General features: G+C 43.8%; 1 protein-coding gene and 1 long non-coding RNA gene across 2 annotated transcripts in view; one reads left to right on the plus strand and one right to left on the minus strand.

Annotated features, from left to right (window-relative positions):
• shisa4 (shisa family member 4) overlaps positions 1–24,661 on the plus strand; it is a 56,516-nt gene extending 31,855 nt beyond the window's left edge. Inside the window, exons 4-6 of the mRNA XM_020533471.2 lie at positions 4,649–4,756; positions 21,172–21,267; positions 22,774–24,661. Coding sequence (XP_020389060.1) covers positions 4,649–4,756; positions 21,172–21,267; positions 22,774–22,799 — 230 coding nt within the window. The 3' untranslated portion in view covers positions 22,800–24,661. The remainder of the gene's footprint in view (positions 1–4,648; positions 4,757–21,171; positions 21,268–22,773) is intronic.
• Positions 24,662–49,287: 24,626 nt separating this feature from the next.
• Positions 49,288–50,269, minus strand: LOC125486072. The gene is made up of 3 exons (XR_007264756.1): positions 49,953–50,269; positions 49,532–49,683; positions 49,288–49,445 (listed from the first exon to the last, which is right to left on the minus strand). It is a non-coding gene; the product is annotated as an uncharacterized LOC125486072 (long non-coding RNA).
• Between the last annotated feature and the right edge of the window lie 21,820 nt (positions 50,270–72,089).

Below are 72,089 nucleotides of genomic sequence, written 5' to 3' on the forward strand. Positions count from 1 at the left end.
CCCATCCCAAGACCCCCATGACAAATCACCCCCACTCTTTCCCCACACACAACCCAACTTCAAAGATCATAGAATCCCTTCAGTGTGGAAACAGGCCCTTCAGCCCAACAAGTCCACACGGACCCACACAGCATCCCACCCAGACCCATCCCTCTATAACCCATCTAATCTACACATCCCTGAACACTATGAGCAATTTAGCATGGCCAATTCACTTAGCCTGCACATCTCTGAATTGTGGGTGGAAACCAGAGCACCTGGAGGAAACCCACGCAGACACAGGGAGAACGTGCAAACTCCACACAGATAATGGCCCAAGGGTGGAATTGAACCCACGTCCCTGGCACTGTGAGGCAGCAGTGCTAACCACTGAGCCACCGTGCCGCCACTGAGCCAACTTGACCTCCTGCCACCTAAAACCCACCCCGACCAACCTCACCACAACCTATCTGAACCCACAACCCACTCATCTGACAACCCCCATGACATGATAGCCCCAATCCCATGATTACTCCTCCAAGAAAACCTCAAGACTGATCTGGTTACCCTGATATGACTTGGCCATGCAGACTAACCTGACTCCAGTCCACAGCCTGACTCCATACTCCAGCCTGACCCCTGTCCCTCACCTGACTCTTGTCCCCCACTGACTTTTGTCCCCAGCCTGATTACACCCTCCGCTGATGTGACTACCCTCCCCAACCTGATTATCCCCTTCCTGAGCTGACTAACCTCCCCGAACTAACTAACCCTCTCCCTGAGCTAACTACCTCCCTCTCCCCGAGCTGACTAGCCCCTCCCCTAACTGGATTACCCCTCTCCCTGAACTAATTACCCCTACTATGAGCTAATTAACCTCTCCCTGGGGTGACTATCCGTCCCTAAACTAACTACCCCTTCCTCAAGCTGACTATCCTCACCCCAAGCTGACTAGCCCCTTTCCTGAGCTGAGTGCTGCATGGCAGTGTGAACTGTGAGGAGGATGCAGAGATGCTTCAGTGTAATTTGGACAAGTTGAATGAGAGGGCAATTGTATGGCAGATGCAGTGTAATGCAGGTAAATATGAGATTTTCCAGTTTGAAGGCAAAAACAAGAAGGCAGATTATTTTCTGAATGGTAATAAGATTGGAAAGGGGTAATGCAACGAGACTTGGGTGTTCTTGTACACCAGTCTCTGCAAGTAAGCATACAGGAGCAGGAGGTGGTGAAGAAGGCAAAGAGTGAGAGGATTGGAGTAGAGAAGCAGGGATGTCTTACGACGTTTATACTGGACCTTGATGAGTGCACACATTGAGTATTGTGTACAGCTTTGGTCTCCTTATCTGAGGAAAGATTTTCTTGCTGTAGAGGGAGTACAGTAAAAGTTTACCAGACTAATACCTGGGGTGGCAGGACTTATGTATGAAGAGACAGTGGATTGGGTAGGACTATATTCACAGGGATTTGGAAGAATGAGGGGTGATCGCATAGAAATCTATAAAATTCTCACAGCACTAAACAGGGTAAATGCAGGATCAATGTTCCCGAGGACAGGGGAGTCCCAAACAAGGAGTCACAGTTTAAGGATATGGGATAGGCCATTTAGGATTGAGATGAGGAAAAAATTCTTCACCCAGTGGTGAGTCTGTGGAATTCTCTGCCACAGAAAGCAGTTGAGGTCAAAACTTTGCATGTTTTCAAGAAGTTCGATATGGTTCTCAGGACCTAAAGGGTGTGGGGACAAAGTGAATAAAGGGACTGAATTTGTATGATCAACCATGATCATATTGATTGGTGGATCTGGTTTAGGACTGAATAGCTTACTCCTGAACTTTTTTTTTATGTATGTTTCTATGACTTACCCTCTCCCCAGGCTGACTATCCCCGACCTGGCTACCCACTTGACTATACGTTCGCCCACCAACACACCTTATCCATCTCATTCATCCAATGCACTTGCCGTACTCACTTCGCCCATCTCTCTCCCACCCATTTACTCCTGTACACATTTACTCCTGTACACATTTACTCCTGTACACATTTACTCCTGTACACATTTACTCATGTACACATTTACTCCTGTACACATTTACTCATGCAGATAACATACCCATTCACCAACTAACATTCAAAGACTGGAACTTTAAGCTTTACATTCAGCAGCTAGCCATTAACAGGTTTTCCCGACCCTACTCCAATCTGAAAGAGTTCCCTAATAGATGCTGCATGTTTCTGTCACAGCTGGGATCAAAAGATGCCAGGGAAAATATGCAGCATCATTGGCACAGGAAATTTCTGACCACAGTGTCAGTCTGACCATCATTAATAATGTGTATAGCTGGAGGAACACAGCAGGCCAGGCAGCATCAGAGGAACAGGAAAGTTGATGTTTTGGGTTGGGTCCCTTCTTCAGAATTGACCATAAGATAGTAGGAGCAGAATTAGGCCATTTGGTCCATTGAGTCGGCTCCACGATTTGGTCATGGCTGATACGTTTCTTAACACAATTCTCCTGCCTTCTCCCGTAACCCTTGATCCCCTTGCTAATCAAGAAGCTATATATCTCTGTCTTAAATGCACTTAACGACTTGGTCTTTGCAACCTTTTGCGGCAATGAGTTCCACGGACTCACTACCCTCTGGCTGAAGAAATTACTCCTCATCTCAGTTCTAAAGGCTGGTCCCTTCACTCTGAGGCTGTGCCCTTGAGTCCTGGGTCTCATTCTAGTGGAAACATCTTCATCACTCCCACTCTATCCAGGCCTCTTGGTATTTCAATGAGATCCCCACCTCATACTTCTAAACTCCATCGAGACACAGAGTCCGCAACTGCTTCTCATATGACAAGCCATTCATCTCTGGGATCATTCTTGTGAATCTCCTCTGGACCCCTCCAACGTCAGCACATCCTTTCTTAGTTACATGGCCCAAAACTGCTTGCAAGTTAGGAGCAGGGATATAAGATAACAAGATGTGGGGCTGGAGGAACACAGCAGGCCAGGCAGCATCAGAGGAGCAGGAAAGCTGACGTTTCGGGTCTGGACCCTTCCTGCTCCTCTGATGCTGCCTGGCCTGCTGTGTTCCTCCAGCCCCACACCTTGTTATCTCAGACTCCAGCATCTGCAGTTCCTACTATCCAGGAGAAGTATGCCATTCGATCCCTTGAAACTGTTCCGCCATTCATTACGATCATGGTTGATCTGATTGTGGCTGCAACTCCACTTTCTTGCCTACCCTCAGTAACGTTTGATTCCCTGTAATTGAAGAATATATATACCTCCAACTATTCAATGAACCATCTCTATACTGCTGTCTGGAAAAGTGAGTTCCACATACTTCCTTAGAGAAAAAGCTTATCATCTTCATCTTCAGTGGGAGATTCCATATTTTTAAATTGTGCCCTCTAGTTATAGCTTCTCCCATAAGAGAAATATAGTTTCAGCATTCACACTGTAAAATCCCCCTTGTGAACATCTATGTCCAAATAAGATCACCTCTTTATGCTTTTAAGCTCCAGAAGATACAAGGCCATTAGGTCTGGGGACCTTGTCAGCCTTTAGTCCAATTAGTTCTCCCAGTACCTTTGCTCTAATGATTGTGATAAGTTCAATTTCTCCCTCCCTTTTACCCCTTGATTTTCAGCCATTCTTGGGATGGTTTCTCTCTCTACCACAGTGAAGACAGATATAAGATACTTGTTCAAAGACTCTGCTTTTTTTTTTGTTTCCTGTTATCAATTCCCCAGTCCCACCTTTTAATGGACTAATGCTCACTGTTTTTCCCTCCAGTTTTAAAATTCCTTTTGAAACTTGTATTGTCTGTTTTTATATCTCTTGGTAGTTTTCTCTCATAATCACCCTTTTCTAGTTGCTAAAATTTGTCCATTGTTCTGACCTACTACCACTAACCTTTGCAGCATTGTACACCTTTTCTTTCAATTTGATACCACCCATAGCTTCCTTAGAAAACTACAGATGGTGATTGCTTCTGCTAGATTCTTTCTTCCTCAATGGGATATATTTTTGTTGAGAGTTATGAATTATCTCCTTGAATGTCTACCATAGCTTCTCTGTCATCCTCCCTTTTAACCTGTTCTCCAATTCCATTTTAGCCAATTCTAACTTCACACATTTTTGGTTGTTTCTAGTTGTTATGGACACGCTCTCAAACGGAATGTAAAACTTCACCATGTTATGTTCACTGTTCCCTAGAGGACCCATTATTATGAAGGCATGAATTAATCCTACATCTTTTCATATTACATCTTAACTCCTATTTAAGATGAAGATGTTAAGTTTCTTGTCTGAAGAAGGAAAATCTGTGGAACTCACTTTTCCAGACAGCGGTAGAGATGGGTTATTGAATACTTTTAAGTTGGAGGTAGACAGATTCTTCAATTACAGTTCAATTCCATAAACTGATAGGTTCCAGAATGTTCTAAGAAAGCTACTTCTTCCTTTTGCTTTGTCCAATTGATGTGACAATTAAAGTTAGCCACAATGAATCGCACTACCTGAGGTGACCGTTAGGTTAAACTACCACTGCTCTGGTGTTGGGGGTGGGGCATGTGTGTGTGTGTAATTATCAGTGTATGTGTGCAATTGTGTTGTTGTGTAATTGTCAGTATATGTGTGTAATGTATTTCATTCTTGTGTGATATTTGTTCTAGGTCACAGGGAGGAGACTCGCAGTTTCCCAATGCAGCCGGCCAATCCGTCGAACATGCCCTCTGGTGTATACCCTCCGTATCCAACAGCTCCTGCCTACGGTGTTCCAGGTAATTTTTAATTGATACGAGCAATGAGTTCCCAACCTTTTACTTAATTAAAATGCTTTAAATCTCCCAGTTCTAATGAAATTTTATCGATAAGAAAGGTCAGCTTTTTTCTCCTTCCACAGCTGCTGCCAGATCTGCTACATTTCTCTCGCATTTTCTGTTTTTATTTCTGATTGCCAGCATTTGCAGGATTTTGTTTTTGAATTGAAGTGAGCCAAGTTGAATCTAACTTTTACGGAAAAAAGAGGTAGAACTGGGAATAAGACAGGAGCTGGCAGCTTTTTATTTTTTGTTATAGGTCTCCCCTGCATTAGTACACTGTTCAGCTTTCACTGCATGTAAAACTCAGACAAACAAAATTCAGAGTGAGTGCAAGGAGGAATATTTGATATGTTACTTGATATGTATAAGCACCGTGACAACTCCAATTAGACCCCACCATCTCTGCCTTCCTCAAGGACGATTCCCTTTGCCACTCTTTAGTTCGCACCGCATTCCCCACCAACTACTCCAACCTGCCCGGTACCTTCCCTGTAACCATAAAAGATGCAACACCTGCCCACACACCACTTCCCCACCTCCATCCAGGGCCCTAAACAGTCCTTCCAAGTGAGATAGAGCTTCACCTGTATCTTCACCAACCTAATCTGTTGCATCTGGTGCTCCCAATGTGGTCTTCTCTATATTGATGAGACCAAACATAGACTAGGTGACCATTTCGCCGAGCTTCTCTGCCTGGCTTGTAACGGCCAACCTAACCTCCCGGCCACCGCCCCACTCCCCCTCCATCATGTCTGTCTTCAGCCTCCTCCAGTGTCGCAGCGACACAGAATGCAGATTTGAAGAACAACACCTTATCTTCTGCCTGGGCACCCTAAAGCTCAGGGGACTCCAACTTCAAATAGCCTTCCCACCCATTCCCCTGCTTCCCTTCTAGCCCCACCTCCTCCCTTCCATTCCACTTTCTGACCCTCCCTTCCAGCCACCAACTGGATTCATTCCTCCCATTGGCCAACCAGGTTGTACCTGTCACCAGTGTTCACCTATCACCACCATTCCACTTCCACCCCTCCCCTACTTTGTCTGCAGCTCCCGCTATCCCCACATCTAGTCCTGAAGAAGGGTAATACCCAAAAAGTTGACTGCTCCTTTCCTCCAGATGCTGCCTGGTCTGCTGTGTTCTTCCAGCCTCCTGTGTGTCCAGGGGTGTGAGATTATGTGGATTAACCATGGGAAAGGGTAGGGTAGTGGGTCTGGGTGGGATGCTGTTTGGAGGGTCCGTGTAGACTCAATGGGCCAAATGGCCTGCTTCCACACTGTAGGGATTTTATAATTCCATGATTCTGTGAATTGCAGCATTAACAAGGCATTTAAGATGTTACAGCTCCCCTTAATTGATAATTTGCCGCTGCGTAATGAAGAACTCAGCTCACTGCTCGTGCAAAATATGAAAGATACAGCGAGTTTCTCCCATCATCGCGATGGGCTGCAGCAGACTCCTTGCGCGATTCTGCCACAAATCTCGCCATAGCCCACGTTACTCAAGCCCCAAAAGACTCCACCTAAGATGTGTATTTAGAAAGGGTGTGAATGCAGAATGGAGAATAGCTGCTGCTCGAAGCAAAAAGAGAGGAAAATGAAAACCAGTAAAGAGGAAGAAATCAAATAAGGCTAAGTGTTGTAGTTTGAAAAGTTGAACTGAAGTGTTGAGTCTGGGAGGCTGAAAGTGCCAAATCAGAACACCAGGTGCAGTTCCTCAAGCCTCATTCAAGTTTCACTGGAACCCTGCCAGAGGGCCCAAGACAAGGATCTTGGCATGAAAGCAAGTTGGAAATTTAAACTGAGCGGCAACTAGAAAGTGCAAAATCATGCTTGCGGACTGAATGGAGCTATCTGGAGCCTTAACCACTCTATCATATCACTCTGTCCCCTCACCCATCTGCCAATCTCACCCCTCAACTACTCACCTTGCACACTTCTCTCCTTGTCAAAAAGGCTTCGGACCATTAAACCCCAGGATACTGCAGTCAGTGCCATATAAAGGGGGCATGGTGTGTCCTTCAGTGTTGTTTCTGCACTGGATGTGCTGGAGGGCTTTTTGAACAGTATACTCAGCATTGACCAAATCAGGTTTGGAGTTTCAAGGAAGAATAGATAAAAATAAAGCAGTGGCAGTCCAGAGTGAGCTTGGGAAGTTTGTGAATGAGGGAATTTGATGCAGTGAAGGAGAAAATCCAGTCTAAGTAACTGGCAAATTAAACACCAAAAAGATTAGCACTAAGAAGTAGCAGAGTGTTGATAGAGGCAAAATGTTCAGAGATTTCAAAAAGCATCGGGGGAGAGAAAATGTGGTGATGGGGGAAAGAGATGGCTGAGATGACAGAGAGTGCAGCAAGAAGGGAGACATGATGAGGGGGAAAGAGAGGTGTAGTGAGACGGGGTGTGAAGAAAGTAGCAAGACTGACATGTGTGAGCGGCAAGAGGAGAGGTAGAGGGAAGGGATAGAGTGACAAGACAGAATAGACAGAGAACAATGAGATGGAAGAGAGAATAACGAGATGGAGGAGAGCAGCAAGTAGGAGGAGGGAAAAATTGCAAGATGGTAGAAAGAGAGAAGGTGGTGAGGGGATAGAGAACTATGCGAGAGGAAACAGAGAGAGGCAAGAATGGTGAAAGAAAAGACTGTTAAAGTGTAGGAAGTGGCTGGGACGAAGGGATTCTGGGGAACAGCGAGAGAGCGAGTGTAGTGAAGGAAGAGGGAGGGTGATAAGAGGGAATGTAAAAGGGTGACAGAAAGGGGAGAGAGACAGTGACAAACAGGAAAGGAGAGAAAGGGGAGGGGGAAAGAATGGTGAAAGCAAAAAGAGGGGAGAAAGATAGCAAAGATAGCAACAGAAAGGGAATGTGCAGCAAGGGAGGAAAATGTGGAAGAGCGCGGTGAGAGGGGAAAATACACTGCGAGAGGGGAGGAAGAGCAACAAGAGGGGGAGTATAGCAAGAAGAAAATGAGCACGTGCAGAGAAACAGCAGCAAGAACGTGGGAAGAGTGTGGCAAGAGGGAATACAGAAAGCAGTAAGAAGGGAGAAAGCATGATGAGGACGTGAGAAAGGGGAGGAGATTTATTAGGTGAATGGAGCTATCCACTCAAAAATGTAGACATCACGGGCAAACAGGTAAGTGATTGGTTGCTGAGTAGTTTGGATGCTGAATATTTTGTAATTTTGTCACTTCTGTAATGTATCAATTCAGAGGACGGAATGTGACATTACCCTTTAAAGTTATAAATTGATTAGTTGATGAGTATTTGTTGTAAGGGTTTGTGTACAAATAGCTAGATTAAATTACTGCTTTTTAAAGGAGGAGTGTGAACAGAAATCTCTTAATTGTTGAAGTTATAGCACAGGGAAAGGCTGAGTAATTCCATGTTTCAGTCTGCAATTTATAGGGGTCAGTTTAGCTCAGTTAGTTTGCAAAGCAGTGTGATTGCAACAGTGTGGGTTCAATTCCCATCACTGGCTGAGGTTATCATGAAGGACTCTCATTCTCAACCTCTCCCCTCGCCTGAGGTATGGTGGCCCTCAGGCTAAATCACCACCAGTTGTCTCTCTCTAATAAGAAAGCAGCCCTATAGTCTGATAAGATTATGGTGACACAAAAAAAAGTAAATATCCCAAAAGGAAGCTTAAGGCTCGACAGGAAAACTCAGTTGCATGGAACACCTATCCGATTGATTGATTTATTTACTTATTGTCACGTGTACCTAAGTACAGTGAAAAGCTTTGTTTACAATCAGTACAGGCAGATCATTGTAAGCAAGGACGTACAGATCATAGGGTAAAAAAAAACTGGACAGAGGCATACAAGTTACATCGCACAGTGAGTGGGCTAGGCAAGATCAACATTAGCAAGATCAGCATTATTTGAAGCTGGAGAGTCTATTCATCATTCTAACAGGGAAGAAACTGTTCCTGAACCTGTGCGTGTGTTCAGACTTCTGTATCTTCTGCCTGACGGAAGAGTTGAAGGAGATCATTGCTGGGGTGAGATGGGTCTTTGATGTTGGCAGCCTTTCTGCAGCAAAGGGCCGTGTAAATGGAGTCCATTGATGGAAGGCTGGCTACTGTGATGCTCTGGGCTGCGTACACCACCTTCTGTAGTTACTTATGGTCCTGGGTGGAGCAGTTGCCATACCAGGCCGTTATGCACCCGGACACTGTGCTTTCAATGGTGCATCTGTAGAATTTGGTGAGGGACCTTATAGACGTGCCAAATTTCCTGAACTGCCTGAGGAAGAAGAGGCGCTGTTGTGCATTCTTGACTGTCACATCTACATGGGATATCCAGGACAGGTCGTTAGTTATCATCACTCCTAGGAACTTGATGCTCTCCACCCTCTCAACCCCGATGGTGCATCCTTGGGGGGGGGGCTGTCCACACTCTCAACCTCAATAGCGCATTCTTTGGGGGTTCCATGGGGGAGGAACAGTTGTCCATCTTCACTGATTGTGGTCTGTGGGTCAGAAAGCTGAGGATCCTACGGCAGAAAGGGAATCATTGATGCTTCATAGAATCCCTGAAGTGTGGAAAGAAGCCATTTGGCCCATCAGGACTGTACTGACCCTTTGAAGAGCACCCCATCTTGCCCTGTTTACCCCCACCCAAAAGCAGGTTATAGCTGAGTACTCGGTATCAATTCCTCCTATATATTATCCTAATACTTCAACTTCCTATAAGAAAAAATCAGCCCCTTTTTGCCAGAATCATGATGTGTGACAAATATCTCCATTCTGAGCACATTCCTGGAATGCCTTGATTAATGTATTGGAGAAGTTGGAAGTAATTTATTGTAGGTGCTGGGAGTAATTTATTGCAGGCGCTGGATGTAATTTATTAGAGGTGCTGGCCATAATTTAGAAACACCAAAACTAGTTTGACAGGAGTTCCTAAGTCATATTTACAAAGTGGTTCTAAGCTGTAAACATCACCAAACATGAGGGAAAGAAAACAAGTCGACAAAAAAATGACTGAGGTACAATAAGGAAACCTAAGAACAGATAGTGGGCAGAAAGGGAGCAGGAAATCCAGTAACTTGCCAACAGCCATAACATGTGTAGATTCTTTATCACAGTCATAGAGTCATAGAGTTGTACAGCACAGAAACAGACCCTTCGGTCCATCTTATTCATGCCAACCAGATATCCTAAATTAATTGAGTCCCATTTGCCAGTATTTGGCCAAATCCATTTAAACCCTTCCTATTCATATACCCTTCCAGATGCCTTTTAAACATTGTAATTGTATCCACCTCCACCACTTCCTCTGGTAGCTCATTCCATACATGCACGACCTGCCCCTTAGATCCATTTTAAATCTTTCCCCTCTCACCTTAAACCTGTGCCGTCTAGTTTTGGACGTGCCTACCCTGGGGAAAAGACCTTGGCTATTCACCCTATCCATGCTCCTCATGATTTTATAAACCTCTGTAAGGTCACCCGTCATTTATAAGCCTCCATAAGGTCACCCCTCAGCCTCCGATGCTCCAGGGAAAATAGCCCCAGCCTATTCAGCCTCTCCCTACAGCTCAAACCATCCAACCCCAGCAACATCCTTGTAAATCTTTTCTAAACCCTTTCAAGCTTCACAACATCTTTCCTGTAGCAGGGAGACCGCAATTGAACACAGTATTCCAATAATGGTCTAGCCAATGTCCTGTACAGCCACAACATGATTTCCCAACTTCTATACTTAATGCACTGACCAATAAAGGCAAACGTACCAAATGTCTTCTTCAGTACCCTATTTATCTGGACCTGTACTCCAAGGTCTCATTAGTAGGTGTCATATATAGACCCCCAAACTACAGTGGTGATGTCGAGAATGGCATTAAACGGGAAATTAAAGATGCATGTGATAAGGGAATATCAGTGATAGTGGGTGATTTTAATCTGCACATAGATTGGGCAAATCAAATTAGCCACAATGCTGTAAAGGAGGAATTCCTGGAGTGTGTACAGGATGGTTTTCTTGACCAATATGTGGAGGAATCAAATAGAGAGCAGGCCATCTTAGACTGGGTGCCTGTGTAATGAGAAAGGAACCATTGCCAATCTAGCTGTGTGAGACCCGTTGGGGAAGAGTGACCATAACATGATAGAATTTTTTATCAAGATGGAGAGTGAGGTTGTTGATTCAGAGACTAGGGTGTTGAACCTTAACCTAGGGTGCAGAGAGGAAACAAAGAGTAGGAATTAATGGGTCCTTTTCAAATTGGCAGGCAGTAACTAGTGGGGTGCCATGGGGATCGGTACTGGGATCCCAGCTATTCACAATATAAATGATTTGGATGAGGAAGCAAAATGTAACATCTCCAAGTTTGCAGATGATACCAAGTTGGGTGGGAGGGTGTACTGTGATGAGGATGGAGAGATCCTTCAGCATAATCTGGACAAGTTGGGTGAGTGGGCAAATCAATGGCAGGTGCAGTATAATTTGGATAAATGTGAGGTTATTCACTTTGGAAGCAAAAACAAGAAGGCAGATTACTACCTGTATAGCTGTAAATTGGGGGAGGGGAGTGTGCAGAAGGACCTGGGTGTCCTTGCGCACCAGTCTCTGAAGGTAAGCATGCAGGTGCAGCAGGCGGTAAAGAAGGCAAATGGTATGTTGGCCTTCATTGCAAGAGATTTCGAATACAGGAGCAGGGATGTGTTGTTGCAGTTATACAGAGCCTTGGCGAGACCACACCTGGAATATTGTGTGCAATTTTGGTCTCCTTTTGTGAGGAAGGATGCTCTTGCTCTCGAGGGAGTTCAGTGAAGGTTTACCAGGCTGATTCCAGGGATGGCAGGTCTGACATATGAGGAGAGATTGACTAGATTGGGATTGTTTTTGCTAGAGTTCAGACGAATAAGTGGGGGGGATCTCATAGAGACTTAAAAAATTCTAACAGAACTAGACAGGGTAGATGCAGGGAAGATGTTCCTGATGGTAGGTGCATCCAGAACCAGGGATCACAGTATGAGGATTCAGGGTACACCATTTAGGACGGAGATGAGAAGACATTTCTTCACCCAAAGAGTGGTGACCCTGTGGAATTCATTACCACAGGAAGTACTTGATGCCGAAACATTGAGTGTATTCAAGAGGCGACTAGATATAGCACTTGGGGCGAATGGGATCAAAGGTTATGGGGAGAAAGCAGGATTAGGCTATTGAGTTGGATGATCAGCCATGATCGTGAAGAATGGCAGAGCAGGCTCAAAGGGCCGAATGACCTCCTCCTGCTCCTATCTTCTATGTTTCTATGACTCTTTGGCAACATTCCTCAGGATCTTACCATGAAGTGTATAAGTCCTGCCCTGATTTGCCCTACCAAAATGTAGCATCTCACATTTTTCTAGACTAAACTCCATCTACCAATCTTTGGCCCATTTGCCCATGTGGTCAAGGTCCCGATTTACCCTGAGGTAACCTTTTTCACTGACCCTTTACACCACCAATTTTGGTGTCATCTGCAAATATCTTAACCATATTCATATATTCACATCCAAATTGTTTATTTAAGTGACAAAAAACAGTGGACCCAGTACCAATCCCTGTAGCACAGCGCGGGTCACAGATCTCCAGTCCGAAAAGCAACCCTCCACCATTACTCTCTGTCTCCTACCTTTTAGCCAATTTTGTATCCAAATGGCTAGTTCTCCCTGTGTTGCATGTGATCTAACCTGTTAACCAGTCTACCGTGAGGTACCTTAACAAACACCTTACTGCAGTCCACAAAGACGACATCCACCGCTTTGCCTTCATCAGTCCTCGTCATCGCTTATTCAAAAAGTTCAATCAAGGTCAAGAGGTACCATCCATGGCCCAAGCACCCCAGGAATACCTCCCTGACAGCTGACAGCCAAGCGGGGCTCATTATAACAGAGAGGCAGTTACTGTTAATTGAGCATCGAGGATCTCTTCGAACAAAGCTCAGTCCCCGATGTGAGTGTCCTTGACCACATCCTACAGCATGCTCCCTGCCACCCTGTTAGCACAGCTCCAGCCCAACATGGGACTGAAAAGGCTATTAGGCAGCTGAGAACCAACAAAGACCTCATCCCCCTCATCTAGAAGGAGGAGAACAGACCAGCAGTTCTTCAAGGTGCTATAGCTGTGACCATCTTCAAGAAAGGAGAGAAGACTGATTGTAGGAACACTCAAGGAATCTCCCTGCTGTCTACTCCAGGGAAGGTCATTGCAAAAATGTTCCTCAGTCACCTCCTCCCAGTGGCTGAAGAGCTGCTCCCAGAGTATCAGTGTGGATTCCATTCATCCAGAGACACAATGCACATGCTCTTCACAGCAAGGCAAGTCCAAGATAAGTGCAGAGATTGAGAGAAACCTTTACATGTGACTTTATCCAACTTCATAGTTGTCTGTGACCCTATCAACTGGGATGGATTATGAGGATGTACTATCCTCTGCTTATTGCAGGACAACATGTGAACTGTGATCCTGAACAGTGGACCCACCACTGACCCAATCTGAGTGCAAACTGATGTCATCACTCCAACATTCTTCTCGATTTTCCTTGCTGCAACCCTCCACCCATTATCCATGAAGATTCCCACTGGACTGGAGATCTCAACAGGATGACCAAGATCACATCTGCCATTGAGCTGCAGTATGCAGATAACACTTAGATGTGCACAAATTCAGAACTCTAGCTCCAGTCCATCACCAATGCATGCATAGAGGCAAATAAGAGAATGAAGACAAAGTTCCTCTAGCAAGCTGCTCCCATCATGCAACACCAGAACCCCCAACAGTCAAGATCCATAATGAGCTTCTGGACAATGTAGATTAATTCCCACACTTTGGGAACCTCCTCTCATTGAGGGCAAATATTAATGATGAAGTTCAACATTGCCTTTAGTGATGCCATTAACCTTTAGCAAAACCTTTGGCCATCTCCAGGACAGGTAATTTGATGACAAAGACCTCAAACCAGGCCTCAAATTCATTGTCTGCAGGGCAGCAGTGTTAAACCTGCTCCTGTTTCTAACAGAGATATGGCAACATTTAGCTGATGCCGTGAACTCCTTGAGAAATATCACCAGCAATGTCAGTACAAAACCTGCAAATCCAGTGGCAGGATGCATGCTCCATTATTAGTGTCCTTTCTCAGGTCAGCATCCCCAGTGTTGACGTACTGGTTCTGGTCAGTCAGCTGTATTATAGAATCATACAGCATGGAAGCACACCCTTCGGCCCAACTTATCCATGCTGACCAGGTTTCCTAAACTGAACTGGCTCATTTTGCCTGCATTTGGGGCATATCCCTCCAAACCTTTCCTATCCATGTACCTGTCCAAATGTCTTTTAAATATTGTAATTGTACCCGGCTCCATCACTTTCTGTGGTAGCTCGTTCCATACACACACCGCCCAGTGTGTGGAAAAGTTGTCCCTTACGTCCCTTTTAAATCTTTCCCCTCTCACTTTAAACCTATGCCATCTGGTTTTGGATCCTGTTATGCTTGGCAAAAGACCTTGGCAATTCACCTTATCTATGCCCCTCTTGATTTTATAAATCTCTGTAACGTCGCCCCTCAACTTCCTATGCTCCAGAGAAAAGAGTCCCAACCTATCCAGCCTCTTCTTATAACTCAAGCCTTCTAATCTTAGTAACATTCTTGTAAATCTTTGTTGCACCCATTCCAGTTTAATAACATTCTTTCTATAGCAGGGCGACCAGAATTGTACACAGTACTCCAAATGTGGCCTTACCAATGTTTTGTACAACTGTAACATGATGTCCCAACTCCTGTACTCAGTGCTCTGACCGATGAAAGCAAGCATGCCAAACGCCTTCTTCACCATCCTGTCCAGCTATGATGCCATGAACTATAAGTCTGTCTGTTCGACAACACACCCCAAGGCCCTATCAGTAACTGTGTAAGCCATGCCCTGGTTTGTTTTACCAAAATGCAAAACCTCACATTTATCCACATACTTGACACAAATTCTCCAAGCTTTGTCATGGCAAGCAATTGCCAGTAGGGCAGAGGGTGTCCCTCAAAGCCTCCCTGAAAACATGCAATATTCCCATTGGTTTGTGGAAATCTCTAAGTCAAAACCACCCACACTGGGGAAGGAACATCTGTCAATGAATTTGAACATCTAAAACAAAATAGAGGTCAAGCATAAGCAGCAAAGGGACTGTGCAAAAATCCAAGCATTCCACCTTCCCATCTCTTCAAGCACCTCCTGGCCAGGATGTGTGGATTCATAGAATCATAGAATCCCTACAGTGTGGAGACAGGCCCTTTGGCCCCAACAAGTCCACACTGACTCTTAGAGATTCAGGATCAGACTGTTTAGTCACCGCTGGACCTCAAACTCCAGAGTGGAGAAAATCAAACTCGACCCAGAGGGAATGCCCAAGAGGCACAGATGCTGCCTGATAACACTGTCGACAACCCTTTCCACCACTTTACTGTGACTGAGAATAGACTGATAGGGTGATCATGTTGAATTTATTCTGCTTTTTGTGTGCATGATTTTCCACATTGCTATGTAGATTCCAGTGTGGTAACTGAATTGCAACAGGCTAGGGGTAAGGCTAGTTCTGTACTTTTGCTAGAATGTTGTCAGGGCCTATCGCTGTTGTAATATCTGGTGCCTTCAGCCGTTTCCTGATATCACATGGAGTGAGTCAAATTGGCTGAAGATTGGCATCTGTGATTCTGAAGAACTCTGAAAGAGGCCAAGCTGGATCATCCGTTCGACACTTCTAGCTGAGGGTAGGGATGTTTGTGTAGCCTCCTCCTCCAGTGAGTTGTTTAATTGTCCATTCACAACTGGATGTGGCAGGACTGCAGACCTTCATCTGTTGCTTGTGGGATCACTTAGCCCTGTCTATCACTGGCTGCTAATGCATTATACATTGAGAAGGGTTTAGTAAATAATCATATTATAAGAGAACTTTTAGGAACTGCGACCATAATATAATTGATTATGGAATAATTATGATTATGGAAAGATGCAGTACCAACAGGGTTGCCATAATGGGAGACTTTACCTTTCCCGATATTGACAGGGACTTCCTTAGAGCAAGAGGCTTAGATGGGCCAGAATTTGTTAGGGCCATCCAAGAGGATTTCTTGAAACAGTGTATGGGTAGCCCAAAGAGTGGAGGGGCCACATTGGACATTATATTGCCTAATGAGCCTGGCCAGGTGACTGACCTTTCAGTGGGAGAGCATTTTGGAAACAGTGATCACAACTCCTTAAGTTTTAAAATACCTATGAATAAGGATAAGTCAGGACCTTGCGGAAAGGTACTAAATTAGGAGAGGGCAAATTACGTCAGTTTTAGGCAGGAGCTAGGGAGAATTAATTGGGAGCAACTGTTATCAGGCAAGTCCACATTGACGTGTGGGAGTTGTTTAAAGACCTGCTGATCAGAATTTAGAACTAGCATGTTCGAGTAAGAAGGAAGGACAAGGATGGCAAGGTGAGGGATCTTTGGATATTGAGGGAGGATACAAATTTAATCAAAAGGGAAAAAGAAGCATATATAAGGTTTAGGAAGCTAAAATTGGACAGGGCCCTTGAGGAATATAAAGAAAGCAGGAAAGAACTCAAGCAGGGAGTTAGGAGAGCACGAAGGGGCCATGAAGTCACCTTGGCAAGTAGGGTTAAAGAGGCATTCTATACATACTTTAAAAACAAGAAGCTAACTAGGGAGACGGTAGGACTACTCAAGGATAAAGGAGGGAACTTGTGCTTGGAGGCAGCGGACGTGATTGAGATTGTGTTTTGAAATGAGTATTTTGTGTTAGTATTCACCCAGGAGAAGACATGGAGGATAGTGAGAGTAGTGTGGAGCATGATAATACGCTAGGGCATTATGGGATCAAGAAAGAAGTAGTATTGGGTGTCGTGAAGAAAATTAAGGTTCCCAGGGCCCAATGGTATCTACTGCAGTTACTGAGACAAGAGAGGAGATTGCTGGGGCCTTTACCTTGCTAGCTAGCAGAGAGGTCCCGGAGGACTGGCGAGTAGCTAAAGTTTCTCTGTTCAAGAAGGGAAATAAGGAAAGATCCAGGAAACTATAAACTGGTGAGTCTCACATTGGTGGTTGGGAAGCTATTGGAGAGAATTATTAGGGATAGGATTTACATGCATTTGGAAAAGCATGGCCTTAGGGACAGTCAGCATGGGTTTTTGCGGGACATGTCATGTCATACTACCTTGTTTGAACTTTTTGAGGAGGTGACAAAGGTGATTAATGAGGGTAGAGCAAAAATGTTGTTTACACGGATTTTAATAAGGCTTTTGACAAGGTCCTTCATGGTAGGTAGTCCAGAAGGTTAAGATGCATGAGATCCACGGAGACTTGGCAGCTCAGATTCAGAACTGGCTTGCCCATAGAAAGCAGAGAGTAGTGGTGGAAGGGTGTTTTTCAGGTTGGAGGTCCGTGACTAGTGATGTTCCGCAGGAATCCGTACTGGGACCTCTGTTGTTTGTGATATGTATTTAAATAAATAACTTGGATGAAAATGTAGATGGGTGTGTTAGCAAGTTTGCAGACAACACAAATATTGGTGGAGTTGTAGATAGTGATTAAGGTTGTCAAAGAATACAATGGGATACAGATCATTTGCAGATATGGGCAGACAAATTGCAGTTGGAATTTAATCTTGACAAGTGTGAGATGCTTCACTTTGTGAGATTAAATATCAAGGAAAAGTATACACTTGATGGCAGCACCCTGAGTAGCATTGATGTACAGAGGGATCTTAGGGTTCAACCCCATAGCTCCCTGAAAGTGGCCATGCGAGTAGATAGGGTGGTGAAGAAAGTATGTGGCAAATAGATTGGGTGGTAAAGAAAATGTATGGCATGCTTGTCTTTGTTAGTTGGGGCATTGAGTACAAGAGTCAGGAAGTCATGTTGCAGCTTTATAAGACTTTGGTTAGGCCTTCAACTGTTGCATTAACTTCCGGTCGCCACATTACAGGAAGGACATGGAGGCTTTGGAGAGGGTGCAGAACAGGTTTTCCAGGAAGCTGCCTGGGTTAGAGGGTATGAGCTATAAGAAGATGCTGGAAAACTCAGATTGTTTTCACTGGAATGGCGGAAGCTGAGGGGAGACTTGATAGAAGTCTGTAAAATTATGAGATGTATAGGTAGGGTTGACAGTTCAGAATCATTTCCCAGAGTTGAAATGTCTAATGCTAGGGGGCATGCGTTTAAGGTGAGAAGGGGAATGTTCAAAGGAGATGGGAGGGGCAAGTTTTTTACACAGGAGAGTGGTAGGTGCCTGGAACGCGCAGCTAGGGGTAGTGGTGCAGGCAGATACCACAGGGGCATTTAAGGGGCTTTTAGATAAGCACATGAATATGCAAGGAATGGAGGGGTATAGACCAAGGACAGATTGAAGGGATTAGTTTAATTTGGCATAATATTCAGCATAACATCATGGGCCAAAGGGTCCGTTCCTGTGCTGTGCTGTGCTGTTTTATGTTCTGTCGTAAAGTTTGAAAATAATGTAATTCAATTCAAAATGAAGATTTTAAATTCTAAACGAAGGAAACTATGAAGGCATGGAGATAAGTTGCCAATGGTGATTGGGAAAATACTTTAAAAAGTATGATGACAGATAAGCTACTATTTAAAGAATTAATAGATGATTTGTAATAAAAATATATTCCTTCAAGGCACAGAAAATAACAGGAAAAGTGAGTTAACCATGGCTAACAAAGGAAGTCCCACAACCAGGATCAGAGGAGCAGGAAAGCTGACGTTTCGGGTCATTTCTGAACGTCAGCTTTCCTGCTCCTCTGATGCTGCTTGGCCTGCTGTGTTCATCCAGCTCTACACCTTGTTATCTCAGATTCTCCAGCATTGGCAGTTCCTACTATCTCAGTCCCACAACCAGACTGCATTCTCTGCCCTTGCCAACCTCAGTGCTTCTTCCAGTTATTGCTCAACATGGAGAATTCCTGATTCATCGGCTGAGGGAGGGAGGGCGGTACATGGTAATCAGCAGGAGGTTTCCTTGCCCATGTTTAACCTGGTACCATCAGACTGCAACAGGTTGGGAATCAAAGTTGAGAATGCCCAGGGCAACTCCCACCCGACTGTATTCCACTGTGCTGCCACTTCTGCTGGCTCTATCCTGCTGATGGAATAGGATATATCCAGAAATGGTGATGGTGTTGTTTGGGGTATTGTCTGTAAGTTATGATTTTGTGACTATGACTCCATCAGGCTATTGCTGTCTGTGAGATAGCTTTCCCAATTTTGACATAACCTGCAGCTGTTAGGAGGAGGACATTGCAGCATCGACAAGGCTGTTCTTGCTGTTGTCGTTTCTGGTGCCTCAGTTGATGCTAGAAAGTCATAGAGTCATGCAGCGTGGAAACAGACCCTTCAGTCCAATCAGTCCATGCCAAACATAATCCCAAACTAAACTAGTCCCACCTGCCTTCTCCTGGTCTATATCGCTCTAAACCTTTCCTATTCATATATCCATCCAAACGTCTTTTAAACATTGTAATTGTACCCACATCCACCACATCATCAGGAAGTTCATTCCACACGTGAACCATCCTCAGTATAAAAAAATTGCCTGTCACGTTTTATCGAAATCTCTCTCCTCTCACTTTAAAAATGTGCCCTTTAATCTTGAAATTCCCCATCTTAGGGAAAAGACAACTACCATCAACTCTATCTGTACCTGTCATTATTTTATGAACTTCTATCAGGTCACCTCTCAACCTCCTACGCTCTATTGAAAAAATTCCCAGCCTATCGAGCTTTTCCTTATAACTCAAACCTTCCATACCTGGCAACATCCTGAAGCCTTGAGACTTTGTAGCGATAGTTACAACTGAATGGCTTGCTTGGCCATTTCAGATGGCAGTTCAGAGTCAACCACATTGCTGTGGGTCTGAAGTAACATTTAATATAGGATGTCAGTTTTCTACTGTAAAAGGCATTAGTGAACTAGATAATCAACGATGGTTTCATCATTAGACATTTAAATTCCAGATTTTTATTGATTTCAAATTCCTTCATCTATCGTGGTGGGATTTGAACCCTAGATACCTAGAACATTAACTAGATGTCTTGATTACTCATTCAGTGAAAATACCACTACACCATCACCATCCCCCTTATGCCTTATTAAGTTGATCATAGAATTCCTACACTGTGGAAGCAGGCCATTTGGCCCATCCGGTCCACACCATCTTTCCAAAGAGCATCCCACCCAGACCCAGCCTCGTTCCCTATCCCTGTAACCTTGCATTTCCCATGACTGATCCACCTAACTTACACATCCTTGGACACTAGGGACAGTTTAGCATGGCCAATCCATCTAACCTGCATGTCTTTGAACTGTGGAAGGAAACCTTGACGGGAGTTGTGTACAGGTCTCCTAGCCGTAGTCAGGATGTGGGGAAGAAAATAAATCAGAAGATAGAAAAGTCATTTAAGAAAGGCACTATTACAATAATCATGGGGGACTTCAATATGCAGGTGGACTGGGAAAATCAGGTTGGTCATGGATCTCAAGAAAAGGAATTCATGGAATGTCTTTGAGATGGTATTTTAGAGTATTGTGTACAGTGTTAGTCTCCTTATCCATGGAAGGATATACTTGGCATTGAGGAAGTTCATTGTAGGTTCACCAGACTAATTGGATGGCAGGATTGTTTCATGGGGAGAGACTGGGGAGACTGGGCCTATCTTTCTCTAGGTATGAAAGAATGAGAGGCGATCTCATTGAAACTTCCAAAATTTAGACAGGACTCAACAGGTTAAATGCAGGAAAGATGTTTTGCCTGACTGCTGGGAGTAGAACCAATGGACACAGTGTGAGAATAGGGAGCAACCATTTGGGACTGAGAAAAGGAGGAATTTCTTCATTCAGAGAGTAGGTAGCCTTTGGAATTCTCCACCCTAGAGGATGGTGAAGGCTCAGTCACTGAGTTTGTTCACGACAGAGATTGATCAATTTCTAGATAATAATACTATGAAGGAATGTGGCGATAACACAGGGAAAATAGCACTGAGGTAGTTGATCCATGATCCAGAATGCCTCGAGGAGCTGAATGTTCTACTGTTCCTATATTGCTATTTTGACAAAGAAGCTATCCCTGGAACCAATATTTGTTCTCAATCAAGGTTACAAAAATAGATTGTCTGGTTGTTTTCACATTCCTGTTAGTGGGAGTTTGCTATGCACAAACTGGCTGCTGTGTTTTTTACATCAAAGCAATAACCTCATTTTAACAGCACTGAGTTGACTCTAAAGGGCTTTCAGTCATCCTAAAATTGTTAAAGGCAGTATCTAAATATATATCGTTTTCAGTTGTATTAATGAGTGTTTGTTCCTTTCCATGGTGTGAGAACAGTGATGCACAACTACCCGATGCAGCCAGGCTATGCTGCCAACACACATGCGGCATCTTATCACCCATACCCACCAGCTCCAGCCTACAATGCTGCAAGTAAGTTCTAATTGTTATTACAAGCAATGAGCTCAGGGCTTATACAATTAATGATAGGGCCTTGGGTGATGTTGTAGAACAGAGGAGCCTAGGGGTTCAGGTACATAATTCTTTGAAGTTTGCGTCACGTACAGACAGGGTGGTTGGTTAAAAAGGCGTTTGGCTTGCTTCCCTTAATTGTTCAGTCCTTCGAGTATAGGAGTTAGGAAATCATGTTGAGGTTGCACACAACATAAGTGAGACCTCTTTTGGAATACTGTGTCCAATTCTGGTCGTCCAGTTATAAGAAGCATATTATTAAGCTGGAGAGTGTTCTGAAGAGATTTACCGGGATGTTGCCAGGTACGGAAGATTTGAGTTATAAAGAAAGGTTGGATAGGCTGGGACTTGTTTTTCACTGAGGAAAGGAGGTCGAGCGGCGACATTAAAGAAGTTTATAAAATAATGAGGGGCATAGATAAAGTTAACGGTAGTTGTCTTTTCCCTAGGATGGGGGATTTCATGACTAGAGGGCACATTTTTAAGGTGAGAGGACAGAGATTTCAAAAAGACATGAAGGGCAAATTTTTTACACAGATGGTGGTTCGCATGTGGAATGAACTTCTTGAGGAAATGGTGGATGTGGGTACAATTACAACATTTAAAAGAAATTTGGATAAGTACATGAATAGGAAAGATTTGGAGGGATATGGGCCAGGAGCAGCCAGATGGGACTGGTTTAGTTTGAGCTTATATTTGGCTTGGACTGGTTGGACTGAAGGGTCTGATTCTGTGCTGTATTACTCTATAAGATGAAACACATTGGCTAATTCACTTGTGAAGTCAGGGAAGGGACAGACATGTATAAGAAAGTTTTAGGACACTGGGATTGGGATGTTGAAATTGGAGTGTTAGGATTGGCCATGGGGTGTTGGGAATTGGTTTGGGCATTGAGTGTGGGTTTGGGGCATTCAGAGTTTTTATGGGGGGCATTGGGAATGGGATTGGGGTGTTAAAAGTGATTTTGGTGTACTGGGTGTGGTTTTGGGATCTGTACAATCAACTGCAATTAGTGCTGGATTTCAGAGCCTTTAGTGTTGCAGATTCAGAGTGGCATGGCAATGTTGGATAGACAGTCCTGGTTTTTCAAAATAGATATATCAGGAAGCTTGTGCACACCCTTGTGGGAGTCACTCTCAACACTCTTAATGTACCATTGTCGACATGTCAGGATGTTAGACTAAAGCACAGACTTATATATCATCATAATAATATAAACTATATGTAACTTATGCATTCCACCAGACAGTTGACAATTTGCTAAGAGTTTAGTTTAGAAATGCCATTTTTTTGACTTGCGCCTTCCTGTAGTTTCTATTTTTGGCCATTTTTCTCAAAGGCTCTTCAGGTTAAATTCGCCAGCTGTGATCTCGATGATGTATGGCTCCATAGATTCATTGTTCTTAATGATGCTAAATTGCTACATTGAACTCTAATCTAACCTGTCTGATTTGTTTGCTTTTGTAGGTGCTCCCCCGTACACCTCATCGTAGCTGGAATGAAGAACAAATGTCAGACCCTGTCCGTATACTTCCCAGCTCCAGTCTGTAGTTAACTGGGGCACTGAAGTTTTGTTTGATAGGACCCTGTTAACTGGAAAACACCATTTGCATGAGTGCATATATTCTTTGTTTTCTGAAGCTTTTAATTTTGAAATTCAAATTATGCTGAGTATTATTTTCCACCCTTACTAAGCTGAAAGTTTATCTGAATTGTTTATTTATATATGGCTGTTATTTCACCCTGTGCCATCGTGCTCTTTCAATAGAATCTGCAGAAATACTGCTGGGTTCTGCCGTTTCACACAGTCTGTTGTTCACGGTTAATTTCAGTGTAATAATATCAGCGTTATTTGGATGAAAGAAAGTATTAACATGTTTGAAGGAATGCAGCTCTGATGTGAACTATGTTATAAAAGGGTTCACTCAAAGTGTAATTTGGCTGCATGATTGATCACCGGGTGAGGCCCATGGTCTGTGAGAGAGAGATGGTGGCTGTGAATGCAGGAGGAGTGGATGTCTGTGTGTGTGAGTGTGCTTGTGCCAGGGTCTGCATGTGTATCAACAAGTGTGTCTATGTGTGTGTCTCTGTCAGGGTCTGTGTTTGTAAGTGCATCTCTGTAAGGATCTGTGTCTGTGTGTGTAGGTTTGTCTGAGTTGGGGTCTATGTGTGTGCAAGTATGTCTACATCTGTGTGTGTGCCTGATTTGGGGTCTGTGTCAGTGTGTGTTGAGTGTGCCTGTGTCACGGTGTGTGCGTTGAGTGTGTCTCTGTCGGGGTCTGTGTCTGTGTGTAAGTGTGTCAGTGTCAGGGTCTATGTGTGTAAGTATGTCCATGTCTGTCTCTTTCTGTCTCTTTGTGTCTGTGTGTTCATTCCACAATCCACTCCAGTACTTTTTGTTGCTGTAACCCCATGGAAAGGCTTGAAAATGATCCTGACCCCTCAGTGAGAACTGTGATAATGGCATGGGGGATCACTGTGAGAGTGGGGAGTAGGGTGGCAGTGAGGACACAAGACAGACAGGCAGTGCAGCTCTTTAAACTCAGTAGGAGCATGCTGACTCACAATATTCAACCCCAAAATTTCAACTTTCAGCCCCACTTGAGATCCTAATCTCACTTTTGAAAGCTCAGCTTTTCTCCCTGGTCACTGACTATTATGTGTCCCTGATGTATGTATGTCTGCTAGCTGAGCATCTGTGTATGTGGGAGACATGTTTGCACGACATGTGTGTGCAATGTAATAGTTGTTGTACGATTGTCAACGAGAGTCAGGATCTGCACGTGAGAGTCAGGTTTGTGTGTGTGTGTGTGTGTGTGAGTGTGAGAGAGAGAGAGACAGTGAGTCTGGGGGGGGTGTGTGTGTGTGTGAGAAAGAGAGAGTCTGGGGTGTGTGTCAGAGAGTTGGGTTTGTGTCCGTGCATAAGAGAGAGTCAGGGGTGTGTGTGTGCGTCAAGAGTCTGGGGGTTGTGAGTGTATGTGTGAGACTAGGGATGTGTGTGTGTGTGTGAGAGAGTCGGGTATGTGTCTGTTTTGAGTCTGGGGTGAGTGTATGTGTGGGGGTGTATGTATGTGTGTGTTTGGGAGAGAGTATATGTGTGTGTGTAAGTCAGGACTATGAGTATGTATGAGAGATGGGTGTGTATGTGCGTGTGTGAGAGACTTTTTTTTTAAATTTGGTTATGGAATACAGGCATTACTCACTGGGCCATCCCAGAGGGCAGTTAAGAGTTTACCACATTAGTGCGGGTCTCGAGTCAGATGTAGACCAGACCAGGTAAGGATGGTAACTTCCTTCCCTAAAGAACATTAGTGAACCAGATGGGTTTTTCCAACAATTGACAATGATTCACAGTCATCATTAGACTCTTAATTCCAGATTTTTTTAAAATTCAAATTCCACCATCTGCCATGGCAAGACTCGAACCTGGGTCCCCAGAACATTACCAGGGTCTCTGAATTAACAGTCCCACGATAATGCCACTAGGTCATTGCCTCCCCTATGTGTATGTGACAGTTGGGCGTGTGTATGTGTGTGAGAGAGACTCTATGTATGTGTGTGGGTGTGAGAATCAGGAGTGTGTGAGAGTCAGGTGTGTGCATGTGTGAGAGTCAGGAATGTGAGAGAATTGGGAGTGTGTCTGTGTGTGTGTGTCTGTATGTATCTGTGTACGTGTGTATGTGTGTGTGTGAGAGACAGGCGTATGTGTGTGTGGAAGACAGAGTCGGTGGTATGGGAGTGTGACTGAGTGACGGGTGTATGTGTGTGACAGAGTTGTAGGTGTGAGTGTGTGTGACAGATACTGGGATGTGTGTGTGTGACAGTCAGGTATATGTGTGTGTGAGTTGAGTGTGTGTGTGTGTGTGAGAGAGAGAGTGTCTGGGCTGTGTGTGTGTGTATGAGAGAGTTGGGGCTATATGTATATATGTGAGAGTCGGGGAGTGTGTGTGAGAGAGTTGAGGCTGTGTTTGTGTGTGTGTGTGTGTGTGTATGAGAATTGGGTGTGTGTGAGAGAGTTGGGGCTGTATTAATAAATGTGAGAGCCAGGGAGAGTGTGTGAGAGAGTCAGAGGTTTGTGTGTATGTATGAGAGTTATGTGTGAGAGCGAGTTGGGGCTGTATGTATGTGAGACAATCAGGGGAGTGTATGTGTGTAGGCGGGGAGGGGGGAGAGATAGGATCAGGTCAGGGGAGTGTGTGTGAACATGTGTAAGAGTTGATGGTGTGTGTGTGTATGTGAAATTTAGGGATGTGAGAGTCGGGTGTGTGTGAGGGTTGGAGATGTTTGAGAGAGTGTCAGGAGTGTACGTGTGCGAGAGAGTCTAGGCTGTGTGTATATGTGAGAAATGGAGGTGTGTGTATGTGTGAGAGTCAGGAGTATGAGAGAGTCAGAGGGATGTGTGTGAGAGGCGCCAATGCGTGCATGCAGGAGAGTCTGGGGCATGTCTGTGTGCGTGTGGGGAGGGTATGCGTGTGAGAGAGAGAGAGAGATTCAGTGTGCATATGTGATAGTGGGGGGTGGTGGAGTGCGTGCGTGTAAGACGGATGGGCCTGTGTGTGTGTGTGTGTGTGTGTATGTGCGCGAGAAAGTCGGGGTGTATGTGTGTGTCGGATTTGTATGTGTGTGAGAATTGGGGGATATGTGTGCATGTATGAGAGTCAGGCATGTGTGTGGGTGTGAGATGGAGGTGTGTGACTGTATGAGAGTCAGGAATGTGTATGTGAGAGATGGGCCTGTGTGCTTGTGTGAGAGTCAGAAGTGTGTGAGAGTTGGGGTTGTGTGCATGTTTGAGAGATGGGGTGTAAGTGTGTGAGAGAGAGTTGGATGTGTGTGCTGATGTAGGTCTGCAGTGTGTGTCTGTGTGAGAGCGAGACGATGTGTCTGTGTCCGAGAGTTGCAGGTGTGCATGTGCATGAGAGATGAGGGGATATGCATCTGTGTGAGAGTTGGGTATGTATGTGTGTGTGAAAGTTGTATGCACGTGCCTGTGTGAGTCTGTCGTGTGTGCCTGTGTGAGAGAGACGATGTGTGTGTGAGAGTTGCAGGTGTGCACTTGTGTGAGAGATGGGGGTGTGTGTGTGAGAGAATGTTGGGGGTGTGCATGTGTGAGGGTTGCGTGTGTGTGTGAAAGTAGGGTGTGTGCGTGAGAGTTGAGGTGTGTGAGAGAGACTGTGTTTGAGAGAAAGTCAGAGTTGGGACTCTTCATGTGAGATGGGTGTGTGTATCTGTATGTGTGTGAAAGATTCAGTGTGTAGGTGTGTGATAGATGAGTGTGCACGTGCATGAGAGTCGGTGGGTGTGTGTGTGTGTGTTGTGCTTGTATGTGTAAGAGAATTGGGGGATGTGTGCATGTATGAGACTCAGGATGTGTATGCGTGTGAGAACCATGTGTATGGATGAGACTCGAGAGTGTGCGTGTGTGAGACTTGGGTGTGTGCGTGTGTGAGACGTGGGTGTGTGCACGTGAGAGTTGGGTGTGTGCGTGTATGACAGTCAGGAGTGTGCGCGTGTGACAGTCTGGGGTGGCACGCGTGTGAGAGTCTGGGGTGGCACGCGTGTGAGAGTCTGGGGTGGCGCGCATGTCTCTGGGTTTGCAAGTTTGGATGTGTGTGTGTGAGAGTCAGGTGTGTGTACGTATATTGTTTCTATTCAAATAACTGTTGACTTGAATCACACTCAATTGAACCCTAGCTACTCGCTGTGTTAAAAGATTCTTCCTACACTTTAAATGTGTGCCCTTTGGTTATTAATCCACTTATGAGTGAGAACAGTTTCTCCCTACCTACTCTGTGCACACCTCTCATAATCTGGAACGATATCACATCTCTTTTTAGCCTTCTTCTGCCCAAAGAAAACTGTCCCAACTCTCTAATCTTTCCTCATACATGAACTTTCTCGTCTCTGGAAGCATTCTCAAAATCTTCTTCTGCACTCTGTACAATGCACTGTACATAATGCTCCAACTGACTAGTGTCTCATATAAATTCATCATAAACTCCCTGCTCTCTATGCCTGTGTTGATAAAACCTAGAATACTGTAAATATTTCCAGTCAATCTGTTCAGGGATTTCATGACACATCTCTGAAGCAGTTGGAACGTGAACCCAGGCCACCTGGCTAAGAGATAGAGACATTACATCTGCACTGTTTGCTTCATTAACAGCTCTCTTTACCTGCCCTACCACCATTCATGTCTTATATATTTACACAGGTCTCTCTGCTGCTGCACATCCTTTAGAACTGAACCCTTTACTTTGTGCTGTTTTTCCATGTTCTTTTTACCAAAATGTATCACTTCACACTTCTCTACATTGAACTTTAAGTGCCACTTAACTTCCTACTCCACCAATTTGACAATGTCCTCTGTGATTTCTATACTTAAAGTTTACAGTTCTTCCAAGTTTCATATATTCTGCAAACTTTGAACTTGCCTCATCCAAGATCTAGACCTTTATAACAGGAAGAGCAAGAGTTCCAGAACCGATCCCTGGGAAGCTCCACTGAGAACCTTCCTCCAACCTGAAAAATGACCACTACTCTCTTTTTCTTATCTCTTAGCCAATCTGTACTCACTTTGCAACTGTCCTATTTATTCCATGATCTATAACTCTCCCTCATGGGTCTGTTGTGTGGCACTGTATCAGAAGCCTTTTGGCAGTCCTTGCACATTTCATCAACTGTCTTCCCTCATTAACCCTCTTTGTATCTCTTCAAAATAGCTCCAGTAATTCAGATTCAATTTTCCCTTAACAAATACATTCTGATGATTCTGAATCAACCCATACCTTTCTATGTGACTTAATTAATAATCGTTTTAGAAGTTTCCCCACCGCTGACATTAAACTGGTCTATAATTGCGGGGCTGATCTTTATAACTTCTTTTGAACAAGGGGATAATGTTTGCAATTCTCCAATTGTCTGGTACTGCCCCAGAGTCTAGAGTAGATTGAGAGATTATTGCCAGGAAATTGCAATTTCCACTTCTACTTCCTTCAGTATTCTTGGATGCATTTCATCCAGTTTTGATACCTTAACAACTGTAAAGCACCAACAGGTTATCCAATACTTTCTGTTTATGCATTTTTAAACCCTTTATGTGACTGAGTTTCCTCCTCTGACACTGTGTCCTGGGCAGCATCAGGTAAAGACTGATGCAAAGTATTTGTATAAGACCTCAACCATCCCTCATGCATAAAAGTGTCAGTCCCCTCTTTGGTCCCTACTTGTCCCCATATCATGCTTTTACTATTGAGATTTTTGTAGAAGTCTGGGATTTCCCTTTATGTTAGCTGCCAATCTTTTTTTTTATATAATCCTCTTTGCTTCTTAAATATGCTTTCTAACTTCCCTTCTGAACCTTCTGCATATGAGTGTGTGGAGATGGATGTGTATAAGAGACGGATATGTGTGTGTTTTAGCAGTATGTTTGTGTCTGTGTGTAAGATTGGTGTTTGCGTGTGTATGAGAAAGTGAGACAGGTGTTATTGTTTAAAAGAGAGATACAGGGGTTGGTGTCCAGGAGGTACAAGAGACATGTTTGAATGTGTTAGGACGGGTACGTGAAAGAGAGAGTGACAAGATATTGGTGTGTGTTAAACAGGTGTTAGTGTGTATGTGGGAGAGACACAGACAAACAAGGTGTTAGTGTGTGAGAGACACGGGTTGTTTGAAACAGAGGAAGATGAGTGATACGGAAGGATATGATGTGACCTGGGCTTGAAGTTAACCCTGTTCACTGTGAACTCTCTTGTTAGTGGAGATATTATGAGTGATGAAAAGTGAATTTGCAGAATGAGTATATCTATTGTGTGGGCTGCTCTGGAAACAGAGCAAAAGACTGCTCTCTGACTCACTGTGGTTTGTTTCAACTGCTGCGTTGACTGCAGACATTAAAGGAAACCATTGAACCTTAACAATGTTGGAATGTCAGAGGAATTTTGAAGATGACTGTTTGTTTTTAAATTAACTTTAAGTAACAAATTTGGAACCCGACTTGTGATAGGTATTTGTGGTATTTTGTACATTTTTCATGCGCTTCAGACGAAATATTAAGTAATTCCCTTGCACTTGGAAAGTTCCAAAAAAAAGTGATGTGATTTCTTATATTGGTTCATGAGAATTCTGTTATTTGGTCTTTTTCTCAATGTTCTCTACTGCAAACACAGTTAGAAACTGAGACGGGATATAGTTGCTGCTACATGTGTATTAATACTCCAGCCTCTCAAATGGCAGTTTTTAATTCAGTCTCAGTGTGTTGGTGTCAGTAACAATGCTGACATTTACTGCTCAACTCAAGCTTCAAGAACATGCTGAGGAGCTGACGTTTTGAATTGGTGCAATCCATGCTTACCCAGTTGCTTCAAATGAAAGTTAAGATTCAGCCATGTTGATGTCGGCTTAGGGTCATATAGAGGCACATCTCCTTCCCCAAAGGGACATTAATAACAACTACAGTTTGTGTTTGAAAGTGCCTGCGAGCTGTTGCACAGGAGGGTTGTGTGGCTGAGGGAAATTGCAGAGACGGGGACATGAAGTGATTTTAAAAGATGAAAATTTCCAGGATTGAGTAGTTGCTTGACCAGGAGGCACAGGAAGTCATTGAGCACAGAGAGATAGGTGAATGGGGCTTGGTCCCCACAAGAACCTGTCAGCAGAGTGAAGTACCGCAGCTTTACAAAGGGTAAAATGCAGCCAGGAGGAAGGTAGAATAGTCCAGAGGTAACAAAGTCACGGATAAGATTACTGACAATGGATAAACAGAGATGGAGTGGAATTGGATGATATTATGAAGTTGGATAGACAGTCTTAGTGGATTTGTGGATATCTGATTGGTAGCTTACCTTAGGGTCAAATAAGGTTTTCTAAACTTCAGACAGCCTGGATCAGTCTTGCATGAACAGGGATGGAATCAGTAGGTAAGGGAGAGAGTTTGGAGTGGCACCTGGAAAACAATGGTTGTAATCTTCTCAAATTTTATTTGCAAGATATTTTTGCTCTTGAAGACTGGATATCCAATTTATAGTTTAGCAATGGTAGACTGGTGGAGAAATGGTGCTGAGGTAGTGCAGGATGTTGTCAGCATAGCTGAAAACTGAAAACATGCCTTAGGATGATACTGCCTTTGGAAAGTATGCTGATGAGAAATGGAAGCTCGGGACATTATACAGGGTTAAGGATAGATGCTGGAGACACAGAACAGGACAGGAGCAAGAAGAGAACCAGGCAAGAGCAATCATAGATGGAGCAGCAGTGGAGGGGAACAGGAAATACCATACAGGAACAGGAAATGCTCCACACAGATAAAGGAACCGGAGATAGTGTTGTGTAATGTCCTTTAGGGAAGGAAATCTGCTGTCTTTACTTGCTCTGCTCCACATACAACTGCAGGCCCCCAGCAATGTGGATTGCTCTTAACTGATCTCTGAAACAAGAGGGAAAAGTCTATTTGACCTTATTGTACCTGTCACAGATGCCTCCATCCATGACAGTATGGGTAGAAGTCATCAATGTGAAATAATTGTGGATATTGAGTCCCATCTTCACATTGTAGTTACTCTCCATTATGTTGTGTCAAACTATCACTGTGCTAAATGGAACAGATTTGAACAGATCTAACAACTCAAAGCTACGCATCCATGAGGTGCTGTGGTCCATCAACAACGGCAGAATTGTATTCAGACATAATCTGCAATCTCATGGCCTGTATAGACCCCACTTTATCATTACGATAAAGCTGGGAGGTAAGCCCTGATGCAGTGGAGAGTGCAGGAGGGCATGCCAGGCATACTTCCAAGCATACCTAAAAATGAGGTGCCAACCTGGTGAAGTAGCATCACAAGGCTACTTACATGCTTAACAGTGGAAGCAGCAAAATGATAGAAAGAACTAAGTAATCTCACAACCAATAGACTAATCAAAGCTCTGCAGTCCTGCCACATCCAGTCATAAATGGTGGTGGACAATTAAACAACTCACTGGAGGTGCAGGCTTCACAAATAGCTTTATCTTCAGCTTTATCTTCAATGATGGAAGAGCCCAGCACATCAGTACAAAGGATAAGGCTGAAACATTGGCCAAAATGCTAAGTGGACGATCAGCATTTGCCTCCCCAGCCTCCACTTGGTTCTGAGGGATTGTTGATGAACCCCATCTATGATGGTTGCATCCTTCAGTAATTTTTTGCAGACTTTTTCCTAGTTGATGGCCACCAACTCCAGAGAGAAATGTAATTGCACCCTTCTTATTCATTAGCTCTAGCAAAATTAATTTTTTTCTTGAACATTCTGAAACATTCTATTTCTCCAGCACTGCAATGCTGTCTTGAAGCAAGACACAACCTTTCTGCCTCTTTTCCCATTTCCTATCTTTTCTCTAGTCCTGTGACCAGGAATACCAAACATCTAGACCTGTCCTTCCTTGAGCCAAGCTTCCGTCAGCACCACAAAGTCGTAATGCCACATAGTAATATGTGCCTGTGACTCCCCTATACCTTGTACATTCACATACATGCAGTGTAACCCTGATTTGGACGTCAGTACTATTTCCCTTACTCTGACTCCACCTCTTAACATTTTGTGTTCCCTGGTATTAGTCTAATATTCTCTCCTATTTCCTATGTACCCACTGAGTTAGTTTAAACCGTCCCCATAAGCACTAGCAAAACGCCCCTGCAAGAAACTCAGGGGAAGTAAAGCACAGATACAGAAACAGTACAGATAATGCAAGGTAATTGGTATTAACTAAACTGGTAGAGTCGACATGACTCTGGGTCCAGATAGACTTCATCCAAAGGTACCAAAAGAGATGACCAATGATGTGATAGAGATATTGGTGTTGAGTTTTCAAAATTCCTTCTATCAATTTAGCAATCATATCTAGCAATTATATTTAGCAAATATATCTTCTCTATTCAAGAAGACAGAAAACAGGAATCTAAAGGCTAGTTAGCTTGAGTCTGTTGTGGGAAGTTGTTAGAAATGATAATTAAAGAGCTTATAGCTGCATATTTAGAAAAACCTCAAGGTAATCCGAAATTGTCAGCATGGCTTTGTCAAAGGGAAATGATGTTAAACAAATTCATTAGACTTCCTTAAGGGGTAAATACCCTGAGGATAAAGAGGAGCCTGTAGATGTACTTGGATTTCCAGAAGACATTTGGGAAGGTACTACATCAAAGGTGGGACATAAAAGTTGGTTGTGTAGAGGGTAACATATTAGCAGCAGTAAAAGCAGAAAACAGTGCTGGTCACAAAGAATGGAATCCCGCAGCGGTCTGTGCTGGGACCTCGGGGTTCTACAATTTACTTCAATGACTGAGATGCGGAGAGTGAAGACATAGGAGTTGATTTTGCAGATAACATCTGGTAGATATGTTGTGAGGAAGTCTATGGGCCAAGTGCTTGAAAATGGGATTAGAACAGTTAGGAGTTTGTTTTTGATCAGTATGGATGCGATGGGCCAAAGGGCCTTTTGCTGTACTGTAGATCACTATGACTCAATAACTATTAAGATAGTGGCAGCAGCAAGTTAGGCAGCATTCGGGCTCCTGGTCCTGTCTGCTCCAGGAGGCTGCTTCCTCCCTTCTTTCCTTACCCTTTTTAATCTTCTTTCCTTTCTTTTCTCTTTATCCCCTTCCTGTTGGCAGGCGGAGGGGGTGAGATTGTGCAGGAGAGTGGCTGGAGCAGGATTCTTAGTGAGGGAGTGACCTGACCTGGTGGCGAAGCCAGGGATTCCTGGTGTGTCCGGAGTCAGGTCTCCAGGCGTCGGTGAGGCAGTGGCTTCAGTGGAGCCAAGGACTTCTGGTTGTGGTAGGCCGGGAGCTGGGATCTCCTGGCTGTTGGCAAGGTGGCGGCAGCGGAGCTGGGTTGCTGGGCGAGTCTGGGTCCAGCACTCCATCTGGCATCAGTGGTCTATTGGCGGTGTGGGCCCAGTGACAAACAGATGGTGCCTGAAGTGTAGCGACTCCAATGTCACGGGGTGTTGTTGGTCAGTCGGCTCAGGACTCGGGACTCATGCTGGAGGCAGCAGAGCAAAGATGGACTTTCTTTCAGCTTTGTCTTTTTATTCTTGAAGAATTTGAATGGTGCCAGTTTGGGCAAGAGTTGAAGCTTTTCACTGTATTTTACCGTGTTCTACATTGTAGAGCATAAGCGACAATAAATCATCATTCATTCATTGTAACAAAGTCATAAAAAGATTGCAAGCAGATAGAATTAGCTTGAGTGAGTCGTCGGAGGCTTAGGGGGTGACCTTATAGAAGTTTATAAAATCTTGAGGGGCATTGGATAGGATGAATAGGCAAGGTCTTTTTCCCATGGTAGGTGAGTCCAAAACTAGAGGGCATATGTTTAAGGTGAAAGGGGAAAGATTTAAGAGGGATCTGAGGGGCAACGTTTTCACGCAAAGGGTGGTGCGTGTATGAAACGAGCTGTCAGAGGAGATGGTGGAGGCAGGTACAGCATTTGAAAGGTATCTGGATGGGTATATGAATAGGAAGGGTTTATCGGGATATGGGCCGAATGCTGGCAAATGGGACTAGATTAACTTGGGATGTCTGGATGGCATGGACGAGTTGGACTGAAGGGTCTGCTTCCGTGCTGTATATCTCTATGAGTGGACAAATTCTGGCAGATGGAGTATAACATGGTAAAATATGAAGTAATGTAAATTGTTTAGTTTGGCAGGAAGAATAAAACATGCAGGGTGTACTAGCTCAAGAAATCTGACTGGAAAGGAACATCGTTTATTGTTGAACATCAAAGTAGAGCCACTACTTGTGATCATAGGCTGTTCATATCCCTGGGTCTGCTTTATTTTCTCTTCCATCACCAAATCATATGTTTTTTTCATCTATTAACCACCACCAGTGAATCATCCATGTTTCCAAATGAATAATTTACTTGCCAGCACCCAGTTCAGGCCTCCACCACCCAGCCAAGCCTCTGCGATCCAGCCTAGGCCCGGCCACCCAGCATGTCCCCGACTCTGGTCACCGCTGCAGCCACAGCCCTTCCTTCAACCAGCCTTTCGAACCCACAATGGTGGAGGTACAGGTTTGTTAACAGCGGCTCTTTGATAGTCGCCATTACTCCTGACGGTGGGAAGACCTGCATGTGTCGACCACGTTCCAGAAATTAATCAGGTCCAGATAAAAGACAGGCAGGGTCCCAAAGGAAACCTGATGACCCTCACAGTCTCTGAACAGGAGCTTTGTTTTGTAATTGAGGTCACACACCCAGCAAAAGAAATACATTGCACCATCTGGGAGGAGGCTCAACGTGAAGATATTGCTGCAGAATCCAAAGGTGGAATATTGTCACCTGTGTGTGAAGACACTCCAGTGACTGACCGTTATCCTTAATGGGGAGACTCAGCCTCAGCAATGACCCAGTGCATCCTCTTATCTTGGAAGAAGTGAACCAGCATCTTCTGGAGTTTTGTGGGAAAAAACCAGGAAACAGAATCAAAGGGACCAGGTGGCACCACCGGATGGAGGCTCCCAGTTGACTTACGATCAGCACTTGGCTCTTACATAATAGCATTTGGAGCAGTCCTGTCTAGTGGCCTAGATAAGCCTTGTCTTTGACCTCCAGCTCCTGACAGTCCGCCAGCCAGGATTCATCACCCCAGCTGAGATAGAGGAGATGGGTGATACTCCAGTCAAACTCTCATAACCTCCTCTGGCAGAGTGTCCACCTGCCTTGGACTGACCAGGAGTCCGGAACATTTGGCCCAGTAGATCCTGGTGGAAGACACGGCCGAGTAAACCACCTGGCACTCGCACGTTCTTCCCAGGTCAGCGAGGTCGGTGAACGTGAGGAGCACATCATCAGCGAGAGCTGGAAGAATTACCCCAGTGCTTGGTCCCTGCAGAGCCAACCCCGACAACCTGATCTGCAAGAGGCACAGGAAAGGCTCCATGCACAGGTGATACAGCTGTGGGGCAAGTGAATGGGTACCTGATGGCACTCCTGTCCCAAAGGGCAGGGATGCTGTTAGGGACGCATTCACTCCATGGCAGCGTACAGAAGTGGGATGTGGGCGATGAACAGTGTCCTGAACCTGAAAGCTCGCAAACTCCTGAATAGATCCTCATGATTGACACTGTCAAACGCTTTCTCCTCATTGAGGGACAGGACAGTTACAAGGATAGGGTAGGAGGCTGGATTTGGGTGGGATTCTGTTCAGAGGGTCAGTGTAGACTCAATAGACTGAATGGTCTCTTTCTATACCGTAGGGATTCTGTGATTCTAAGGTGCTCAATAGATCAGTCCTCTGGTAAACGTGGATCAGGACCCGGACCAGATGGATATTATCATGGATCCTCCAGCCTGCGACTGTGTACAGACTGATCAGGGTGGATCATGTGATCTAGCTTGGATCCCAGGTGCGTGACAATGCCCTGGTGAAGACTTTTTAATCCGTGCTGAGGAGGGAGACCAGATGTCAGTTTTTAGGTAAATTAAGGTTCCTCCTCTTTTGTATCTGGATGATGACAGGGGCGGCTCTCCAGCTGTGAAATATTCCTCCAAGACCCACATATAGTCACCTCTCCGGACATCCCAGAAACACCCTGAAGAACTCTGTAGTCAGTCGGTCCAACGCTGGGGACTTACCCCTCAAGAGTCAGGTGATGACACCAGTTAGCTCCTCTAAAGTGATAGGAGCGTCGAGCATCCTGGCATTCCCCAGGCCAACCTGCAGCAGGTCTTCATACAGAACTCTGTGACCGTCTTTGCTGGGTGGATCTGGAGAGAGCAGAGCTGTGTAAAAGGCTGAGGTGTGGACCCTGATGCCCTCCAGATCCGAGACGAGGGTCCCATTGTCAGCCAGCAGCACAAGGAGCTGATGATTGGCCCCAAGCCTTTTCTCTAGCAAGAAGAAGAAGGGGGAGCTGCAGTCCAGGCCCTCGAAGAGTCAGATCCGTAACCTGACATATACGCTTCAGGATCCGACAAGCTGCCGGTCCCTCAGCGCACCCTTCCTCTCTTTGTACTGTTGTGAAGTTGGAAAAAGTACTTGTGGATTGGGAGGCAGTAAGTTAGAGTTTCGTGTTTGTACCATGCCGGGGAGGGGGGGAAGCATTGCGAGGTCCCTTTAAAAGATCATGTGCTTTTTCCTTGCTTAGAGATTTAAAATTGATGTCTGTGAACAGTAGCTTGAAAGTTTGCAAGTACACAGAGAGCACCTGAATTGAAACATTTGAATTGAAAGGCTATACAATTAGCAGGCCAAGCATCAGTTTTTCTTGACTAAGACTTTTGAATTTAGCCAGTCAATTTGAACCAAGCATTTAAATACCAAAAACCTATTAAATTTAAGTCTGATGGTTTTGACAACATAGGACCAATCTTATTGTAAGAAATATTGATTTGTCATCAAGGCTATAAAAAGAAGGGGGCAGTTGAACAAAGCCCTCGAGCTAGCTGCCATCTGCTGGAGCTAACGGCCCTCAGCTCTCAAGAGAGAATCGCTGGCTCTCACAGCCTCCTCTATGTCTTAGAGAAAGCACCATCTAAATAACAACAGTACCGACGGCACAACTAGTCAATATTCCTGACAGAAGAATTGATAGATAGGAAACAGAACATTCTAGAAGACATGTAACCTGGCTGTAATTTCGAGAGATTAAAGCAGCTTGTACCACTTTTCACACTCCTTTTACAGATTATAGGGCGAGGTGCTCCTCTTTAGGTGTTTCAGTTTTAGTTCTCAGAGGGGGTTAACGTCTACTTCATAACAGTACACTCCTTGCAGCATCGAATCCGCTGACTGAGACTCCAGGTTGAACACTTCCATCTCCAACTCCTCGATCCTGGATTTCCATCTCTTCGTCAGTCTCCTCACATACTCCTGACAGGAGAAGCAGATGTGAGTTTTGCCTGTGCCTCACCATGGCCTCAAAACCTCTCTGCTTCCTTCTTCAGCCAGCGCAGAACTGATGGCATGAATCCTGGAATCACTCGTCCTCCAGCAGTGAGATAGGCATGGAACAAGGTGAGCTCTGCCCACACCAAGTGGTGATCTGTGTATGGTACCTGCTGCACGGAGGATGCTGGAACACAGGAGACGTACCCCTGTGAAACGTACAGGTGATCAATCCTTGACAGTCTGACCCCAGGCCTCACAAAGCTGAAGGTGATGGAGCCAGGATAGAGATTTCGCCAGACATCCACCAAGTCGTCACCTTCTTCCCTGATGTTAAACCAGTGTGAGCACCAACAAGATCCCATTCCTGGAGGGTGCAGTTAAAATCCTCCCCCTCCCCAAGGATAAGACACTGGCCTTCATCAATGGAGGCAAGATTAGCAGACACTTCTTCAAAGAAGCGTATTTGCCTCACTCTGATCTGAGTAGTACACACGTTCACAAAGATCCTCAGATTTACTGCTATATCGTGTAATTTTCTCAGCTTCTCCTGTGAACCTTATACAATCCTGAACTTCTTTTATCAGCCAGGGTTGATTGACCTTTATTAATATTTTGCACCTTGAAAGAATGCATACATCAACGTAAGTGCTGTGTTAGTTCTTCAAAGACTATCCATTGCCTATGAACAGCCTTTCAATATATTTTCCCAATCCACCTGAGTCAATTGCACCTCATGCCTTCAGAATTTCCCTTATTTAATTCTAACACCCTTGCTTCAGATTCAACCACCTCACCTTCAAGTGTAATGTAAAATTCTGCCATATCACGGGTCACAGTCAAAGGATAAGTAGGAGGCCTTTTCAGAGGGAGATGAGGAGAAATGTCTTCACCCAGAGAGTGGTGAGTCTGTGGTATTCTCTGCAACAGGAAATTGTTGAGGCCAAAACATTGAAGACAAAGAAAGATGTAGATAAATTTCTTCAAAGAGGTCAAAGTCTATGGGAGAAATTAGCAACACGGTCCTGAGTTGAATGATCAGATATGATCAAATTGAATGGCAGCGTAAGTTAGAAAGGCTGAATGGCCTACTCCTCCTATTTTTTATAGTTCTATAATATGCTTCCTTATCCCTACCAAGGTTGTTTTACAGCAAGATGGTTCATTAGCCCTTTCTCATTACATAGTTCTAGATCTAAAATAGCGTGTCCGCTAGATGGCTCCTCACACCTTGCTCTAAAAAAATCCCTACACACACTCCAGAAACTCATCCTGCACTGCTTTAGAGCTCAGTTGCTTTACCCAATCTATATGTAAGTTAAATCACCAATGATAACAGTTTGCTTATGCTTTGTGTTTCTCTCTTCTCCTGATTAATACCCCCCACAACTATTTTGTGGTTTATAAGTATTTCCAACCAATATCTGCTGGCCCTTGCTGTTTCTTAGCTCCGCCCAAACAGACTACACATGTTGCTTTTCCAATCCGAGATCCTTCCTTACTAAGGTACAGGTTCATCCCTTATTATCAGCACAGCTCCACCTCCTTCCTGTCTGTCCTTCCTACACATCAAATATCCTTGAATGTTCAGTTGTTAGTCACTTTCAGTCAGGGGGTCCAAGCACAGTAAGTCAAAGGCAGCCTCCAATATCAGTCCAGGGGCCTTGGCATGGTCAAGTGGCTGGTTTGGGGCGGTCAGGGACAGATGGTCTGTACCTCTTTAGTACAGGCAGTGCAACACAGTCAGCTCTGTGGGTCCAATGCAACCAGTTTGTAGAGCCATGGGAGCAGAGTCGGGAGCTTTCTACATATCAGTCCCGGAGTTCAGTCACTTGTTGTCCAGGGCTATCCAGCTATTATTCACGGGGTGGGTCACGTCAGTCCTTGGGCATCTGGCCATTGTATTTCAAGGGTAACTTATCAGGGGTTACTGCTGTGGGAGGAAAGCTGGGGAATTCAGTCATGGGAATTGGAGGGAGAAGGTTGGTGTATGAGGGGATCACAATATTGAAGGGGGGAGGTGACACATTAGATTATGATTTTCTCATTTGTTCCTCATTACTTCTTTAATAATTGATTCCAACCTTTTTCCAAGAATAGATATTAAGCTAATATGCCTGAAGTTATGCTCTTTTTGTCTCCCTTTTTGAATAGGAGAGTCACATTGGCAGTTTTCTAATCCTCTGGTACTCCTCCAGAATCCAACGATTTTTGGAAATTACAGCCAATGCATCCAATATCTGTGTAGCTCCTCTTTAAGGATCCTTGGATGCTAGCCATTAGGGCCAAGGAACTTATCTGTCTTTTGCTTCATTAGTTTGTCTAATACTACTTCTTTAGTGATGATGCTGGTACTTAATTACTCCCCTGTATTCTTCAGTATTAATGGAATGTTTGAAGTTTCTTCCACTGTAAAAACTGATGGAAAATAGCTGTTTAACTCCTCTGTCATTTCCTTGTTCCCCATAACCACCTCCCCAGTTTCATTTTCTAAGGGGCCTATGTTGCTTTAACATTTTTCTTTCTTTTCATATATTTAAAGAAACTCATTGTCAGTTTAATATTCCATGCTAGTTTGCCCTTGTACTTTATTTTATCTGGCTTTATTGTCTTTTTAGTTCTCCTTTGCTGGATTCTGAATTTATCCCAATCTTTGGGGTTATCACTAACTTTAGCCTCCTTATATACGTTTACTTTCAACCTAATATTCTCCTTAACTTTCTTGGTTAGCCATGGCTGGTTTATCCCTTTCTCAGAATCTTTCCTTCTGACTGGCGTGTATTTTTACTGAGAATCATGAATTACCTTCTTAAATGTCTGCTGCCGTTTTCTAACTGTCATTCTTGCTAATCTATCGGCCCATTTCACTTTAGCTAACTCTAACCTCATTCCAATGTATTTCCCTTCATTTAAGTTATATACAGCCCATGTTTCTCACTCTCAAACTGAATATTAAATTCCATCATGCTCTGATCACTACTTCCTTGGAGATCTTTTACTCTGAGCCCATTTATTAAACCTGCCTCATTAGCCATTACCAGATCCAAGATAGCCTTGCTTGGCCCCATGGCAATATTGCCCAAGGAAGCTATACCTAATGCACTCAATGAATTTGTTGTTGTAGCTGTTTTTTTTCAATTTGATTACCCTAATTAAGATGAAGACTATAGTCACCCATAATATTGCTCAGTTCTTTTTACATGCTTCTGTCATTTGTTGATTTATACCATTTCCTACACAGTGGCTACATTTCGGGGTCTGGTTTCTGGTTGAACCAGTCATTGTCTCTCACAAAAGACAGGTATATTAGGGAATCTAGGGCTTGAGTGATCTCCTGGACTAGGTCTAAGTGCCTAAATGGTTCAAAGAGGAAGTTCCAAGACTTTTTCTCCCAAACTGGTCTAGATTAATAATATGTTTATTCACTTCTCCCAGGGGACTCAAAATGTTTTGATAGATTATTAAAAGCAAGGGGCATGCTACATGCTACCTGTTTGTCATTGTTCAAATGTTCCAGCTCTACACAAAGCAAGAATTACACATGTTACCTTCCTCTCTGCATACCCAGATGGAGGCTGTGTGAATTATAAATAACTACAGTGTAAAGATGTATGGTGTAATGCAAACTATACACAAACTGTAGAATCAGTGAGTGATACAGAACAGTGACTTTGGTACATTGTGTCTATGCCAGGTCTTCCATACAGGTAGTCAAGAAGTTCCACTCTGGTTTTATTTCTATAACCCTACAATGTTTTGTCTTCAAATGTATCCAGCTCAGTTTTGAGAGTAGCACTGAATTTATTACCAGTAAAGATGTAACAGCATGTCTGTACCCTGCTTATGATCCTCCCCTTGTTTTAGTACAGTTTCACATCATCTGTCAACTTCTGAGCGATCCCTGTATGAGCCAAATCCAGATCACTAATAAACATTAAAGACAGCAACAGTACTGACAGCCGTAGAAAATACCACTGTACCTTCACTCCAGTCTCAAAAACAACCATAGAATCATAGAATCCCTATAGTGTGGAAAGAGGCCATTTGGCCCTTTGAGTTCACACCGACCCTGTGAAGAGCGTGTGTAGCCTGCACATCCCTTCACATAATGGGCAATTTAGCATGGCCAATCCACCTAACCTGCATATCTTTGGACTGTGGGAGAAAACCCACGCAGACACGGGCAGAATGTGCAAACTCCACACAGACAGTCGCCTAAGTGTGGAGTAGAATCCAGGTCCCTGGAGCTATGAGGCAGCAGTGCTAACCACTGAGCCACTATGCCACCATTCATTCCTGTTGTCATAGTTCTGAAAATGGATTATTGCACTGAAATGTTAACTCTCATCACCGATGTTGCCAGACATGCTGAGTACTTCCAATATTTTCAGTCTTTATTTCAGAATTAGCAGAATTCTAGTCTTTGCTCCCATTTTGCTCTTTTCAATCCATTAGCCAATTCTGAACCCACACTTGTAATGTAAAGGGATAATATTAAATATGTCAATGGGCAGTGTTTTTAATTCTTTCAGAGGATATGGAATTCTTTGTCTGGGCCAGATTCACTGGCCAGCCTCATGGGCCAAAGAATCTTTGTCAGACTTCTAATAATTTACAACTTCCTATTACTTTCCCTGTAAAGTGAACCCATCTGGACGGGAATTTAAGCGATCATCTCAGTGCTACTGTTTTCAAGTGGGAAATGGTTCTTCCTACCTGGAGAATCTTTCTGTCTACTAAATGGTGTTTCATGTCCCTATTGTCAGCAGGGATCCAGTAAAATCTGTTTGCAGATGGTTCCCATGAGTCTTCAGATCTTGGCTGGTGGGCCAGTTTAATTTTGATTGATTTTCTATCGTTATACCGTTAACTTCGCTGACTGTGTTAAGACACGTCTCTCCCCATTCCACTTCAATCACTAGTTTTTAGCCTGTCATATTATTGACAATCACTGCGCTCAGTTTGTGACAGATTTCTGACAGGCTTGTTTGGATACAATCTGGGTTTATTACCTATGAATCTTCCATATCCATTCTTCTCCTCTAACTGCCCCTTCCTTTGTCCATCACTCTTGCTCCTGCACACTAGTTTCCTCCTGTACTTTTGTAATATTCATTTTACATAATGTTGTTGTAGCCCTTGTGCTGCCTTCACTAACCCTCTTCCTATATTCATATGTTTAATGTGCCCTCCTCCTAAGGTGATGTATCCTGACCCATTCCTAGCTATCACATAATCATGTACCACTGGTGTCTCTGAGGGGCAGGGGTTCATTTGAGGTAATGCCTTATGTTTCTTCGTCCATTGGGGTCTGATACTCATGTGTCTCCCCAACTGCTAACATGACTTCAGTGTGGTTCTGAACCGCTCTGCCTTTGGGTATTAGGACAGTTTCTCATGCAACTTCTCTACTGTCTGGGACAGATTTCAGTTTATCTATGTTCAGCAGGGTGGCCAGCGTACACCATGCATGCACAAGGATGTAATTGTATTGGATACAGTTCAAAGAAAGTTCACCTGTTTCATTCCAGAGATGAAAGGCTTGTTTTATGAGGAGAGATTGAGCAGTTTAAGCCTACACTTACTAGAGCTTAGGAGAATGAGAGGATCATAGAATCAAACAGTACAGAAGAGGTCCTTCAACCCATCAAGTCTATAACACCAAAGCTACACTATATCTATGCTAGTCCAACTTTCCTGCACTAGTCTCATAGTCTTAAATGTTATGACACTTCGAGTGTTCATCCACGTAATTCTCTTAAGGTTGTGAGGTTTTCTGCCTCAACTACCCTCCCAGGCAGTACATTCTAGACCCTGACCATCCTCTGGGAGAAAAATTATTTCTTTAAATCCCCTCTAAACCTTTCACTTTAAAATTATGCTCCCCCTTATTATTGACCCTTCAATTAAGGGGGAACGACTGCTTTCTATCCATCCTGTCCATGCCCCTCACAATCTTATACACCTCTATCGGGACCCCTTAATCTTCTCTGCTCCAAAGAACACAACCCGAGCTTATCCAGCTCCATCCCAGGCAACATCCTGGTGAATCTCCTCTGCACCCCCTCCAGTGCAATCATATCTTTCTGACAGTGTGGTTCAGGACATTTTGAGCAACTTGAGGGTGGGGCTGATGTCAAGGCAGCCTTTAATTCTGCATAGACCTGATCCTAACCTGATCCCTAATCTACAATGGAAGCTCTGAGCAGGAATAAGCCATTCTGTCCTTCGAGCCTGCTTCGCCATTCAATATGATCATGGCTGGTCCTCTATGTAAATGTCATATTCCTTCTTTCTCCCCATACTCCTTTATGTCTTTATCATCTAAACATTTATTGATTGTTTTCATAATATATTCAATGACTTGACCTCCACAGCCTTATGTGGTACAGAACTCTACAAATGCACAGGAGTGAAGAAATGTTTCCTCATCTCAGCCTAAATGGTCAACCCCAGACTTTATACCTTGGTTCTAGACTTTTGAAACACCGTCCCTGCATCCAATATGTCCAGCCCAGTTAAAATTTTATCCATTCCAATCAAATCACCTCTCATCCTTCTAAACTTCAGTGAATACAGACCCTGTAGAACCAATTGCTCCTCCTAGGACAGTCCTGCTATCCCTAGTATCAGCCTAGTGAACCTTCACAGCACTCCCTCTATACAGGTGTATCCTTTCTTACATAGGAAGACCAAATCTGCACACAGTACTCCAGGTACGGTCTCACCAAGTCACCAAGGCAGGAAGACTTCTGTACTTCTGAACTAAACTCCTCTTGCAATAACAGCCAATATACCATTTGTCTACCTAATTGCTTGCTGCACCTGCCTGTCTACTTTCATTGACAGGTTTACAAAGACACCCAGATCCCTTGGTACATCCACACCTCCCAACAGATCATCACTTAAATAATATTCTGCCTTCCTGTTTAGCACACCTATGTGTTTAACTTCAATTTAACCATGTTGCACTGCATCTGCCATGTGTTTGCTCACTTGTCTGAATCACTTTGCAGCCTCCCTGTATTCTTCTCAGAACTCACTAATCTGCCCAGTTTTTTTGTCATCAGTAAACTTGGAAATATTACATTTGGTACCACCTTCGGGTTCGTTTATATATATTGTGAACAGCTGGGCCTTGGCACTGATCCTTGATGAACCCCACTAATCACTGCCTGCAAATCAGAAAAAAGACCCATTTATTCCCATTCTCTGTTTCCTGTATGTCAACCAATTCTCAATCCATACTAATATGTTACCTCCTATCCCATGTGCTTTAATTTTGCCCACTAACCTCTTATGAAGGTTCTTATCTAAAGCCTTCTGAAAGTCCAATAGGATAGTGATAGTGGAGGATTTCAACTTGCCCAACATTAACAGGATAGTGATATTTGAAAGGTTTAAAGGGATCAAATTCTTAAAAAGCATCCAGGAAAGCTTTTTAAGCCAGTGAACAGAAGGCCCAACAAGCCATGGACTTGGAATATAGGGTCTGTATTCACTGAAGTTTAGAAGGATGCGTGGTGATTTGATTGGAATGGATAAAATTTTAACTGGGCTGGACATATTGGATGCAGGGAAGGTGTTTCCCCTGGTTCAAAAGTCTAAAACCAAGGTACAAAGTCTGGGGTTGACCATTTAGGCTAAGATGAGGAAACATTTAGATAATGAAGCCAGACAAGTGGTTGAAGTATCAGTGAGAGAACATTTTGCAGACAGCAATCATAACTCTGTTTCATTCAAGATAAGATTCAAGATTCAGTTATGGAAAAAGACAAGGATGGGCCTGAAATCAATGTTCTCAGCTCAGGGAAGGCTGATTTTAGTAAAATCCAAAATGATTTGGCCAGAGTGGACTGGGAGCAGGTACTTTCAGGTAAATCTGTCTCGAAACAATAGGATGTTTTCAAAAAGTAAATATAGAGAATACAGGGCCAACATGTTCCCAATAAGAGAAAGGGTGGATCATCCAATCCTGTAAATCCTAAATATTGAGAGATATGCAGCATTGGATTGAGAGAAATGGGGAGCCTTATGGCAGATACCAAGGGCTCAAAACAGCAGATGCCCTAGAGGAGTATAGAATGTGTAAGGGAAAACATAATAAGGAAAGTTGGAGAGCCAAAAGGGACATGAAAAGGATAATGGCAAGTAAAATAACAGAAACCCTAAAAGTTGTCTCAGAGGCATATTAAGGGTAAACAGATAATGGGAAAAAGAGTAGGGTCCATTAAGGACCACAGCGGTAATTTGTGTGTGGACCCAGATGTAGATAGTGTTCTAAATGAATACTTTGTGTTGGTGTTCACAGGTGAGAGGGATGATATAGCAATAAAAATCAGGGAGAATGTCTGTGATATAATTAAAGAAATTAGCATAGACAGAGAGGAGATCATGAATGGCTTAAAAGTAGATAATTCTCCAGAGTCAGATGAAATGTATCTAAAGTTGTTGATGGAGGCAAGGGAGGAAATAGCAGGGGCACTGGCAATAATTTTCAGTTCTTCTCTGGCCGCAGGATAAGTGCCAAAGGACTGGAGAACAGATAATGTAGGCCTATTATTCAAGAAGGGATAAACCAAGAAACTACAGGGTTGTCACTCTAACCTCATTGGCAGGGAAATGATTGGATATAATTCTGAAGGACGGAATTAATCTACATTTGGAGAGGCAGAAATTAATCAAGAACAGTCGGCATTGTTTTGTTAAGGAGACATCATGCCTGACCAATTTAATTAAATTTTCCAAAGAGGTGACTAGATGTGTAGATGAAGGTGTGTGGGTGCATTTGACATAATCTACTTGGACTTTAACAAGGCTTATGATAAGGTCCTGCATGCTGACCGAGAGCAAAGGTAGGAACCCATGGGATCCAAAGACATTTGACAAATTGGATCCACAATTGGCTGAGTTACATGAAGCAGAGAGTGATGGTCGAAGGTTTTTTGTGACTGGAAACCTGTGTCCAATGGAGTCCCACTGGGCCAGTTGTTTTGACTGGCACAGACTTGATGGGCCAAAGGACCTTGTTCTGTTTTGTTGATCTCTATGACTCTTCCCACTGGCTTTCCTTTATCTATTCTACTTGTTAAATCCTTGAAAACCTCCAATAAATTTGTTAAGTATGGTTTGTTTTTCATAATCCCATACCGGCTTCAAAATTGGGGACACTTTGCACAAACAGATAGGTACCCAACTCACAGACTGGACCAGGCTGCATCACAGGGCCGCTCACTGGCTGTCTTAGCACTCACTTACTTAACACCTACCTGTACTCTCACTACATCCCTGCCTTGTCTTGCCTTTCCAGACGTACAACCAGGCAGCTTGTCTTGTCGGTCAGCAATCCTCAGTAAAGGGTGTGTGTGGCAGTGTGCTAAGTCACACCTGCACCATGTCCCAGCAGCTTACACAGTAAAGACACTGCATGTGCAGCAAGCAGGCAGCCAGGTTTCAAAGTCCTGGTGGAATAGTCCTCAGGAGGCACCTGTCAACCAGAGGTAGGCTCTGATACCAATCCAGGGGAGTTGGTCATGTTCAGGAATCCTGTTGGGGAAATCTAGATCAGGGGCTTTGTACCTCTGCAGTCCAGGGCTGTCCAGTTGGTCAAAGCGGTGGGCCACATTCTGTCCTGGGTCTGTCCACAGAGACTGAGGAAAAAGAAGGATGGGATTGATGCTGGTGGTGGAAGCGATGATGATTATTCTGGAAAGAGTGGGCAGGGGAAGTGTCTTAACCTGTGAAATGGGGCTTGCAAACTCCAACAATGTTGTAAAGGGAAGCAACATTATACACAGAGCCCTGCACTGTACAGGACACTGACCTGCAGAGTACCTATTCCCTGGCCTGGCTGCCTGTGTGCTGCACACATCTGTGCCACAGAGATCGCTGACTACTCTATTCACACCAACACATTTGGACGCAGAGGCCAGAGAAAGGATTGAATTGTTTGACTGTGAAGGGCAATGGTGTCTTGTTCATCTTGCTTCTGCATTCTGCAGCAGGATCTCAAAACAGACATCAATCTATGGAATATCTGGTGTGGACACAAAGTCAAGCATCATGCTGGCACACTTACATCTGGGGCTAACCAGAGACTCAAACAAACAGATGAAGAAGGAAAACAGTGAAATATATGCAAACGTGAGAATTGATGTGCCCTGCATTGTCACCCATGCCCTCAAAGTACCCTCAATAGGTTTTCTTCTTCTTCTTCCTGGTTAAGAGAGTCATGTTAAAAGGAAATATGTTTAATGTATTTATTTGAAGTTATCATGGATAGAATCCTTACAGTGTGGAAACAGGCTATTCAGCCCATCTCACCCCTCTGAAGAGTATCCCACCCAGATCCACCTCCCTACCATATCCCTGTAACCCTGCATTTCCCATGACTAATCCATCCACTCCACACAACCATGGACACTATGGGGCAATTTAGCATGGTCAATCCACTTAACCTGCAAATCTTTGGACTATGGGAGGAAACCAGAGCACCCAAAGGAAACCAACACAGACATGAAGAGAATGTGGAAACTTCACACAGTCACCTGAGGGTGGAATCAAACCTGGGTCCCTGGTGTTTTGAGGCAGCAGTGCTAACCAATGAGCCACCATGAGTTCTTTCAAGATTTATTTTGTGCTGTAGATAAAGGGGAACCAGTAAATATATTGTATTTAAATTTCCAAAAGGCATTTGGTAAGGTTTCATATTAAAGTTTGTTGTGGAAAACAAAAGCTGATGGTATAGTGGATTACATTTTGGCATGGAGAGCAGATTGGCTGGCTAATGGGAAGCTGAGAGTAGGAATAAGTGAGACTTTCTCAGGCTGCAGGAGGCCACAAGTGATGTGTCACAGAGGGATTCGATAGGTAAAATGATTAGGAAAAGATTTGGCAAATGATGTACAATGTGGGAAAGTCTGAAATGACTATTTTAGAAGCAAGAATAACAAGATGTGTGTTTCTAAATGGTGAGATGTTGCAGAGCTCTGAGATGCATTGGGATTTGGGTATTCTAATGCATAAATCATAGAAGGTGAGTATGTGGGTCAGCAAGTAATTAGGAAAACTCATAGAATGTTATGTTTTATTGTGAGGGGATTTGAATGCAGGAGGAGGGAGGTTATGCTTCAATTATACAGAACATTGGTGAGACCACATCTAGAGTACCATGTACTGAAATGGTGACCTTACTTACGGAAGGATGGTAATGTGTTGGAACCAGTTCAGAGAAGGTTTACTAGACTAAACCTGGAATGGGCCGATTGCATTACAAGGACAGGCCTGTATTCTCTGGAGTTTGGACGAGTCAGACATAAGTTAATAGAAACATATAAGATCCTGAGGGGACTTGACTAGGTGGATGTTGAAAGGATATTTCCTGTTGTGGGGAAATCTAGAATTAGGGGTCAGAGTTTAAAAATAAGGCGTCAACCATTTAAGTCAGAGATGAGGAAAAAATGTTTCTCTTTGGGGATTGAGAGTCTTTAGAATTCCCTTTCTCAAAATAGAAGTAGATAATGGATGCAGAGTCTTTAAAAATTGTTAAGGCAGAGTTTGATGGATTCTTCATTACCAAGGGGATGAAAGTTTATCTGGGATATGTAGGAATGTAGAGTTGACATTAAAATCAGATCAGTCATGTATTATTGAATGGTGGAGCAGGCACGAAGGGCTGAGTGGCCTTCTCCTGTTCCTTGTTTGTAAGTTTGTATGTTATGTAGCTGGTTGGAGATAGCCTCCTCTGTAGTGGAGCCTGTTGGCCCTGGAGGTTTGATCAGGGAAGCAGGGGTGAAGGATGGTATCTGGATGGCCCAGACACACTTAGCATCCTCTTACCAGTGGCAAATCAACCCTTCCTAACTTGAACCTCAACTCAAGGAGATGGGAGCAGAGGTCCCAGTCATCTCTCAAGTGTCCTATGTGTGCTTTCTCCTTTGACTGGGTGCCTCCTGGCATTGCCCTGTGTCCTTGTGAGGAAGGAGCATCTGGACTAGGGTCAAGGCTCCCCAACATCTTGTTGCCATGCCCTCAGTCCTGGGGACCAATGGCTGGGGCAATGAAGTACAGAGGTATATCACTGTCTAGCAGACCCTGGGGAGCTAGACCTGGTTCTCTATGGCAGCTGCCAACCTGTCCTTGGTGGCAGCCAGATGATCTCAATGAGGGCCATTTGGTCCCACATACCGTACTCTTGTCCTGAGAAGTCGTGGAGGTGTCTTCTAATGGAACTGGGAGTTTTTCCACAGACATACTGGAGATGCTGTTGGTACCTGCATGACAAAAGAGTGGCCAGTGGTTACAAGAGGTGGGCAATGATTGAGAATGGCATTAAGGTTAATGGGAGGGTGGTTCTTACTCAGTTGGTGGGATGTTTCTGCATCCCTGAAGCACCAATCCTAGTCTTCTCTTGCAAGGGACAGGATTTTCCTCTTAGAAGCTGAGGACTCGAATATTGGCCACCCCTCTACCGACTTGGACCCTTTGTGCTCTCCTCTGAGCAGTCTTCTCCTGTAATGGGAGAAAGTGCGAAATGGAATTAACTGAAAGTGGGTGGCACAGCTGTCAGTGGGGGTGCAGGTGGGAAGATGATGAGGTTTTGCGAGGGTGTGAGTAGGCAGGCAGAGACGAATGAAATATGAGACTGGGGTGCTGAATGAGTGAGGGAAAATGCTGCTGACAATGCTGAGTGGTAGACTATGAATTTCTTGGTTGGAAGTTGGTGTCGTAGCAGAGGCAGAGTGAATGAAAGGTGGCAGAGAGAAGAGTGTAGCACTTACCCTGGCAGACTGGAGAAGGCCACCTGACTTTCTGACAGCATTGCCGATCATTCTTCCACATGTTGAGATGACACTGACTCAGGTGGTGACCTCGCACCAGGTTGGCAGTATCTGGGTGCAGTTTTCTCCACCAGTTTTCCAGGAAGGGGATTCCTCTACACCTCCAGGTCCTGTCGGAGAATTGCGATGCCATCTTCTTCTTCTCTGACATCTTCTGACTTCTTGACCAAACAGAGCAGCTTTGGAACACCAGTGCTCATCCGGGTGCACAGCAACCTTTCAAATATGGCATGGGTGCCTTCAGCGAATATCTACCGAGTGGTGAGTTGTTCTAGGAATGATGTGTGATAAGTTGGGGTTAGAATTGGATGTACATGTTATAGGGTTGGGGAACAGGTAGTTATTGAAGCAGGTTTGGTAAGATATCTTGCCGGGCATTGCGGTGAGAATCTTCGCAAAAACTCTGCAACTCGCACTTAGTCAAAATAATGTAAGATTCAGCCCCAGTACAGCAACAATCTTGTCCTTTGGTCATGACAAATAAGCTTAGGTGAAAACAGAGATTTAATATGTGTTCAAAAACCACTTGATCAAACCTATTAAAGTAGTTAGAATTTTCCACACTGTAATTCATTTTGAAAGATTTATGAGCCAAGTTGTAATTAGTGTATGTCATTGTTTAGTTTACTTAGATGATGTAGTAATATACAGAAACATATAAAACATGAGAAGAACATATAAGACAATTGGAAACCGTATAGCATAAAGATTGTTCATATTGCTAGAAAAGATAATATTGCTGATGTGCCATTAAGATTGTAATTATGTGAATAGTTTGGAGATTAAGTAGGTGACAAGAAAGTGCATAGATTTTATATAAAAAGCAAATGAAGATGAATGAATATGAGAAAAAAAAAACACAGAAAGAACTGCAAATATTAGAAATCAGAAACAAAAACAAAAACAAAAACAGAGGTAGCTGGTGAACCTCAGCAGGTCTGGCAGCATCTCTGTAGAGAAAGCAGACTGAATGTTTCAAGTCCAGTGACACTGAAGAAAGTTCTGAACAAGGCTCATTGGGCCCAAAACATTAACACTAATTTCTCTCCACTGATGCTGCCAGACTGGCTGAGTTTTTCCATCAATTTCTATTTGTGTTTTTGTGTATGGATGAATCAGTTTTTTTTTGTGTTTTGTGTTGTGTATGCTTCATGTCTACATCATAATCAAAAACATTTGGATATAGTATTTCATTCCCCAATGGAGGAGGCACATTGGGAATACATATTTATATTCAAGGAATATCCACACAAAAACTGGAAGATTTTGGATTATTTGTGCATTATCTGTGTTGAGGTGAGTTTTACTGAGTGATTTATTGAAAACAGAAATCTACAATTTAATATGTGCTCAAACCATCTGCTTTTTACTGTAAATCCAGTGACTTTGGTGAAACAGCTAAGCAAAGTTTTCTAAAAGATAAGAGATGGGCTTTCCTTCCAAAATCAATGGAGAAACTCTTAACTTTGAGAGGATCTAAGCCAGTGGTTCGTTATAGCCATCTTTAGACTAGTTCAGATCTACCAAGGAGGCACTGTAAAGAAGATACCCTAGAACTTGCAGCCATAGAATCATACACTACACAAGATGCCATCAAGTCTATTACCAAGAATGAATAAACACGAGTCTCAATTTCCTGCATTAGGTCCATAGTCTTGAATGTTATGATCCTTCAAGTGCTCACCCAAATACTTTTTAAAGCTTGTGAGGTTTCCTACCTCAATTACCCTCTCAGGCAATGCATTCCAGACCCCACCACCCTTAATTTTTTCCTTAAATTCCCTCTAAATCTCCAGCTTTTCACTTTAAAATTATGCCCCTTGTTTTTAACCTTTTAACTGAATAGCTTACTTCTGCTCCTATTTTCTATGTTTTGTTTCAATCCCTCGGCTCACAGGCATTGTATTTTTCCTTTAACCTTTTAAAAAGTGTCATTTCTGCTGAGACTTGTTTTTTGTGCGTATGTGTGCATGTACGTGTGGGTGTTTGTGCTTGGCATTAGCTTTTAATTCATGAACACAGCTTAGATGTTGTCCAGTGTTTGCCATTTGCTTTAAGAATGAGTTTTGTTTATAATAAACAGATTATTTTGAGTTCAATAAGTAAGCCTGGTGAATGTTTCTTTTGGATAATAAACAACTGACCATTTTTGTAACTGTGTTAAGACATTTACATCAAAGAATGTGACGGGTGCAGTGATGGGTCTTGAAGATCAGTGTATTCCTCGTATCACAGTTATAATCTATAACATACACAGTGTTTGTTTCTGCTTAGACTCTGCTCGTTATCCTCAGCCATTCAGAATGTGAGCTAACGCTTCATCACCCAATTGGTGGTTGTTGATTGGCAGTTAAACAGCCTTTTTTTCCACTTCCAATCTGACAAACATATTCTCTGAAGAGACAAAATAAGAGCAGGAGGCCGTTCATCGCCTTGAGTTTTCTCTGTTATTCAATAAGATCATGGCTTATCTGTTTGTGTTTAAGTTCCACATTCCCATCTAATCCTTGATAATCTTTGATTCACTCACCTAACAAGAATCTGTCTATCTCCACCTTAAAACGTATTCAATGACCCTGCCTCACCACCTTCTGAGGCAGAATTCAAAAGCTCTCAGAGAAAATAAATGCTGTCATCTGTGTATGAAAAGGGCAACCCTGTAATTTTATAATTGTATTCTCTAGTTCTAGACCTTTTCCACGTCCACCTTGTCAAGACATTTCAGGATTTCATTCAAAATCATTCTTTAGACTCCACAGGAAACAAGCTCAGTTTATCCAACATTTCACCATGAAACAACCTACTTATTCGATGTATCAATCCTCTGAACCATATCCAATGCATTTACATCCGTCCTTATATAAGGAGACCAAAACTGTACATTGTATTTGAAATGTAGTCTCATTGATGTCCTATCTAGGAAAAGCACATCTCAATGATGTTCGTCCTGGGTTTGCTGATGACAGCTTTCGGCTGTTTAACTTTTCATTCCTGGAGATTCCAGGACAATTCTATTCAGTTGGTCACTCAAACCTGGGACAAACCCCAGAGTTTATCACCCAGTCATCCTGGCTTTGTGGCAGGGCAGCCCCTCTTGCACTTTGTGGAGGATTAGATATGAGTCTGGACCTGGAGCTTGGCCTGGGGCCAGGAACAGAGGCTCAGACAGGGAACTGGACCAAGAACTCAGACTGGAGCCTGCACCTGGAGTTTGGATTGAGGCCTGGACCTGGACTTCGGACTGGGGCCTGTGCCTGGGGCTTGGACTGGGGCCTGGATCTGAGGCTTAGATTGGGAGCTCAGGTGGGGGCCTGGACCGAGCCCTGGACTGGGGGCTCAGACTGGGCCTGGACCTAGAGCATGGACTGGGGCCTGGACCTAGAGATTGGAATGGGGCCTGGATTGGTATCTCAGATTGGATTTGTGATTAGGCATTGAGCTGGGCCTGCGTCAGGATTTGTGTCAGTTACACAGTCTGAGGTCACAGGGGAAACTGCTCGGGATCTTGCTAAGGCAAAACTGAGAAGTTCTTATTTGCTTCTGTGAAAGGTGAATAATTTATTAAGAAAACTTGTTGCTCAGGCTCCTTGATCTTGCTGGAGGGTGGGATTCAGATTGGGAACAAAGCAGCACTCCCAGTATCTGCGTCAGTGTCATGGAAACAGGCACATGAGCTGACTCCACCCTGCCTCAGAGCAGGGCCAGGCTCACAGACACTAGGCCACTGCTCCTGAGTGGATCCCACCCCGAAAGCCCCTTCATGCCCTGACACTCTGTCCCCACAAGAGAACCTGCTTCAGGGAATGATGGAGACTCGAGGAGGGGTGGGAACAGGGGGCGCCTGTTAGAGGCCACAGTCACAATGGTAAAACAAATCAAAGAAAGAATCCTCCGCTGGAGTTGTTTATTTGAAAGACTTACATTTTTAAACAGTTTAAAATATCTCCGGCACGCAATCAGCACTTGCAGACTGAGCACGTGAGCAAGCTGCCTGTGAACAACTGACACAGAGCGAGAGAGAGCAAGGCCCCACACAGAGCAGGAGACTAAGCAAAAAGGTGGGTGATAATGTGAAGGGGGCAGAAGTTGGCAGAATTAGGAGACGGGGCATGAGGCACTGGAGGGAGGTAGAAATGAGTGACAAAGGGGCAGTGGGATTCAATGGAATGGCATAGGGAGACAAGGGGCAGGAAGAGAGGGAGAGACGAGGGGAGCAGAGAAGGGAGATAGCAAAACGTGGAGAGACAGAGAGAAAGAGATGGAATCAGGAGATAGACAGGTGCAGACAGAACAACAGAGTCGGGGAGACAGAAAAGTATGCTACAGGCAAAAGACAGAGTTACAGACAGAGACAAACAGAGATGGAGAGGGATGAGGAAACAGTGAGAGATAAAGAGAAGAAGAGTCATTGACAAAGAAATGGAGAGAAGGAGATGGTCAGAGAAAAGCAAAGAAAGAGTGTCAGGGGGCAAGCTGGTGAGGTAGAAAGAAAAAGAATGCCAGTAGAGAGACTGAGAAAGCGAAAGGTGGAGAGAGACAGAAAAAGAAAGGCTTCGGGACATTTCGAGTGACAGAAAAGAGTGAAGAGACAGAGAAATGTCAGGAGAGACAGAGGGAGAAATAGTATGAGGTAAAGAATGAAAGAGAGATGGAAAGAGGCTGATCAGAGGAAGTGGGATAGAGAGAGACAGACAGAGGGAGAAAAGAGATGAACAGTGAGGTAGATGAGGCGGAAGGCTGAGAGAGAGAGAAAAACAGACAGATTCAAAGAGGTAGGAGGAACAGAGAGAAATGGAGCAAAGGTGAGTTAAATACAGGAGGAAGACAGGCAAATGGAATGTAAGAGACAGAACAAGGAGGCAGAAGGTGGCAGAGAGATAGGGACACAGACAGAGACTGGCAAAGGAATAGAGAGATAGGGGGACAGACAGAAAGATAGACAGAGATGCAAAGGGACAGATTATATTAGAGTTAGAGAACTAGAATCAAAGAAAGAGACAATGTGGCCTGGTTCAGCCACATCTGGAGTATTGTGTCCAGTTCTGGTCGCCTCAATACAGGAAAGATGTGGAAGCGTTGGAAAAGGTGCAGAGGAGATTTACCAGGATGTTGCCTGGAATGGAGGGAAGGTCTTACGAGGAAAGGTTGAGAGAGCGAGGGCTTTTCTCTTTAGAACGACGAAGGATGAGAGGTGACTTGATAGAGATGTACAAAATGATCAGAGGTATAGATAGAGTGGACAGCCAGAGACTTTTTCCTAGGGTGGAGGTAGTTATTACAAGGGGGCATAGTTTTAAAGTGAGTGGAGGTAGATATAGGGGAGAGTCAGAGGTAGGTTCTTTACTCAGAGAGTGGTTGGTGCGTGGAATGCATTGCCGGAGAGGGTAGTGGAGTCGGCCTCATTAGGGACATTTAAGCGACTATTAGATAGGCATATGGATGATGGTATAAGGTAGGGATGGAGGTTAGATAGACCTTAGGATTAGGGTAAAAGTTCAGCACAACATCGTGGGCCGAAGGGCCTGTGATGTGCTGTACTGTTCTATGTTCTATGTTCTAATTAGAGAGGGAGTGTGTCTCAGAGAGGGTTTGACACAGACAGAGTGCAAGGTAGACAGCAGAGGCAGTCAGGTTGAAGAGACAGAGAAAGAGGCTGGAATTTGGCAGCCAGGAGTGGAGATTCATTGTGTGGGGGGAGTGGGATGTAGAAGATGGTGAGAAGATGTATCAGGAAGGCTCCCTGAGCCATTTCCGTTTCCTCGAAAGATTCTCAGGGTCAGCTGGTGGCAGGGTCCTTTGCCAATCCCTTGGATTCAGTTGGGTGAATGTTGTGTGGTTCTGCTGTTGTCTCAATGAATTGGAGGAGGCTCTTGGTAAGAGGTTCCAGATCCCAATGTTGGGGCCACAGGGGAAGCTCATAACCTCATCCTGAAGTCCAGTGAGAGGCCTTTCTCTGATGGTCACTCCAGCTTCAGGCCCCTGTCCTCACTCAGTGTAAGGCTGCCCCTTCCTCAAGGGCACACATCCATGTGGAGGCCTATCGAGGGCCTCTGCCTGCCTTGGTATGGCCCTCCTCTCTCAGTCTGACTCTAATTAGATGCAGCATTGGGAACCTGGCCACCTGCGCGATTAGAAATCCGTCACCCAGACCAAGGTTGGGGGGGTTTAACTGGGCTTAGGACCCCCATTGTGGCCTAATATCAGGACCCTGAACCCCTGGAAAATCGAAGGGAAAGAGAGAGAGAGGGGCTGGGGGCATGCACAGGGAGAAAGAGATGACAACAGACAGAAAGAAAGAGCAAGACAGAGAGGGAGACAGAGATAGACAGGGAGAGATAGAGAGACAGAGGCAGAGATAGGGAGAGCAACAGACAAAGAAGGACAGAAAATAATAGAGAGAAAAAGACAGAGACAGTGTGAAAGAAAGAGAGAGTGAGACGGAAAGAGACAGGAGAGAGGCAGAGAGATATATAAAGACAGAGAATGAGGACAGATTGGGAAATGGGACAGGAAATGGGAGAGAGTGAGTGAGAGAAAGACTGAGAGTGAGTGAGGGAGAAAGTGAGTGACTGAGAGGAATGACAGGTAGTGAGTGAGAGATTGAGAGTTAGTGAGAGACAGAGTGAAATGGAGTGAGAGTGAGGTGGACAAAGTGAGTGAGACTAAAAGTGAAAGGGAGTGATAAAGTGAGTGAGGGATGGAGTGAGAATAAGTGACATAGAGGGAACATGTGAATAGGCTGTCCTAATAGAGGAACAGGGGGAATGGTGGGTGTGCAGCTGGCACAGGCATGTGGGGGACACAAAGGGGCAGAGCAGAGGTGGATGTAGCAAGGAGGAACTATACTGTTCAAAGACACAATGGCTTAGCTTCAAGATGCTGCCAGGGCAGCAGTGTCTCTGGTGCCTGAGATTATAAAGCAAGTTGTCATTGACCCAGGCAGGATGCTGGAGGACTGCTTGATCATTGCCTGTGACAGTGAAGGTCACTGTGGCTTCAGTGTACCTGCTACGGTTCATTTGAGGTGTCAGTTGGGATATTTACTGGACCGATCATGTGTAAGTTGTATGGAGGACACCTTATTCATGGTGAAATACAAAAAATCCTGCACTGAGTCAGGCCAAGAGAGCCACAACATGGGTTTTGAAAGGGGAATTGTGTTTGATAAACTTGCTATGCAAATTAAGAACTCATGGCGTAGAGGTAACATATTAGCATGGATTGAGTTTTGGTTGGCAAATAGGAAGCAGGGATTGGGCATAATGGGTCATTTTCAGGTTGGCAGGCTGTGATGAGTGTGACAGGATTTAGATTTGGAGCGTCAATGACAAGGATGAAGGCGCCGAAGGTAAGGTAGATAAAGTTGCTGATGACGCAAAGATAGGTCGGAAAGTTAAGTAGCAAAGAGGACATAAGGAACCAACAATGGGATTTAGATGGATTAAGAGGGTGGGCAACAAAACTGGCAGATTGAGTAAAATGTAGGAAAATGTGAACTTGTCCATTTTGGCAGGAAGACTAGAAAAGGAATGGAGAGAGATTGCAGAACTCTGAGGGAGCTGGGTGTCCTGGTACATGAGTCACAGAATAGTCATCTGCAATTCCAGCAAATGGGAAGACAAATGGAATGCTGTCATTTGGGTGTTGGTGAAACCACTTTTGCATTACTATGTACGGTTTGAATCTCTTTATTTAAGCAAGGATATAAATATGTTTGAAGCTGTTCAGAAATGTTTAATGAATATTTTTGAGTCAGAGGTAGATAGATTTCAGCCTAACAAGCAGGAGTGTGGAGTAATTAAGTCAACCATGATGTTGTTGAATGCCAGAGTGGGCCTGGGACTGGGCTAAGTGGCCTATTCTGCTTCTATCCCATGATGTACATATGTATGTCTCCTGTGTAAACGGGAAGCTGCCAGCACTGGGCCAGTCCTGGCTGCCTCACTTGTCTCCATCAGGAAAACGTTATGGATTGCTCCTGGATGTCAACATTCGCTCACTGAGTTTAGATGCTGTTCCTCCCAATGCGAATCTCAACACTGAGGCAGAGCATTCAGTCAACACAAGCCATCTAACTATATGGGCATCCACTGAGCAGACTTCTGAGTTGCACAGAAGATGCCTGTATTGTTGAGAAGACTTAGGGAGGAGCTCTTGAAAACTGAGATATTGTGTTACTGAGCTGTGCAGTGCTAAACCTCGAACAGCACTGAGGAGTGGCCACTGGATCATTCTCTCAAGCACATTGTTCTCTTGAGAGAGAGGGTGAGGGGCCAAGTGGAATCAATGGCTATGTACAGGATGAATGAATGGCTGTGGCGTTGACAACAACACTGCCTGATCCACACAAGATTTGGCAGAGAGGCCTCATGGCACCATGGATAGGCCTGGAACCTTGTCAAGTGCTGGAGCTCACCCACTTCCAATGTATTCCCTCAGTGACTGGACTGTGTTTCCTGAGCTGCAGTTTCACCTGATAACAGCACGAGAGGGAGTAAAAATCACACAAGGAATACAATGTATTCTGACCCCTTAAGCTGAGCTGAACTCAAACACCCAGCAGCCTCATACAAAACAAAGACAACACTATGAGACGCTAGATGTGTAACATGTTTGATTCAGGCTGGTCCTGCATTGTGCTAGCCTTCCATACCCCCTCTCACTGCCCCTATGCAGTGACAAAAGGAGTCTGATCCCTCACCTATCTGTTGTAATAGGAATTCCTCCTCCTGGACTGCACCAAGAATGAGTGTTCCACAGCCCAGTATTTTCTGCTGTGTTCAGTATGCTGAACTCATGAGAGGTTTTCTGCGTTAGTTTATCTACTCTTGGAGCAGCAACGAGCATGACTGCTTCGACATGTGGTTCTGGTCTAACTCGATCTTCTGTCTTGTTGCACACCTTGGTCTTTGTTGCCCCTCCAAGAGCACAAGACATTAACCTCACTACACATGCCATTGTGCTGCCATGTCAGTCCTACACCCTGGCACCTTGCCAGTCTTCACCAAGCATTTCCAATCCTGCCATCATTGCCGAGGCCCCGATCTCTTTCAAACACCTCTAGCCAGGCTTTCTTCACAGGGCTGGCTGAGATCCTCCAGCCCCTGGGAATTCTCTCCTCCTCTTGTCACTCATCATCTGAAGGCGCAAAGCATCAGCGAATTTGTGAGTGACCATCCTCAGACTTCTAGCTGTTATTGATATGTAGACAGGGCCAGGTCTCTGCACTGTCTGACCTACTGCTCACAATCAGGATTGTTGCCACCAATCGCCTTTTAATGCAAAATAAAACTAGAGGACATGCTTAGTTTGCTCTAGGAGAGAAAAACCACTTCCTGACCTAACTAGAAGAGTCTCTGGTAGTTAGCAGGATCTAGCTGATTGCACATTAACAAATACTTACAGGTTACATTGATGGGATGGACTTTGTTATAGAGGTATTGAGGAAAACCAGGCATTAGGTCCCACTTCTTCGAGATCCTCAGCTCTTATTCCCCCATTTGGTGGCTCAGTGGTTAGCATTGCTGCCTCACAGTGCCAGGGATCCAGGTTTGATTCCAGCCTCAGGCGACTGTGTGGAGTTTACACATTCTCCCCGTGTCTGTGTGGATTTCCTCAGGGTGCAGAAGTTTCCTCCCAATGTGTAGGTTGGGTGGATTGGAAATGCAGATTACAGAGATTGGGTAGGGAGGTGGTTCTGGGTGCGATGTGCTTTGGAGGACTGTATGGGCCAAGTGGCCTGCTTCTACACTGTAGAGATTCTATAATTTGCCATTGGTCAGTGTGTTCAGCTTTTGATCGAAAGATTGGTGGTTCAAGCCCACCCAGGGACTGAACTGTTGCTGTTTTCATTCCATCAGCTTTCTTTGCTGCACATTACTGGGTTGTCAATGGGGTCAGGAAAATGTTACCCAAACAGATCTTTTACCCAGTGAGTAAACACAAAATGTTTCAATTTTGGGGCGGCACGGTGACTCAGTGTTTAGCATTGCTGCCTCACAGCGCCAGGGACTCAGGTTCGATTTCATCCTCGGGTGACTGTCTGTGTAGAGTTTGCGTGCTCTACCCGTGTCTGCGTGGGTTTCCTCCAGGTGCCCCAGTTTCTTCCCACAGTCCAAAGATGTTCAGGTTAGGTGAATTGGCCATGGGAAATGCAGGGTTACAGGACTGGCGTGGGTCTGGGTGGGATGCTCTTCAGAGTGTCAGGGCTAAGTGGCCTGCTTCTGCCCTGTGGGAATTCTATGATTCTAAGTTGATATGTCACCATAGTGTGTGAGGCTTATGGCACCCATCAGCACCCCTTTGAGAACTAAACTATATGCAACAAAATGGCCCAAGCGTGTGTGTGTGTGCACGTGTGCGTATGTGCAGCTCTCTGTGTGAAGGTTGAGGCTGTCCTCTAAGCTGGTGTTGCCATCACTGCTCTGGAGCGGCAGGATTCCCCACACAGGAGGACCGAGTGTTGGCACAACTGGAGGAAATTCTTGAGCCAATTGGCAGGATCCAAGCAATAGAAAAGAAGACAGACAAATAGAGAGAGAGAGAGAGAGAGACAGACAGACGAGAGAGGTACACAGATAGAGATAGACACATAGAGGAACACAGAGGGACAGAGAAAAAGAGAGAAAAAGGAGAGACCCAGATTTAAAAAGTGAGAGAAACAGAGAGAGAGAGAGAAGGAGAGAGAAAGAGACCCAGAGACAGGAAAGGAGAGACAGAGATACAGAGAGACAGGAAGAGTGAGACAGAGACTAAGTGAGATAAAGACAGAGACCGGGAGAGAGATGAAGAGACAGATTGAGGAGAGAAAGCAAGAGTGAGAGAGAGCAAGAGCGAGAGAGACGGGGCTTAGCAAATTCTCATTGAACTATGCTGCCATCATGTGGAAGCAGTATGTTCAACATGTCACAACAAATCATGATTCCTGAAATGAGTGAATGGAATGGAATGAATTCTATTTGTGCTGTGACTGTGATGGCCTGCTAGAACTGCACTGTTCTATTACGCACGCCTCACCAGTTAATCTTTACCAATGTTGTTAACACTGGAGTAATTTCAGACAATCAGAACAGCGACAAGTGGACAGAGAAGCACAGAAGGAAGAAAACAGAGAGAGAGAGTGTGAGATTTGGCTGTGAAGGGAAATGAAAAGGAATGAGGTACAGAAGGAGAGCAAGAGCGACACCATAGGCATCATTTGAAATTACATTGAACCTGTTGTAGAGAGGCTATTTGGCCCATCAATTGTCCAACTCAAAAGAAAGCAAAATACTCAGATGCAGGAAAATCGGAAACAAACAGAAATTGCTGGAGAAACTCAACAAGCCTGGCAGCATTCATGGAGAGAAACAGAGCTAATATTGTGAGTCCAGTATGACTCTTCTTTAGAACTGATTCTTTATTTCTACTTTTGACAGAGGTGGAGCAAGAGGACAGATGGTGTAGAGGCCCAGTACAAAAGAGAAAGAGGTTGTTAATAGTGAAGAACTAAAAGAAAGATGTACGTAGTGTTTAAAATTAAGGTGTGAGTGGGAGAAATTTAGTCCTTTCTACAAATGCAAAATAATATAACACAGTCAGCTTTTTCTGAAGTTATTAGAATATTGAACTGTACAGCACAGGAACAGGCCCTTCAGCCCAAGACGTTGTGCCGAACATGACGCCAGATTAAACTAATCTTATCTGCCTGGCCTTGGTCCCACATCCCTCCATTTCTTGCATATTCATGTGCTTATCTAAAAGTCCCTAAAACACCCCTATCATATCTATTTCCATCACCACCCCTGGCAGTGCGTTCCAGACTCCTAACACCCTCTGTGTGAAAACTTTGAAGCTCCTCACAGCTCCTATGAATTTTCCCCCTTTCACCTTAAATGCATGCCCCCTAGTAGGAGCCATTGCAACTCTGGGAAAAAGACTCCGACCTTCAACCCTAACTATGTAACTGTATTTTATTGAATTCAATATTGATACCTTAAGACTGTAAGTACCTAAGTGGAAACTGAGGTGTGGTTTCTCAAGGTTGCAAGTTTTGTTGAAACACTGTAGTGGACCTAGGACAGGAATGTTAGCATGAGTGTAAAGAGGTTTATTGAAATAGCAAGAGCTGGGAGTTGAGGGGCATTCCCACAGGCAGAGTGGAGGGATTTTGGAAAGTGGCCAGCCAGTCTGTGTTTGCTCTTGCCATGGTAAAGAAGACCGCACTGTGAGCGGTGAATACAGTGAACCAGATTGAAAGAAGTACAAGTGAAACACTGCTCTGCCTGGAACATATGTTTGAGGCCCTGGACTGAGGAGGAAGAAGGTGAATGGGGAAGTGTTCTGTCCTCTGTGATTGCATGGGAAGGTGCCATGGGGAGTGATGGAGGAGTGGACCAGGGTGTTATAGAGGGAACACTGACCAGGAGGGAAGGGGATGATATGTTTGTCAACGGCATCCTGCTGGAGCTGGTGGAAATGGCTAACCCTACCTCTCAAATTAGCCTCAAATCACACAACACCAGGTTATAGTCTGACAAGTTTATTTGAAGACACAAGCTTTCAGAATGTCACTCGATGCCACCTCTCTCACTGACACCTGAAGAAGGAGTGACTATAACCTGGTGTCGTGTCATTTTTGACCTTGTCCACCCCAGTCGAACACCGGCACCTCCATATCAGCCTCAAATGGATTTAATGCCTCAATTCAAGCACTTGTTTGATTTCTCTCAGACTATTGTTTCCAATAGTGTTAAAACTGATTTGTCTCTAATTAGCAACTCACCATTGTTTACCAGCAATGAGGGTGCAGCACTGACACTGCCGCCGCCCCCACCCCCCCCAACACACAAGTGTCAGCACCCAGCCCTGTGTCTAACAAGGTTGAAAGATTTTGGTCAACATCTTCTCAATTTTCACTCTTCCCTGAGCAACTGAGTGGGTCTCCTGTCCACACTGGCTTACTCCTCACCTCCCTCACCTTTATCTATTTTCATCTCACCTGAAACCACGGTCACCTTCTCACTTGTCATAGCTTTAGTAATATTCTCTTTCTGGTAAAACAGATGCAAAGTGCTCATGCCTTCATCTCCATTTTGGTCTCTAATTGACTCTAAAGTTCTCTAAGAAATTGTTACCTGTCAATATGTGAAACAAGGAGCTTTTGATTCTGTTTTAAATTCTTTAACGAGACATCTGCATCGTGGATGGTCGGCATTTATTACCTGCTCCTAGTTGCCCTTGAGAAACTAGTGAGCTGCCTTCTTGAACCGCTGCAGTCCTTGTGCTGCAGGTTTACCCATAATGCCTGACTTGTACCTTGTAAATGCTTTGGGAGACAGGGGGAAGAGTTTCTCACCAGAAATTGGACTAACATTCTTGCAGGAGGGTTTCTTAGTGCTGTTGGGAGGAGATCAGCCATGTTGAGTTTCAAGGAGTAAGATAAAGCTCAATGGCCTTTACTTTCATGCTCGGAGTATGACAGGTAAGATAGATGAGTTAAGGGTATGGAATGACATGTGGAATTGCAAAGTTATTGCCAGCACAGAGAGTTGAGGGATGAGCAGGACGGGCAACTCAACATTCCAGAGTATAGGATCTTCAGGCAGGACAGGGGAGGGTGTAAAAGAGGAGTTGGTGTTGCATTGTTAATGAAGGAGTCATTTACTGCAGTAAGGAGGGACGATATCTTGGAAGGGTCTTCACATGAGGTTTTGTGGGTAGAGTTTAGAAATAAAAAGGGGGCAGTTATACTGCTGGGAGTATGTTAAGGCCCCCAAACAGTCAGTAGGCAATACAGGAGCAGATATGAAGTCAATTCACTAAGGCGTGCAAAAACAATAATAGAGTATTTATATTATGGGATTTCGACTTTCCCAACACCAATTGGGCTAATCTTAGGATAATAGTCATAGATGGGTTTAAGAGGGGACAGATTTTTTGAAATGTATCCAGGAGAGGTTTTTATGTCAATACATAGATGGTCTACAAGGGACGGTGCAGTGCTGGGCCAAATTCTAGGGGAATGAAGCCAGACAGGTGTTCGAAGCATTTTATTGATAGTGACCGCAACACTGTACATTTTAAAATATGTTATGGGAAAGGAGAAAGATGGTCTGCAAAAAAGGGTTTTGGATTGGGGAAAGGCAGATTTGCAGTAAAGTGGGACTAATACAGGCTTTGACACGTTTTGTCGGTGCAGATTCGATGGGACAAAGGACCTCTTCTGCACTGTGTGATCTAAGAACCTATGAATTCCTGGGCTCTGACCTATTATTAGTCCTGAGTCTATTCCCTATCTGTCTATCTGCTTTATCCCTTCACCTCTGTACTTTTATGTTCAGCAAGGCCCTTTATTTGCTGCTGTCCATGATCACTGATATTTGGAACCCTGGATTCTGGAGTCATCTATAAGTGGAAAGAACCCCACATATTTGAATCCTTTCTTGTTGGTTAAAATATTCCACAATTCCCTAGATATGGGAAAAAGGTCCAATGCATTTGAAACATTCTCACATTATTTAAAAAGGGAGGGAGGTAGACAGCAGGAAACTGCAAACTAGTATGTTTAACATGTGTCATTGGGCAATTGATAGAATCCATTATTAAGGAAATAACAACAGGACATTTGGAAAGTCAAATACAATCCGTCAAAGTTAGTGTGATTTTATGAAATGTAAATCATATTTGACTAACTTGCTGGAGTTCTTCAAGGCGGGTAACTAGAGCCCAATTAAGCCTAACATCCATTGTTGGAAAATATTAGAATTAATTATGATAGAAATAATAGCAGAACATTTGGAAAATGATAATCTAATCAAGCAGAGTCAGCATGGCTTCATGAAAGGGAAATAGTGTCTGATTAATTTATTAGAGGTTTCAAGAAAGCCTGAACCAGAGTAGATAGAGGGGAGCCAGTAGATGAATTGTATTTGGACTTCCAGAAGGCATTTGACAAGGTACCTCACAGAAAGTTAAGGCATAAGATAAAAGCCCATGATATGGAGGTAGTGTATTGGTGTGGATAGAGAATTAACTAATGGGTGGAAACAGCAAGTGGGGATGAGGAGTATTTTTACAGGTTGGTGACCTGTGACCAGTGGGGTTCCACAGGGATCAGCGCTGAGACCACAGCTGTTTACAGTAAATGTTAATGACATGGAGGAGAAAGTGAATGTACTGCAGCCAAATTTGCAGTTGATACAAAAATAGGTAGATAAACAAATTGCAAGAGGAATGCAAACCATTTACAAAGAGATAACGATAGGTTAAGTAAGTGGGCAAAAAGTTGGCAAATGGACTATGATGTGGGAAAATGAGAAGCTATTCATTTTGGAAGGAAGAACAAAAGAGCATAGTATTATTTGAATGAAGAAAAACTGCAGAAACTGCAACCAAAGGGACTTGGGGAACTCGTGCATGAAACACAAAGCTAGCACACAGGTACAGTAGGTAATCGGGAATGCTAATGGAACGTTGGCCCTTATTTCAAGGGGTTTGGAGTATAAGAGCAGGGAAGTCTTACTGCAACTGTACGAGGTTCTGGTGAGACGGCATCTGGAGTAATGTGAATTGTTTTGGTTACTTTGTTTAAGGAAAGATAGCATTTCGTTGGAGCTAGTTCAGAGAAGGTTGATTCCTGGTATGGAGGGATTGTCTCATGAGCAAAGGTTAAACAGTTTGGGACTCTACTCATAGGAATTTAGAAGAATCAGAGGTGATCTCATTGAAACATACAATTCTTAAGGGGCTTAACAGGATAAATGCTGAGAGATGTTTCCCTTCATGAGTCCTTGTGTATATTTAGGGCTGAGATCAATAGATTCTTGATCATTAGAGGAATCAAGGGTTACAGGGAAAACACAGGAAAGTGGATGTGAGGAATGTTGGAATAAGCCATGATCCTACTGAGTAGCAGGCCAGGCGCGAGGGGCTAAGCAGCCTACTCTTGTTTCTATTTCTTATAGTCTAAGAGATTCCAGCAGAGAGCTCATCAGAGATCATAGCAGTGGTGCTAGGAAAGATCACAGCAATGATTCCAAGAGTGAACATAACAGTGATGCCAACAGCGATCCCAGCAGAAATCCTGAGAACAGGAGGAGGCCATTCAGCCCATCAAGCCTACCCCATCATTCAATACAAGCATGGTTGATCAAACACTTCAATGTCTTTTACCCACCTCACGCTGTGTAATCAGAAATCAATCAAGGCCAACATTAAACATAGTCAAAGACTGACCTCCCACAGCCCTCTGTGGTAGAAAGTTCCAAAAGTTCATAGGCATCTGTATAAAAAGTATTCTCTTCATCTTGAGCTAAGTTGTATCACCCTTACTTTTAGATTATGTCCCCTGGTTTTAGATTCACCAAGCAGGGGAAACATCTTACCTGCATCAACCTTGCTGTTCCTTTAAGTCCTTCATAGGTTTCAATGAAATCACCTCTCATTCTTCAAACTTCTAGGGAAACAGGCCCAATTTGTCCAACCTCTCTTCACAGGAGCAAGTCCAGTGAACATTTGTTGCACTCCCTCTATGGCAGTAATACCTTTCCTGAGATAAGGAGATGAAAACGCCACATAATACTCCAGACTCAGTCTTACCAAGTTTCTATACAATTGAAATAAGCCTTCACTACTCCTGTACTCAAATCCTCTTGCAATAAGGCTAACATTTCCATTAGTCTCCCTAATAGCTTGCTGCACCTGCATGTTACCCTTCAGTGACTTACTGACAACACCTAGGTCCCTTTGTACATCTACACTTTCCAACCTCTTACTACTGAAGGAATACTCTGCACATCCCTTTCTCCTGCTAAAACTTTCATTTTTCCATGTTATATTGCATCGTTCTAGTCCATTCACTAAGACTCCCAAATTCTCCTGAAGAAACATAGAAACAAAGAAAGTAAGGGCATGAGTAGTCCATTCAGTCCTTCAAGCCTGCTCTGCCATTCATTATGATCATGGCTCATATTTAATTAATTTGCTAGAGATCTTCAAAAATGTAATAAGCAAGATGGATAATGGAGTTCCTGTAGGTGTAGTATATTTAGATTTTCAGAAGGCAATTGATAAGGTGACGGCCAAAATGTTAATACACAAGGTAAGATCGCATGGGGTTATGGGTAATCTATTAGCTTGAACAGAGGATTGGTTAACCAGCAGAAAGTAGAGAGTCAGGATAAATGGAAGTTGCTGGAAAAGCTCAGCAGATCTGGCAGTATCCATGAAGAGAAATCAGAGTTAACGTTTTTCTGGCTGGCAAGATGTAACTAGTTGGGTACCACAAGATTTGGTCCTCAGGTCCCAACTATTTACAATCTATATTAATGACTTGGATGTGGGGATAGAAAATATTGTAGCCAAATTTGCACATGACACTAAAACAGGCGGGAAAGTAAGCTGTAATAAAGAAATAAGAAATGTACAAATGGATATGAACATGTTAGGTGAATGGCCAAAATTTGGCAGACGAAGTTTAATATGCATAAGTGTGAGCTTACCTATTTTAATCAGAGGAATAGAAAGGTAGCTCAGTATACAAATTGAGAGAAATTTCAGAATATTTTGGTGCAGAGGGATCTGAGTGTCCTTGTGTATGAATCACAGAAAACTAGTTGCAGGGACAGCAGGTAATTAGGAACACAAATGGAATTTTGGCATTTAATGCTGACAGAATAGAGTGTAAAAGTTGGGAAGTGTTGCTGCAACTGTAAAAAGCATTAATGACACCACACCTGGAGTATTGCTTACAATTTTGGTCCCCAAAATTTGAGGGATGAAGTTGTATTGGAGGCGGTTCAGTGGAAGTACACTGGATTGATTCCAGAGATTAGGGGTTTGTCTTATGAAGAAACATTCAGCAGTTTAGGTCTATACTCACCGGAGTTTAACAGAATGAGAGGTGATCTAATGGAGCTATACAAAATGCTAAAGGGATTGACAAAATAGATATGGAGAGAATGTTTCCTCATATGGGGCAATCTAGAATGAGAGGTCATAGTTTTAGGATAAGGGGTAGGAAATTTAAAAGACATTAGGAGAAATTATCTATCTAGAGTCATACAGCATGGAAACAGACCCTTTGGTCCAACCAGTCCATGCTGACCATAATCCCAAACTAAACTAGTCCCACCTGCCAGTACTTGGCCCATATCCTTCAAACATTTCTTATTTGTGTACTTATCTAAATGTCTTTTAAACATTGTAACTGTACCCGCATCCACCATTCCTCTGGAGGTTCATTCCATACATGAACAACTCTTTGTGCAAAACAATTGCTCTCATGTCTTTTTAAAATCTTTCTCCTGCCACCTTAAAAAATATGTCCCCTAGTCTTGAAATCACCCATCCTAGGGAAAGGGCACCTGCCATTCACCTTATCTATATCCTTCATGATTTTATAGACCTCTATAAGGTCACCTCTCAACCTCGTTATGCTCCAGTGAGAAAAGTCCCAGTCTATCCAGCCTCTCTTTACAACCCAAACCTTCCATTCCCAGCAACATCCTAGTAAATCTCTTCTGAAGCCTCTCCAACTTAATAATATCCTTTCTACAACAGTGAGACCAGGCTGGACACTGTACTCCAGAAAAGGCCTCACCAATGTCTTGAACAATCTCAACATAATGTCCCAACTCCTGTGCTCAAAGATCTGAACAATGAAGGCAAGCATGCTAAACACCTTCTTAACCAACCTATCTAAATGTGATGCAAACTTCAAAGAATTATGTGCCTGAACCTCTCGGTCTCCCTGTTCTATGACACTAGCCAAGGCCCTACCTTTAATTGTATAAGTCCTGTCCTTGTTTGTTTTACCAAAATGCAATACCTTGCATTTAACCAAATTAAACTCCATCTGCTTCTCTTCAGCCCATTGACATAATCGATTAAGATCTCTTTGTAATCTTAGATAACCTTTTTCACTGTACACTATACCACCAATCTTGGTGCCATCTGCAAACTTACTAACCATGCTTTCATTATCCTCATCTAAATCATTTATTTAAATGACAAACAAAAGTGGACCCAGCACCGATCCCTGTGGAACACGGCTGGTCACAGGCCTCCAGTCCGAAAAACAACCCTCTACCATTGCTCTCCATCTCTAGCCGTCAGCCAATTTTGTATCCAATTACCAAGTTCACCCTGAATCCCATGTGATCTAACTTTACTAATTAGTCTACCATGCGGAATGTTGTCAAAGGCTTTACTAAAGTCTAAGTAAATAATGTCTATTGCTCCCTCTCATCAATCTTTTTGGTTACTTCCTCAAAAAGATCAATCAAGCTTGTGAGACACGATCTCTCTTGCAGAAAACCATGCTGACTATCCCTAATCAGCCCTTGCCTCTCTAAACGCACATCTTTCAGAATCACTTCCAACAACTTACTCACCACCAAAGTCAGACTCACAGGTCTATAGTTCTCAGGCTTCTCCTTACATCCCTTCTTAAACAAAGGCACAACATTAGCCACTTTCCAGTCCTGTGGCACCTCACCTGTATTTATAAATGATATAAATATTTCTGCAAGGTTATACGCAATTCCCTCCCACAACATCCTGGGATACATTGGATCAGGTCTCAGAGATTTATCCACCTTTATGTTTTCTAAGACCTATAGCACTTCCTCTTCTATAATGCGAACTGTTTTCCAAACATCAATATTTCCCTGCATTCTCTAGCCTCCATTTCTTTCTCTACAGTAAAAACTGACAAAACATTCAACACAAAGATGTCTTTTTTGATCTTTAAGGGAGCCTATAGTTGCTCTCTTGCTCTTAATTTACTTGTAAAATCTTTTTGGATTATCCTTACCCTTATTTTCCAAGGCTCTCTCATAACCTCTCACTACCTTCCTGATCTGCCTCTAAAGATTCTCCCTGCACTCTTTATATTGTCCAAGAGATTCATTTGAACCCATTAGATTTATATTTAACGTATGAATCATTTTTATTCTTGACTAGAACCTCAATATCTTTATTTATTCATTGTTCTCTAATCCTTCCAGCATTGCCTTTCACTCTAACAGGAACATTATGACTCTAAACTCTCATTATCACAATTTGTCAGACGTCCCTTTTCATGTGAAGTCTACTCCAATCTATTTTTGTTTCGTATCATTAAAATTTACCTTACTCCAATTGAAAACTTTGATTCTTATGGATGGCTTATCCTTTTCCATAACTGTTTTAAAACAAATAGAATTATGATCACTAGACCCATGTGTTCCCCTATTATCACTCTAGTCACTTGCCCTGTCTTATTACTCAAGAGAAGGCCACGTTTTGCTCCTTCTCCAGTAGGAACATTGACATATTGATAGAGAAAATCTTCTTGAACACATTTAACAAATTCTTCACCATTGAAATCTTTAACACTATGGTAGTCCCAGTCAATGTTTGGAAAATTAATATCACCTACTATTGCAACCTTTCTATACTTACATGTATAGAACATAGAACAGTACAGCACAGTACAGGCCCTTCGGCCCACGATATTGTGCCGAACTCTTACCCTAAGCCTAAGGTCTATCTAACCTCCACCCCTACCTTATACTATCATCCATATGCCTATCTAATAGCCGCTTAAATGCCCCTAATGAGGCCGACTCCACTACCCTCTCCGGCAATGCATTCCACGCCCCTACCACTCTGAGTAAAGAGCCTACCTCTGACATCTCCCTGATATCTACCTCCTTTCACTTTAAAACTATGCCCCCTGTAATAGCTACCTCCACCCTAGGAAAAAGTCTCTGGCTGTCTATACCTCTGATCTATACCTCTGATCATTTTGTACACCTCTATCAAGTCACCTCTCGTCCTTCATCGTTCTAAAGAGAAAAGCTCTAGCTCTCTCAACCTTTCCTCGAAAGGCCTTCCCTCCATTCCAGGCAACATCATGGTAAATCTCCTCTGCACCTTTTCCAACGCCTCCAGATCTGTCCTGTAATGAGGTGACCAGAACTGGACACAATACTCCAGATGTGGCCGAACCAGGCCTTTGTATACCTGGAGGATAACTTCACAGCTCTTGAACTCGATCCCTCTATTAATGAAAGCTAACACACCATACGCCTTCTTAACACTCTATCCACCTGGGTGGTAGCTTTCAGGGAACTGTGGACATGAACCCCAAGATCCCTCTGCACCTCCACACTGCCAAGAATCTTTCCGTTAACCCTGTATTCTGCTTTCAAGTTTGTCCTTCCAAAATGAATGTATGTGAGATCCTTCTACATATTTGTTCCTCAATTTCCCTCTGACTGTTTGAAGGTCTATAGCACAGTCCCATGACTTGACACATACTGCAGGTGTACACATCATTTGGCCTTCTGACCCACCAACCTGCAAATCAAATTTTTTTTTGTTACCCTTGGAATAAGTATGGACCTACAATGAAAATTTACCAAGCTATTTCTCTGGAAGAAAGAAAAAAATTCTAGAGACTTAAATGCAAACTATAAACCCAACTTTTAATTGGAAATACTGACTGAGACTACTCAGCAATCAGCTGCTTTCCCTGCACTCATGAAGTCAGGCTGCCGTTGGTATCAGGACACATATTCCTCTCGATCTGTACCTTGTTTCCTCTCTCTCTGGAGATGTTATTTATCTGAGTGAACCTTAATTAAAGCATTTCTTTCCCATTCTGTGCCAAAATCCTACTTTGACCCAAATTCTCAGTTACTCACTTTAACTTGGTCTCACTGCAGGTATAGACTCCCTCACCCTAGCCATATGGCCTTGTTGATCCCAGCAATGATCCTAGTGATGCTCTCGATAGACAATGCTGCAGGGAACACCACAAGAAACCACTTCACACCAGTCTTAGGAACGACTGTTAACTCCTGTACTCTCTGTTTTGTAGGTGTCTTTCAAGTCATCTTGTGTTCACATGACCATGTCATCATGAGGGTTCAGTAGTAAATCGAAGACCTTCAGAAAATCAATGAAAACAACATTCACTGCATTGGCATCACCTACATGTTTTGTTCATCTTCAAACATTTTAATAAGGTCAGCAAAACGTCACTCTCATTTTGAGAAATTCAGGCTGATAATTTTTGACTATAACCCTTATATCTTGGTAGATGCAGGG

Source organism: Rhincodon typus, chromosome 25 (assembly GCF_021869965.1).
Source record: "Rhincodon typus isolate 14 chromosome 25, sRhiTyp1.1, whole genome shotgun sequence".
Taxonomy (NCBI): Eukaryota; Metazoa; Chordata; class Chondrichthyes; order Orectolobiformes; family Rhincodontidae; genus Rhincodon; species Rhincodon typus.